This window comes from Caretta caretta, chromosome 1, assembly GCF_965140235.1.
Source record: "Caretta caretta isolate rCarCar2 chromosome 1, rCarCar1.hap1, whole genome shotgun sequence".
In the NCBI taxonomy this organism is placed as follows: Eukaryota; Metazoa; Chordata; order Testudines; family Cheloniidae; genus Caretta; species Caretta caretta.
The window spans coordinates 116,034,359-116,087,156 of NC_134206.1; the positions used below are offsets into that span (position 1 = coordinate 116,034,359).

A 52,798-nucleotide genomic window follows, 5' to 3' on the forward strand; every position below is an offset into this window, starting at 1 on the left:
ATGAAATTAATAGGCAGCAGGTTTAAAACAAACAAAGGAAGTATTTTTTTACACAATGCACAGTCAACCTGTGAAACTCCTTGCCAGAAGATGTTGTGAAGGCCAAGACTATAACAGGGTTCAAAAAAGAACTAGATAAATTCGTGGAGAATAGGTCCATCAATGGCTATTAGCCAGGATGGGCAGGGATGGTGTCCCTAGCCTCTGTTTGCCAGAAGCTGGGAATGGGCGACAGGGAATTGATCACTTGATGATTACCTGTTCTGTTCATTCCCTCTGGGGCATCTGGCATTGGTCACTGTCGGTACACAGGATACTGGGCTAGATGGACCCTTGGTCTGACCCAGTATGGCCGTTCTTATGTTCTTATTAATATGGTTAAATTAATTAATTTTTGCTATATCTATTTGAATTGGATTATCTTTGTTCTCCCCCCCAACACACCCCATCCTATAACATCTTCAGCTGGCACCCTCTTTTAAAGTCAATGAGACTTAAGCATGTATTATTGTTAAACACATACTTAAGTGATTTGTTGAATAGGGATGATTTGCTTGAATGACTACTTGACTCAAAGGCATGGTTAACTAATACCTAGTTACACAGGCAGCTTCACACATACAAGTGATCCTGAACTCACAAATGAAATAAAGGAATCACCAGGTGTTGAGATAAAGGTACTGTACATGCAGCTGTTTTGTCCTACTATTCTATTCACTGTTATATTCTATTGGTGTTGGACCGAATAAATGATTCAAGTGATCTTTCATAGCACTGAGAACTAATTAAAATAGTTTACAAATCATCACAAAACACGAGGAGACTCTCAGGGCATGTCTACATGTACAAAGCTGCAGCTATGCTGCTGCAAAACGTCTGGTGAAGACACTCTATGCCAATGGGAGAACAAAATAAAACCACCTCCGCAAGTGGCAGAAGCTACGTCAGCAGGAGAAGCACCCCCACTGACCTAGCATTGTCCACTCCGGCGCTTATGTCTGTGTAACTTATGTTGCGCAGGTGGGTCATTTATTCACACCCCTGAGTGATGTAAATTCTGCCGACATAAGCCATTGTGTAGACATAGTCTACACTTACAAATGAACACACTTGCAAAGGAAAAGTGCTGACAAAGAATTTGCAACTTTATAAATGAGACATGCAAACTAGGTCAAGGACAAACCCACAAGGGGCCCACACAGAGTATCTCACCTTTGCTAGAGTATGGCTTTGGGGGAAAAAAAACACAGGTAGACGTAGAACTTGGTTTAGATGGAAGACAGATTACCTTCTGTTAAAAATTTGGGTGAGGTTTCAAGGATACCTTACCCTGTCTTTATGAAAAACTGTACATGGGGATCCCGCCATGAGAGCTTACAGCTCTTCCATCATCCTAGCTGATGTTACTGCTATCATAAAGGCTGTTCTGATGGGAAGATGAAACAGAAGATGTAGCTAGTGGCCCCTAATCCCCATCAGTGCAATATTTAGATCCCGAGGAAGAGGAAGATCTCGGACTGGGTGATACAGCTGTATTAGGCTTTTCAAAAACCTAGCTATCACAGGACATGAAAATAGGGACTATTCTTGACTTGAAGAGTGGAAATCTGAGCTGACTGCTAGGTGGACTTGCAGTGAAAGTCCAGAGTTCTTTAATGACAGAATGTACTCCAGTATGCCTGGTATCTGAGTTAGAAACAAAAGATAACCGGTTTTGTTGTGCCCAGTAAATCTCTTCCACTTGGCACAGTAAATAAACCTGGTAGAGTCCTTTCTATTGCAAATAATGTTTTTTGCTTCTGCTGAACATTTCCTCTCTGCTGCTAAGTGCAACAAAGCACTTAAGTATGACCAGGATCCACACCATGGAAGTGCCAGGAGATAGGACATCCTGACCAGAAACACATTTGAATTGGATGTTGAACGGAGACCTTCTTCAGCTCTGAGCGCCCAAACTGCCTTGGCCATGCTGGAGCTTCCTGAATATTCTTGAGATCAATGGAACTGCGGGTAAGCATCCATTAGGGCAGGGAATCAGATAGGGATCCCAGACTCTGTCCTCTGGAGTAAAACTTTTGACCTTTCTTGTTTTCTCTGGTGGCAAAGAGATCTATGTTTGGACAATCCCACTAACGAACATATGTTATGGATAATAGTGTCATTTCCTAACCACTTGTGGTCACTTGTAAATTGTCTGCTGAGGTGATCTGTCAGCATATTTTGTAACCCTGATAGGTGTACTCCTCTTGGAGTAATTCAATGGCAGGTACAAAAGTTCTATAGGTGCACAGCTTCCTGACATAGAGAAGTGGATCTTCCTTCCCCTTGTTTATATAAAACATAGCTGTAGTGTTGCCTATCATGAGTTGATCTGTCAGCCCTTTCAGAACGGGGAGGAAAACTGCACATCAGGTGAATGGTCGTCAGCTCCAAGTCATTTACATGAAGGTAGGCCTCCTAAGGAGTTCCTGAGCCTGAAGGTTGTCCAACCCAGCGTGGGGACACCTGTCATCAATGCTTTTCATGGCAATGATAGAGAGCAGCATAGTCCCTTGCCAACTTTAGGGGGGCCTTTCCACCAGCTTACTTATGATGACAGGACTTGCACAGGGGAAATGTGCATCATCAGAGCCAGGTGATTCCTGCTTGGCTGATATTGTTGCTGACCAGGCCGTGGTGAAGGTGAGAGTTTGGTCTACTGGTGCATCCTGCGTGGGCAGAGTCCAGGAAACAAGCTGAGGGTCAGTTCCGGAGAGACAGAAGCTAAATGCCAGAGCCAGGGGAGGGAGCATAAATCAGAGTTGTAAGCCAGAGGTGGAGCCAAGGATCAATACCAGAGAAACAGAAGCTAAATGCCAGAATCAGAGGGTCAACTAGAGTTATAAGCCGGAGGCAGAATTGGGGGTCAAAGCCAGAAGTCACAGGGGAACAGGGACTGGAATAAGGGCAAGTGCAGCTGCAGGCATGGTATATGCCAAACAGCTGCTGAATTTATCAGCCAGGCTTATCAGCAGGATTGCTAAACCAGCAGACAGTCAGGGGCTGTGGCCACTCAGAGTTCTAAGGCAGTGCAGCTGGGCTCATTGGTTGCCTAGCAGCATAGTTAGTCAGGGAGCAGGCCAGCAGCTGTTCCTAACTGGTCTGGTCCCGAATAGATATACAGACCACTCTTGTGTGCAACAAAGGTGAAGTCTTGCATGCTGAGTTATATATGTACAAGAGGCCATTTGTCCTAAAGTTTGAGACAAGTCCTTGCCCATGATCATGAACTTGTAGGTGGGCGGACAAGTCTAGTATGTTTCGTAATCTCTCTTGTGACAGCTGGGCCACTGGTGCTCCAAATCCACCCCTACGTACTCAACCCTTTGAGTTGCAATTAATATTGTCTTCTTTGTTTACTCTTATACCTAGAAATGTGAAAGGTTGCAGAAATCTAGTGTATGGAGTTAGTTACCTATTGATGTGACTTCTTGCAAATGTGACAGTTGTTTAAGTACAGATAAGCCTGGACTAATTTCCTAAGTCACCTCTACTGCTAGGTATTTTGTGAATACTATTGGTGCTGTCAATAGGCCGCATGTTAGCCAAAACTGCCCACCTGAAATCTCAGATACCTTCTGTGGGAAAAGTGAATTACTACATGGAAACAAGATCATGAACTATGTACCAGTCATGTGGATCTAGGGTTGAAGTTATCAAGGCTGAAGTCACCATCATGCAAATGAGCTTGTGAATGAAGGTGTTCAACTGTCTAAGGTCCTGAATAAGGCAGTGCCAGCCCCCTTACTTTTTGGGAATTAAGTAATGAGAGTAAAATTCCTTTCCCCTAGGCTCTTGAGGTACTACTTCTACTGAGCTGAGATTTAGAAGTGGCTGCTCTTCCTGATGTCGCATGTTCTTGTGAGAGGGATCTCTGAAAAGAGACAGGAAAGGTGGGTGATGGTTGGGGAAGGTTTGGAATTGGAGAGAATATTCCATCCCTATGATTTCCAGGGCCCAGAAGTTTGTAGTGGTGGTGCTCCGAACACCATAGAAATGGGGGGAAAATAAAAAACACAAAAAAGTTACTTACTTGTACAGTAACAATTGTTCTTCAATAGGTGTTGTGCACTGCAGGTGTGTGGGCACCCGATACACTCGAGGTGGACTTTTGCCAGCAATACCAATAAGTAGCATGTGTCCCTACTCTTTTTGTGTGCTGAGTTGAGGACATAAAAGCTGCCTCCCTTTGTTTAATTGTATCACTGTATATCTTGTGTTAAGTGTTTGAGATGGTGCCCAGATTGAAGAACCTCTTCCACTTTGCTACATATGCAGCTCTAGTGTATTGTTTTCTGCTGCTCACTAAGATGGCTTAGACATTTTGGAAGTATGACCTTTTATGAGTATTCAACAGAGATCATCCGTTCAGCGAGGTGGAAAGATTGGAGGTTGGGATACAGACTTATCCTGGTTCTGAGCAGAACCTTGACTAGAGGCAAAGATATTAGTGACCATATGGACAGCTGCCGTAGGGTCTGTGAACCAGTACTGTCTTGGCCATCCTGGTGCCATTGGAATTGTCTGCCTTATCCCTTTTCAGGACTCTTGGGATGAGCTGAGCTGGTGGGAATGCATATTGGAGGTAGAGTGGACTGGGGAGAAAGAAGGTATCTGTAATGGAAACCAGGCTGCAGACCAAACTGGAACAACATTTCTGTTGTTCAGGTTGGTTGCAAATAAATCTATTCCTGTGTACCCCCACTGGTGGAAGATCTGGAAGAGTATATCCTTCCTGATTGACCACACATGTTGGTATGTAAAACCCCTGCTGAAGAAATCTGCAGTTGTGTTTCTCACTGCTGGAAGGTGGAAAGTTTCAGAGATACCTAGTTTCTTATATTTAATTTCTTGGGCTCCTTGTCTGTGTTGATTTTTGTTGACTTTGCTAAGACCTCCCAATTGGTGACAACTAGTGAGGTGCGTATAAAATTGCCCGAAGCCCTAGGAAGGCACTTAATAGTGTTGATCTGCCCCTTTTGATGTTGGTGCCAAAGCAGCAGGCATCTGCCAGAGCAATTTAGCTGGCTCTAAATGTCCCTTGGTGATGGGCATTGCAAGAGATCCAGGAACAAAGATGTGCAGGATGTCTAGAAGCTTTTGTATTTTTCCTGGACCACCTCCACTGGAATCTCTGGTGTCACAGCCCAATCAGTAGATGATATGGGAGCCAGGATGAGGTGGTCCTCTATCTGTGACTCCTCATAAGAGCCATTACCAGTCTATTCAGCTGACAGAAAGAGCAGATTGGGCTGGCTGTAAAGCTCCCCTGTGAGGTGGTGGTGAAGGGGATCTAGCGCTAGATTGGAATGTAGACATTGGTCTTGAAACTTGATGCAGCCCAGTAAAGATCCAGGTGTTCATAAGTATATGAGACAGGTTGGCCAAGGGGGAAGATAGGGATTTCACTCCCTCTTTGAGCTTTCATGGCCAGGGTAGTGAAACTCAGCCCTCAACTCCATCTCAAGTGTCTACTGGCCTGAATACTTAGACCCCTGGGAACAAACCAGTGAAACCTTACTACTGCCCTCTGAACCTGAGGACTAGAATGACTAATGCTGCCTCAGCCTGCCCATATGCTGCCTCTGGTCAGTACCGCTGAGGTGCTCAATATCAGTGTAGGGTCAGCCATCGGTACTGAAGGATCTACCTTTATTACTGCAAATAGTGAGGAATCTGGTAGATATCAGTAGGTCTTTGGACTCTATATAGGATTTCGGTACCAAATCAGTTGGTGCTGAAGTCAGACAGTAGGATAGCATTGGTACCAGAGTTGACTGTAGTGGGGATCTTTGTGCTGGGCAACTTTCGCAGTACCAAGAAGTCCGTTTAGAGGCATGGTGACTGCTACCTGTCTGTATGCCAATGGGACCCTTTTGGAACCTTGTACTACCTCTTTCAGATGAGGACTGAGAGGATTTGTGGCTCCTAGAGGAAGGACCTGGTGAAAAACTTAGATTTCTTCTTTTTGTGTGCTCGGTGCTCTTTCCTTCCCATCCCCTGAGATTTTATTGGACAAGGAGGATAGATTTTTAGGAGCAACTCTTTTTACTTCCCAAGTACAAGAACTAGCAGAGATGCTTTTTGATGAGAGCTTAGAAGTTTCTACCCCAGGCATTCTGGGGTGTAAAGAGGGATGCATTGATCTCTCCATCAGGAACATTTTCAGAGAAGACTCAGTAGCTCTCTGGATTCTCTTAGAAAAGGATCTACATATGGCATCTCTCTCTGTTATGTTTCAGAGTAACAGCCACGTTAGTCTGTATCCGCAAAAAGAACAGCTGTAGCCCACGAAAGCTTATGCTCAAATAAATTTGTTAGTCTCAAAGATGCCACAAGTACTCCTGTTCCCTCTGTTATGTGCTCCTCATCCAGGCAAAGTAAGCATCTGGTATGCCCATCATTAAGGGTATGTCTACAAGCAGCTGGGAGGTGTAATTATTTTGGCCTCAAAGTTTCATTTTAGACTCTCAGTTCAGATAAAAAACTTCACAGTTTGCAACTTTTAAAATTTTTTAACAAGTGACTACAACTTAAAAGAAATTAATTTTTTAAAAGAGGAAAACCACAATGATTAGAAACAAAAAACATTACCAGATATATTTACACAACAGTGATTGTAAAGAAATCATACAGTTGGTGATGTTTTGAAACTGTTGTAACGCATAACTTATAACATCTGCTCCAGTTAGACTTAGCGTTTTTTCCAGGTGAACTTCCTGCGGGCTCCTTCCTGACCAGGCTTCTTTCGTTCCTTGATACGTGGATCAGCTGTCAGTAGTCCAGCTACAGGACAATATGAAGAGAGTCATTTTATGAAGTACAGCATTCACTAATATATTTTGTGAGAGTGTTTTTTTGAGAGAGAGAGAGAAAAAGTGGGCTTCAGAACAACTTGTGACTTTGCATACCACATGAACTGCAACATCTAGGCCCAAAAGGAGGACAAAGGTACAACTTGAAACCAACAAAAGGGAATTTAGTCAAACCCCACAGAATTTTAACACTGTTACAGTATTTGAATTTTGTACATTACAATACATTACAAATCTTAAAAAATCACCCCAGTGATGTAAAGGACATGTTATTTGTTCAAATATTTGAATTCACTTTTAGACACCTATAAAAATAATATATAACAAATGGAAGAAAGAGGAAAGCTGTAATGAATATAAAGTAATGAATATAAATCAGAAGTTAGGAACTGTAAAAAACGGGAAAGGGAAGCAAAGGGACACAAGGAGAAATCTATGGCTAGCAGAGTTAAGGACAATAAGAATGAGCTTTTAAATATTTTAGGAACAAAAAGAATCCTGACAACGGTATTGGTCCACTACTAGATGGTAGTGGGAGAATTTTCAATAATAATACAGAAAAGGCAGAAGTGTTCAATAAATATTTCTATTCCGTATTTGGAGAAAAACAAATGATGTAGTCTCATCATATGACAATACTCCTTCCATTCCACTAGCATCTCTGGAGGATGTTAAATAGAAGCTACTAAAGTTAGACATGTTTACATTAGCAGGTCCAGATAACACGTAACCAAGAGTTTTAAAAGAACTGGATGAAGAGTTCACTGTACCCCATTAATGTTAATTTTCAATAAGTGTTGGAGAAATGGGGAAGTTCCAGAATACTGGAAGAAAGCTAATGTGCCAATTTTTAAAAAGGGTAAATGGAATGACCTGGATAATTGTAGGCCTGTAAGTTTGACATAGATTCCGGGCAAGATAATAGAGTGGGTGATACAGGACTGGATTAATAAAGAATTAAAGGAGGGTAATGTAATTAATGCAAATCAACATGGGTTTATGAAAACAGATCTTGTCACACTAACTTGACATCTTTTTTTGATGAGATTACAAGTTTGGCTGATAAAGGCAATAGTGTTGATGTAAAATATTTAGACTTCTGTAAGGCGTTTGACTTGGTATCACATGACATTCTGATTAAAAAAACTAGAACGATGTAAAATTAACATGGCACACATTAAAAGAATTAAAAACTGATTAACTAATAGGTCTCAAAATGTAATTGTAAGTGGGAATGGTCATCATGTCGGTATATTTCCAGTGGGGTCCTGTAGGGATTGGTTCTTGGCCCTGCACATTTTAATGTTTTTATCAATAACCTGGAAGAAAACAAAATCATCTCTGATAAAAAGTTTGCACACGACAAAAATTGTGGAGTGGTAAATAATGAAGAGGACAATTCACTGATACAGAGAGATTGGGATTGCTTGGAAACCTGGGTGTAAGCAAGCAATATGCATTTTAATATGGCTAAACGTATGCGTATACGTCGAGGAACAAAGAATGTAGGCTGTAGTTATAGAATGGGGGACTAACCTAGGAAGCAGTGACTCTCACAAATGCCAACTCTGTCGGTGCTCTGGGGCTGGAGCAACCACGGGGAAAAAAATGGTGGGTGCCCAGCAGTCGCCCTATCAGAACCTCCCACCAGCGCCTCCTGCCCGCTAGTGGGCCCTGCTGATCAGCACCAACCCCTCCCTCCTTGCGTCTCCCACCTGCTGCAATCAGCTGTTTCGCGGCACATGGGAGGTTTGGGGGTGGGGGAGGGAGAAGGGGGATGAGTGAGGATGCGGTACGCTCGAGGAAGGGGGCAGAATGGGGCGGGAAGAGGCGGGTGGGGTTGGGGTCTGGGGCAGAGGTGGGGGATCAAGCGCCCCCCAGCACATTGAAAAGTTGGTACTAGTGGTGACTCAAAAATATTTGGGGGCCATGGGGGATAATCAGCTGAACATGACCTTCCAATGTAATGTTCTGGCCAAAAAAGAGTTAATGCAATCCTGGGATATATAAACAGGGGTTTCTTGAGCAGGAGTAGAGAAGTTATTTATTTTACCTCTGTATTTGGCACTGGTGAAACCACTGCTGGAATAGTGTCCAGTTCTGATACCCACAATTCAAAAAGGATGTTGATTAATTAGAGAGGGTTCATAGAAGAGCCGTGAGAAAGATTTAAGGATTAGAAAACATGCCTTCTCATGGTAGACTCAAATAGCACAATCTATTTAGCTTAACAAAGAGAAGATTAAGGGGTGACTTGATTACAGTCTGTAAGTACCTACATGGGGAACAAATATTTAACACTGGGCTCTTCAATCTGGCAAAGAAAAGTGTAGCACAATCCAATGGCTGGAAGCTGAAGCTAGACACATTCAGACTGGAAATAAAAGCATAAATTTTTAATGATGGGGGTAATTAACCATGGGAACAATTTATCACGGTTGTGGTTGATTCTCCATCACTGACATTTTTAAAATCAAGATTGGATGTTTTTCTAAAAGATATGTTCTAGGAATTATTTCGAGGAAGTTTTGTGGCCCGTGTAATACAGAGGGTCAAACTAGGTAATCCAAAGGGTCCTTTCTGGGTTTAGGAATCTATGAATAAATAATTCAAAAGTACGTTAAGCAGAGACAAAAGCTTGCTTAGAATTATGCTGCCTTCATTATGAGTAGGAGTTTTCAACGTATTTCCCTCCAGTCTATTTAAAAACTCAATGTTTCTAATTCTGCATTGTTGCAATAGTGTGGTATCTTCTACATATAGAAAAATATCAGTTACTGCAGCTACCTAGGGTGGTGGTTGTTTTACTGGTGCCTTCTGAATAAGGGAAAGAGGAGGAACCTCTAATCTGGCCTATTTAAAGTAACCTACTTATACTTATGCTCCTTGTCATCCCTTCAGATCAAGCTGAAATTAATCTACTGGTAGCCCCAACATTTTGGTGATTGAATGCAGGAACAAGAACCTTTAGAATATGAGAGATTTGTTTCTATTCAACTGATTAGCAATCTTGGAATCTTTTCCTCCCACAAAATTTGAACTCAAGGTTTTTCTCCGACTTGATATATTACTACATGTTGTGTTTCTGCACTGACGGGATGCAGCCTAAGCAGGGGTTCTCAGGCTGGGATTATGACCCTAACATGTCATGAACAGGTGCAGAGGCTATTCAAAGAGGAAATACAGTTGGGACATTTGAAAGATGTCAGGAAGACTGACTATTAAAACTATTCATGACTAAAGTGTGCGTCCTGAAAACACTTATGCACATGAGTAGTCCCACTGATTTCAATGGAACTACTCACTTCTGTGTTTTCGGAGAGTCAGGCCCTTAACAATCTTATTAATCTTAGTCAGTTACTGGAAAAGTGTGTAAACACATATTACTGTTGGAATTATGCATTCTTTCCTACTTATGCTCATACCTTGCCTCATAAATTCCACTTCATTTTCAGTGATGAAACTACACAAGGCTCTCGCAGAGGCTAAACGGATTGCTCCAGCCTGTGAGGACCTCCCTCCACCAGAGACGGTACAGACCATATCATGTTTTCCAAGTCTATCAAGGAACTGGAATGGGAACATTAACTGTTCTCTGGAAAAAAAGATAAGATACACACAGTATTTAATTTTTATAAATTGCAGATTATATACATTGCTAGTTTATGAGAGAGTTAAACGATGACCTGACATACGTAATCTAAAGAAATGTGAGCTTCCCTGTACTGCTTTGTCAATACGTTAAACCCAGATGTGAAAGGACTATTCTGCATTTAGATTATTGTAATATACAAGGTGTTTGAATTGTATAGTCAACAGGATGAATAAAATAAACCCACATTGGCTTGTTCTAAGGAAATTTTATAACTTATGCTCAGAAATCTTGTCAGTGTAAGATGAACTGAAACTGTGTGTGCAGTCTGAAATTTTAGGTGAAGTGTCTTGAATTACATTGTTTGTTTGTACGCTACTGATATATGCTGGAGTACGATTGCATGACTACTGCCCCTGGGACTCTCAGGAAACAGATGTATTTCAGGAGTGTACTCCACTAAACCCAAGAGTTTCTCTGATCTGAGCAGATCCCATAACTAAAGAACCAAAATGATCTATGTTCTTATTCTTTGCAACTCTCCTTGAAAAAAGGCAGATGACAGACAGCTCTCAGCCCATACACCTTGAGTTCTTATGATCATGAAGAAAAATGGAAACAAGGTGAAGTCTTCTTAAACTAGATACTTATAAAGGAACAAGAGAATATGTCAGCTTCATAGAACTAAAGATCCATGCAGAAACATCAAGAAAAAAATCAAGTTACAACAAATAATTATTAATAAATAATAATAATAATCTTAGCCGTTTTTGATGCTTTGAATACTTGAAATGCTCTACCGAAGCATGATGGTTTCTGTTTACGTTGTTAATGTTAAAACAGAGACATGGTGCTCTCACCTGTCTTGCATCACTGGAAAATAACATAAATAATCTACTCCGTTCACTGTAATTTTTCCGCTTCCATTATCATAAACTACTGCAGATGCTCGCGAAGTCTTTCTTTTGCCTTAAAATAAACAAAGCAACCTTTTGTTATTGTGGGTTCATTATTTTTCAGCATATCAAATGCAAAAAAAGCTAAGCAGATCTTTTATTTTCATACAGCAGCAATGATTTTCTTTTTGGAGGTAAAAAAGGGTGTGTGTGTAAAATATAAGCAACATTCAGCATGCTACTGCACTAAATAGATTTGATCATTTTGCTAATGTTCATGGAAATAAGAGAAAAAAGGACAAAACCATCAGTACAGCCCACACAGTACGACTTTGAACAGTTTTACTTTAGAAGATGAGAAGCAATATTCTGAACTAAAAAGTAACTGTGAAAGATGATTGAATGCAGTAATGATACATGGAGGTACTAAAGCAGTTTGTCACACTTGTGCATGTTCCGTATCTACCATCTCACATGAAGCATCATTGCAGGAGCGAATATGAAACATATTTTGTGAAAAAAATTAAGATACTTTGTTACAAAAAATGTACAACAGTTTAACAGTTTAATAAAGAACGTTCATATGAATCTGTACATACAAATTAATTATACTGGTACGAACAGTGCTGCTACAATTTTTGTCCACCTTTAGTAAGATTTCATCGTAAACTATCTACAGTTTTATATCTCTGTGAAAACATTAGCTCTGACCTAAAATATGACATACAAAATCTCAGCCCAGAAGAAATAGTCTGGTTTACAACACTGAGCTCTGGTAATGTTAAAAAGGTTGTTTGATAAATGATTTTTGAAACCTGTTAGACTGTGAAATAGATCTGTGCTTTTGTGTATTTAAAGGGAAAATAAGATAGTTATTGAACTTATGAAAACTGGCTATAATGCCTTTTCTTAAGCAATGTCGAGTACCCATATCTACTAATTTCAACAACTAGTGATTTACTATTATTTTGAAGGCTCTTTTGTAGATCATGGATCATTAGATAATGGCATTTGTGCCATACACTTCCATTTCGATACCAAGACATCCATGAAAGAATTGTAAAATATCAATACAAGTGTATGAAATAAAGAAATGCACCAACCAATACAAGACTTTGCTGAGTGTTGGGGTTACAGAAGAAATTTTGGAGTCTCATCTGGAGACCTTCACCACTTCAACCAGACAGACAAACTTGAAATTATTACCTTCCCCAGTGCTGAACGCCACTCCTTGGTCATCATATTGCAGGGGCTCAATCACCACCTTTTTTAATTGTATAGCTAGTTCTTTGCGAAACTTTAGCACATACTCTTCTTCGATGCCACAACATGGCAACGTCACTAATCTTTCTAGCAGCTGAATACACATCGAATACTGTAGACAATAAAAATTCATTAAGAGATGCAAGTGAAATTGCATTTGCTAAAACATTCTATTTTTATATACTTGATCTTTCCTTCTTTGCTTTTATTGATGATTTTTGACAAGATGACACTTTTGCATCCACATGCTGCTTCAAAAACAGCATGCAAATGCATCATTTTCTCTGTGACTAAAGACATCTAATCCTTTCTTCAGGCAACAATTAATCTTGAATTCAGAGTACACCCAACCTCTTTGTAATACAGGATTATTATATTAGAATGAAGTTCATCTCAATTTTAAAAGAAAACTTCTACTGGGCCTTGGATCTGAATTTTTTTTATTAGAATAGAGGAGAAAAAGCTTTCACATTCATTTCCAATATGTCTATATATATGAGAGAGAGAGAGAGAGAGAAAATGGAAATAATTGTATTTTACTAAACTGTACCTCGATGATTTCATAATACATATGGGAAACATATCTCTTCGGCTGTTCAAGCTGAGTTACTTTAATGTTTATGATTTCCTTTAAAACTGAACAATCAAGATATTTAAAAATTCAAGAGATACTTGACTTAAAGGGCAACCTCTTGAAATAAATTATCCTTTGCTCCTGTGTGCTTTTTTCCTAGTTCTTGAGCATGTGATTAGAAAGTAAACACCTCAGCATTAACCCCTTTGTGCTGAAAGCTGGGATCACCTGCTACAAGGCATTACTTGAAAGAGTTTTGGACCAGCAGTAACAAAGAAATATCAGGATGCCATTGTGTATAAGAAAATTTTTTACACTTTTTTCCTACTCATAGGGTATTTTTAAAATTATTTTTGAGAATTCTTTTTACCTATGCTCTATTCCCAGCATCTTCTGCAGTGGGCTACTTTCTTACAAATAAATTAGCAGTATCACTCGATATTTTGAGATCACTCATAGAAATGCAATGTTTTATTTAAGTCCAATGCTCTAATGCAGATTTCCGTGGCAACGCTTTTTGGAAAAAAAAATGACATTAGCATAACACGTATGTGCCAAATGCCTTTAAAAGTGTGGGGGGGGAAAAATCAAATTGTGGAAGCTGTAAATGAGGAAAACCTCGGAGAGTTCTTGGAGTATGTAGAAGAAAAAAAAATCAATTGCTTCCATTTTGTTTAGTACCCTTAATGCAAGCACCACAGAAAGCTTTGCTGCAACAACAAGAAAAGATAAATGGAGCAGGCAAAAGAGTACAGCTAATATCTAAAGGACTCAATACATGCAAACATTTCAATTTGTTTCCAGAGGCTGAGCCTTTGTGCTTTTTTGTATTTATTCACAGGCCAATCCCTAGTATGGTATTTTCTAGCCCACTGATATTTCATAGAAGTGTGAGGTACGGTAGAAAGGCAAGCTGTGAGGAACACTAAAATGTCTGGGTATGCTTGTGAATGCAGAACAATTCCTGGGGCTTTGGGAAAATAAACAGGAAAATCCATACCAACCATCATAGTATTACAAGAGATACTGAAACTGAGGACTGCTTCCATTGCTAGTGAGATGGTCTGTAGTCTGAATCTCTAAGGGATGGTGCAATACACAGCAATGAAGGATGTAGAGGATAAAATATCTAGAATGCTTAGACAAAAGGTTGTCAGCCCTGTCTGGTACAGCCCAATTCAAACTTCAAATTCCACTGGGAAATTAACGTTCCATAGGTAAGACATAACTTAGAAGGTCATACAGGCAGACTGGATCTGGATTTTTGGACTTCTGTTCTTATTTTGAAAACCTCAGTGTAGTTGAAACATCAGCATTATTTCTCACCTATGGAAACCAGATGGAAATAGTGGGTTAACGGACTTGTTCTTGGAGATGCAAGCAGTAAGGTGCCAGATTCAGAGTTCTTCAGAATCAATTTCATATGATGCAAGAATATTGCAGGTAATGGTCTGTCTTGTCTAGAGTAGGCATCACATCACTACCATCAGTTCAACTTCATCAGTAATAGTAACATTAGGAGCCCTATAGATGAGCCCTACTCAATGCCACTGGGGTTTTAAGCACTGTGTTAATGAGACCTTCTCTGAGCAGGGTTATATGGCACATCTACACAAGGGCTCCCAAGATGTTACCACTGATAGAAATGGATCATGTTAACAATGGTGGGAACTTTTTGTAGCATTCATAAGGACAGAGATAACCATGCCAATAGGGCAAATATTTACTGGGGGGTAGGGAGGAGAGGAGTTGGAGGGGGGGGGAATGGACGATACTTAAGAAAGAGCACCTGCCTCCAAGACATACTTTTTCAGGATACTAAATGCAGCCGGAGCCTGTATTCTTAAGATACAGGTCCCTTAAATTAAAAAGATTAATTACTCACATCGTGATCTGACAGTTTTTCCACTAACATTTCTTCCAATTCCTCCTTAATCAGCCATCTGCTGCCAATCAGGTTTCTGTTTAAAATATCACATATATTCTCTTTTTAATTAACCATGCAATTAGAGTTATATCACAAAGGACCACACATACAGTCAGGCTTGGTTTGGAAATGTATTTTCTACTGCAAAACAGTATGATATTCACTACGTGAATGTGATCTATAATGTTTAAGTTAGTTATAAAAGCTCTTTCTTATGAAAGGAATGGTAACTACACTTATTAAATTCACTGCATCAAGAGTTAATTATGAATTTTACTTAAGTGTCACTCATTATTGCTACTGAAGTTAAAAGCCAATCAGCAGTTCCACGATAAGCTAATTTTCCACAGATTTATAACTCAGTCCTAAAAAACCTGGCCCACACGGTTTCAGCAAAACAAAATGCACATAAAACTAGATTCAAGACAACAACAAGGCCTTGTCTATACTAGATCTTCCCCTGTTAATCCTTGCTCTTACTGGTGCAGCTCTGTGGCTGGCAGCAGTGGTGGGGGTGCTCATATAGGAAGGGAACTAGTAGCTACTGGCATTTTAACCATGTCATCTGGACCTACTCTGAGCTAGGTTAGACAACATGACAGTGCTGGACTCTGTATCAGCACTCCCACTGTCGTTACCAACGGAGGACGTGCGGACGTGCGCTAGTGGTAGCAATGGTGGAAACTGTAAAGAAAACAGTCCAGTGTAGTGAAACATCTTTACGGTCTGAATTAAGTTAAACCAATAAAAGAAAGAAAATTCAAAGCACTGTCCCAAACATGCCCTTTTCATGTAGTATTATATAAAAAGTACCCAAACATTGGTTGATGAAACAGCATACTTCATATAGTAATGGGGGTGAGATTACAAGGTGACCTAAGGACAAGGCCTGAACTCTTTTTTTTTGCTTTTGTAGATTTGTTAGAAACAATAAATGTCAATTAATATTTTTCGTGGCAAAATTAAAGGCCCCAATTCCAGGAAGCAACATTATTCAGGGCTATACTTAAGCATATACTTAACTTTAGCACGTGTTTAAGTGCTTTCCTGAATCAGGGCCTAAAATGACCTCATCCCCCACTGCCTGACAACGTTACTGTTTTCACTGGCAGCCGAAGTCAGGATCCTGCAAAGATTTCAGTACATGCTATCTTTATGCATGAGTAGCCTCAATGAAGTCAATGGGATTACTCACATGTGTAAAGTTATGTGTGCACTTAAGTCTCTGCAGGATCAGGGCCTAACATTACAGTTAAGATTGCAAAATGTCTGTATAACAGCCTGTTTTCAGATGCTCAATTCTCTGAAAAAAGTATTTCTTCATTTTAGAGTTAAACTATCTATTCTTGTCCCAATGGAAGACAGGCACCTGTTTTTGGAAAACTTGAAAAAAAATCCTTCCAACCACTTGGCTTTTAGAACATGAAAGAAATTTAGACCACCATTATTCACATGAGTAAATCAATTGACTAAATTTTGGAAGGAATCACATTAAATCAGATTATTTTTCAGCAGCATCCACTATGAACTCCAACCCCATTCTCCCCTTGCCTGCTCAGAAATTAAAGGTATACAGCATTTTGTAGCTAGCGGGAATGAGCCTTCTGTCCCGGATAGACACACATGGGATAGCAGGGATTCACGCTAGTGCTCTAAAAATAGCCATGTGGACAGCGCTTTGAAGTTGCAGCTTGGGTTGGAGCTTCATATTCCAAGCCACAACTTCAAAGCCTTGTCTACATGGCTATTTTTAGAATGCCAGCCTGATTCTGTCCACCTGGGCAGGAAGGCTCACTCCTGCAGGCTCCAAAAGGCTGTGCAGATATATCCTAAAGGGCCTCTCCTAGAAAGGTATGATGAATAAACTCTACACACCATAGGAAACTTTAATCGTAAAGGAACATGGACTTCATGTTCGGTTTTGTTCAGTATCTTCATAAATGATCTGGAGGATGGTGTGGATTGCACTCTCAGCAAATTTGCGGATGATACTAAACTGGGAGGAGTGGTAGATACGCTGGAGGGGAGGGATAGGATACAGAAGGACCTAGACAAATTGGAGGATTGGGCCAAAAGAAATCTGATGAGGTTCAATAAGGATAAGTGCAGGGTTCTGCACTTAGGACGGAAGAACCCAATGCACAGCTACAGACTAGGGACCGAATGGCTAGGCAGCAGTTCTGCGGAAAAGGACCTAGGGGTGACAGTGGACGAGAAGCTGGATATGAGTCAGCAGTGTGCCCTTGTTGCCAAGAAGGCCAATGGCATTTTGGGATGTATAAGTAGGGGCATAGCGAGCAGATCGAGGGACATGATCGTTCCCCTCTATTCGACATTGGTGAGGCCTCATCTGGAGTACTGTGTCCAGTTTTGGGCCCCACACTTCAAGAAGGATGTGGATAAACTGGAGAGAGTCCAGCGAAGGGCAACAAAAATGATTAGGGGTCTGGAACACATGAGTTATGAGGAGAGGCTGAGGGAGCTGGGATTGTTTAGCCTGCAGAAGAGAAGAATGAGGGGGGATTTGATAGCTGCTTTCAACTACCTGAAAGGGGGTTCCAAAGAGGATGGCTCTAGACTGTTCTCAATGGTAGCAGATGACAGAACGAGGAGTAATGGTCTCAAGTTGCAGTGGGGGAGGTTTAGATTGGATATTAGGAAAAACTTTTTCACTAAGAGGGTGGTGAAACACTGGAATGCGTTACCTAGGGAGGTGGTAGAATCTCCTTCCTTAGAGGTTTTTAAGGTCAGGCTTGACAAAGCCCTGGCTGGGATGATTTAACTGGGATTTGGTCCTGCTTCGAGCAGGGGGTTGGACTAGATGACCTTCTGGGGTCCCTTCCAACCCTTATATTCTATGATTCAGTCAACTACAAAACCAAGATAAAAAACTGGTGTACCACTGCTAAAGACAAAAGTCTCATGCTAACACAACTGTCCCAGCTGCCAAAATAGAAGAGCATAGCAAGGTACACTGAAGTAGTTATAATCTCAAACGACAGTGCTGAAGAAAAAAAGATATAGGAAGCTATGCACTCTTCACTGCAATTTACCCATAAAAAAATCAACACACAAAATTAACATCTAAAATAGAAAAAATTGCAGATCATCATTATGAAGAATTGGAACACTATATAATGCTAGCTTGAAGACACATAGGAGGCGCATATAAAAGAACTGCAGCCCTGAAAAAGCAACCATTTAACTGGGAGAAAAAGGAGTGGACCGTGAGAATATGACACAGATTTCTTGGTTTCAGTGGAACCTCTCCAACCCGACAAACCTTCTCTGAATCCTGACTGCCCACTCAGTGTATGGAGGAATTACTACAAAAAATTCTCAACACACAACTGGGCTACTGCATCCTAGTTTCTGGATTCCTCAAAGGAAGCAAACTTATAATATTGATTAATTTCAAAGACTGACAAGCAATCCTGACTGCAGCCATTAAAAAGGCTTGTTAACAGACAAATGACCATTATGGTCTTCCAGGAATTTTCCATTGACCTTCAATAGAAATGAGTAACCCATAACCCAATCAGTAAAATCCTCAAGGACAATGGCACTGAACACAGAACCATCTACTGTGAAAACCTTTTGTGGAAAAAAAACTCAGAACACCTTCACCCAACAAGAATATTTAAATATTCTTCTCGATCTGCTTCTAGTCTCAGTTATGTGCTAACCAAAGGTCAGAAGCTAAGAGAGAGGAGAGGGAAATTGTTTCTATTCTTTTCCCTTTTGGAAGAGAAAGAAAAGGGGTAAGGGAAAGTAAAACTACACAGATATGTTGGCACTGGGAAGAAAAAGAGGAGGATGTTAAAAATGGAATGGTTAATATAAACACAATAAGGAACCTATTAGATTCCTTGAGTGTTGAATTACTTATCCATAATTAGGAATTATGATCAAAAATGATTGGTCTTATGACTGAAATGTTAACTGTATTGCCAACTCTTATGAATTAATCATGAGTCATGGGATTTTGGCACCTGCAGGACAAGCTCTCATAATATGAGACGCTCCTCCATTCCTGCTATCTCCAGGGCTAAACTCAGAGGCAGAACCTAGTGCAAGAGCTTGTGGGGCTGAGGACACACACCTGGCCTTGCCACTGAGCTCTGCCTTCACAATTGGATGGGCCCCCTACCTCAGCAGCATCTCCTGTCTTTGTAGCTCATATAAATCTTTACTGAACAATAAGAGAAACACTTGATCTACAATCAGAATGCTTTGTGTTTCTTGGATGTTCATTGCTTTGTGAGCTCCATTTTATAGCCCTTGTACTGGAGGGAATATGCTGTGGAATGTGGGAAACTAAGAAGAAGAGACACTATTTTAGGAATGAGGAGAAGCTAAGTGGAGTTTCCATCTGAGCAGTCAGGGAGAGGTGTGCATTTTTTGAGACTTAAGGCTGACGTTCCAACTAGAAATTATGACACACACATTGGCAGAGAAGTAGATGGGTATACAGATGTTGTAAAGTAAAAAAAAAAAAAAACAAACCAAAAACCAACCCCCACCCCTAAAAAACATTTTTATCATCTCATGTTCTTTTGGGGTCTGACTAATGATTTTTGATCTCCTGAGGTTGGCAATACTGTGTTACTTCACAGGAATTATTTCAAAATGGTCTCTCCAAAAATCAAATAAAAAATGTTTGAAACCAAGATTGTAAGAAATGCTAAAATAATATATTAAAGCAATTTAAGAAAATGGATACCAATATTAGTGCAAGCCGGAAACTCACATTTGTTTTCTGTTCTCAGCAAGCAAGCCTTGGCCTCTCAAGTGGTCTTGATATTTCTGAATGTCTAGCAGTTTCCCATATATATCCTAAAATATATAGAAATATGCATTAAAGCGTACAGATATTTTATTGTTTACATGGTTTTAAATAACAAAATATTCAACCATTACTTATCTATGTAGTGTATTATCCAAACATCCTGAAGAGTACAAAAAGATATAGGGATGATTGTAAAAATTGCTACAGTATTTAACAACAGTTACAAGTACACTGCAGGTTCAAAATGTATACAAGACCCTGATCCTGCACTCACTACTGCTCATGGCAGTAAAGTTAAACATGTGTGTAATTATTCGAAGGATTGGTGCTTAAGTCATTCTCAAAACTAAAAAGGATGTGGGCAATATATTTATATCTATATAAAGAACACAATTACTGCCTTGAATTTTGAACTGCCTTTTTAGAAAAAGTATTTATATAGTGTATTCTAAAAAAGTTTACTGCCATGCAACTCTGTTAATCTTGGTGATGATATTTATTATATTTGTATTACAGTAGCACTTAGAGGCCCCACCTGAGATCACGGCTTCCTTGTTCTTGGGGAAGTGCATAAACAAGTCTGCTTTTTAAAAATACTAGTCCGTCAAAAACTCAGCAAGCCACACATACAGTATAGCAAGTATATTTTTGTCACTGATGTATTTTCAAATATGATGTGTAATAATGAATCTGTTAGAAGTTTAGGTTAGGTATCAATATATGCAAAAACGGTTCAGTTTCAGTTACTATTTGCATAGAGTTGAGCCCTTTTGTTTGTTGGAATACTTTACGCTCATCTAGAGATTCCTTGCACAGATAAAATGAGGGATTGAGGATACACATTTAGATAAGTTTTTAACTTTCCTTAATTGATTTCTTACCCATTTAGTAAAACTTCTACGTAAGCCCTGTCTACATTAGGAACATTTTGTAAAAAATTCCCACCACTGTTAACACTTGTTCACCTGCAGCAATAGATAGTTTGAGTCAGAGTCCCTTCTCCTTTCTCTCAGTGCATACCGATAGGAGCAGAGTAAAGGTTGCCATAACTGTGCATTTCCATACTTTCAAATGTTAGGGTTAACTTTAATTCTGAATTTCCTGAGTTTCTAGTGCTTGTTTTTTTATTATTATAACATTCTTGTAATTCTTTTTAAACCTGAGGTTATTGGTATGTACTCTCAATCTTAATTGTTTTCTTCAAGAATCTAGCTTTCTGATGAAGCTAAATTACCCACAAGTTTAGTGTTCATGCTAAAAAAAACCATCAAATGCTTTGTGTTACAGCACAACTTAATCCTAAGTAGAATAAGTGAAGACTTTGGGCAACAAGTAATATTTATAAGAAAAACAGAAGTGGTGGTACTACAACTAAACACTGCAAATTCCAAAGAACCCACTTAAATTAGCAAGTGCTGACAACAAAAGGCTTATTGATGAGCACTGTGTACTGGCTTCAATTATTTTATGAAATACAATGGGTGCTAATAAAAACCTCAACATTCACAGCCCCAGCTATCTGCAGCATCAACAGTATCTTCCCATATTTAGAACAGGAAATACTATAGTGCTGCAATTACTGTGGAGTGGCAAGGATTAAAGTTTTACATTTTATATACTACTTTACAAAAAGTACAAAGTTTAAAACAGTGAAACAGATGAAACATAGGAAAGCCTCTGAGCTTAGTAATAACCACTGTATAAAGTGCTAATTGTTAAAATACGCAATATCATAATTTGAAATAAGTGAACAAAGATGCTGATGCAACACTTAAATATCATTTAACACTTAAAGAACTTCCTTACAGTAGTAAGCACCCACCAATCATGATTTTAAGTTTCTTTATCTATAAATATACATTCCCAGTAGGGTTGCAATAAAAATATACAGATATTTAAAAGTATCAGAATAAGTTAACCATAGGTTTATTGATTTTCTAAAGTAGTTGCACTCTCAGCACTTAAATAAATGATTGTGGAATCAGTTTAAAAGGAATCTGTGATGCAGGCTGGTGCTGAGATTTATAATAATGTAATGAGCAAAATAAATATTTTTGGAACAGCAGCTCAAGTGTATAGAACCTCTGAAGTAAAAAAAACAAAAAAACAAGAAAACCCAAATTGGTTTACAAACAGCTCAGATCAGACTGAATTGTAGCAGTAAGCCTTCCAGTAACTTTTTAATTTTGGGTAGGCACAAAAGAAATCAACTAAATATGATCAAATCTGTGTAGAATTTTCTCCCAATCTGTAAAAAGAAAAGGAGTACTTGTGGCACCTTAGAGACTACAGCTGTAGCTCACGAAAGCTCATGCTCAAATAAATTGGTTAGTCTCTAAGGTGCCACAAGTACTCCTTTTCTTTTTGCAAAGACAGACTAACACGGCTGTTACTCTGAAACCTCCCAATCTGTGGCATTTGTGTGTGTCCACTTCTATATTTTAACATCTGATATCTTAAGACACAAGAAACATTATTCAAAATATCTGTAAGACTAAAATAAACTGCTCCTACATCCCAATACCTTGTGAGATACCTCAGTGTGATTACCTGGTCTGGTCTCTCACTTTGTAGGCTAGTGAGGTATGGAAAGTGCTACTCAGAGAGCAAGCATCTCACGTCACTCTGAAGCAACTCTTGCAGTTCAGTTAGGATCAGGGTTAAAAGGCAGTCACCTCAAGAAAAACATTCAGAGTAGGGTTGGATGGTGTGAGGTTTACCTGAGAATAGATAGAAAATTTTTGCATCTATGGGGTAGAAGTGTCAGATAGAAGCAAGAAAGTTTAGGTTCTTCTCTGGGGCTAAATGTTTTCTTGATAGCCGGTCAGGTGACTGAGGATATATCTACACTGCAAAGAAAAACCCATGGAACCAAGTCTCAGAGCTTGGGTCAATTGACTCATGGGGCTCAGGCTGCAGGGTTAAAAATAGCAATGTAGACATTCCTGCTTGGGCTGGAGCCCAGACTCCATGACCCTCTCCCCTCCGCTAGGTTCCAGAGCCCAGGCTGCAGCCGAAGTGGGAACATCTACACTGTTATAGCCTCACAGTCTAGGACCCAAGAACCCAAGTCAATTGACCTGGGCTGTGAGACTCAATGCCATGAGGTTTTCTTTGCAGTGTAGACATACCTTATGAGGCTTGTCTCAATAGCACAGAGGACATGAAGAAGTGGTTTCTATGAATGGCTTAAGACTTCTGGAAGTGGAATGAATAAAGTTGGGAATGCACAAGAGATTTTTGGCCATTGAAAGGTTTGACCTAGATAGAGCTTGGCAATTAGGAAAGGGGCTGGATTGGCAGCCCTTGTAAATATGTGGGAAGGCTGTTTGCTTGACTCCTGACCCGACAGCTTCTTCTCTTCTCCTGTATAGGCATACAGTACCATCTTCCTTTCTGGTGAGAAAGGAGATGCACTGAGGCAGCTGGATCACCTATCTACCTCCCTATCTATCTAATAGTCTGACTATTAGAGCACCACCAGGATTTGGAATGCCTTACTCACTTCACCCTAATGTGCACATAATTTATTGGGAAGGTTAGCAGCTAGTACTAGAATCCTGTGCTAACTACAAAGACAATTGGGATGAGAGCTGCTGTAAGGAAAGAAAGGGAGGAAATACTGTTGTAAGTTTACTGTAAACTGGCCTTAGTCTGAAGTGATTTTAAATTGTAATTAAAATTGCTTTGGGTAATATGCAACAAGTGTAGAGGGAGACCTTGAATAGTCATTAGGCTCAGAAGCTCTACTAGGATGAATGGGTACAGTTCATACTTCTTTTGTTTCACTCTGCCTGTTTGTAGACTTGGAAGCTTATGGTCACAACTAAAAATCTTTTTTTTTAAAAAAAAAGTTGTCTCTAAAGGAAACTTCAAATCTGCATAAAAAAAGTAGGGTTTTCCTAAGAATTTTTGGAAATGCCAGTTCCCTTCAATGTAAGAGTTCCTATTTTCTGGAATGCTTTTATCAGAGTTACTTACTGTCTACATGAAAAAAATCTAGACTAGGGAAAAAGTGGAATGCCATAAAAAAAGTACTTCTACAATCAGTGTACATCTTACGGTAGGAGAGGTCTTCTCATGAAATACAGGTGCCAATACGTTTCGGTTTTGCTTCCAACTTTCATTTCTCTCATGGGATGAAATTTAGGTGACAAAACTTTATGGACAGGAGTAGTTCTACTACTTCATGGGACTACTCATGCATAAAGGTAAGCACATGCATAAGACTTTGCAAGATTCAGGACTTAAGAGGGTAAGATGCAATCATGATGTTAAATGCTATTTTGCAAAATAATCATATATAATGCCAAACAATTACATCTAACAATCCTAATTTTCCCCAAATTATAGGAAACTACTGTAGAGAGACTCTCTTTTCAGAAGATTTTATTAATCACTTCAAGATGCAATATTCAAACTCATGACTGTACACATCTGTTGTCTTGTAAACTCAGATATTATGCAAACAAAATACCTATTTTACAAGACACTAGGCAGCCATAAATGCTCCCATATCTAATGGAAGGATCAAATCCTTAATCTGCACTAGGATGCACTCTTAAGAAGGATTTATTCTTATTACTAAATAAATTGACAAGAATGAGTGAACTGGATCTTTGAAAAGTATCCTCAAAGTATAGAGCAGCTTATGAAAAAAAAAATCTAGCTTTTTTTTTGGGGGGGGGGGGGGGGGGAAGGAGGACACGTTTTAAAGGACTGGAGGACCCAGAACATCATGCATTAAAATTCTTTAGGTCACTTGGCTACCTTGAAAGTGAGTATTTTTTTACTTTAATTTATTATTTTTAGTTTTTTAATCAAAACACTCAATATACTTAGAATGCCCTGGGATGTAAATGATTTTCTTTGAATACAATTTTGATAAAGGTAGCATAAGGCCACAATGATGTTTCCATTCACTGAGAATTCTGGAAGGGAATAATAATCAGGACTACTACATAAGCTACAAAATTTGTCCAACAAAAAAAGTATAAAATAGGCCACTTTGTCTTGTACATCACATTACAAAACCTGACTATATCACTTGCTAACAATACAATTTTCCATTTCGTATTCAAAGTGCAACATTTTGAATGAGATGAATAGCCACAACACATGTGAAGGGGTTAAATTCTCTCAATGTACGTTAGAGTTACATGCAACAAATCCCTTGCACATCAAGAGGTGAATAAACTGCCCCGTCCCCAAGACTAAACTATATTCAACAAGCAGAACAAAGAGAGCAATGTGAATACAAAGGATATTCAAGTTTTATAGAAGTCTTACTTAATATTCAAGTCATACATTCACATATAAGCTGGATCTTATAAGATGTAGGGTGAATGTATGTATTCACTACTTTTAACAGATGTCTAACATTTTTTATTAGCATTATCTAAACAAATGGCACTGCTGTGACCGGCTGTCTCAACTGCAATTAATAAAATCTGAGATCCCTGTCAGTAAATGCAGTTGTGACTGAAACATTTAGGCCAAATAATAATTTCTTTATCCTATTTATCACTCTTTATGTCGCAATTATTTTTTTAAAAAATCCATACAAAGTATTGTCATTCATGCAAATACTGCATTAACATGCAATCTTTTCTTTCTCCCAGCTGTATGAATTACAGTTTTGGTAGTTTAAAAGAAATCTATAATTCTTATAGAACATATTTAGCCTGATGAGAGATTAAAACAATGTTAAGCATTGTATACAGATTTCACCTTTTTTTGCAGCTGCTTAACTAAAAGGATGTTAAATCCTGTTTAATTAATTCTGCTTTATATAATTCTATTTAATGGACAGATTTAGAAATGTCCCAAGAACACTCAAGTACTTTAAAATATCCTACAGTAATGAAATTTGTTTGTCAAGCAGATTTCATTTGAAGAAGATTTAATCAAGTGGTATTGTAACAGGATACACACTATCCTTTGGAAGACTATTTCTTAGGCAATCTTACATACTTTTTTAAAAAGGCTAGGAAGAGCTAAAAATAAAATTGTGCTCCTTGTAAAATTTGTAATTTCTTCATTATGATGGAATGCAACAAAACATCTTGCCCTTGGGTTGCTCTGTTTCAGCCAAAACAAATGCAAATGGCTTGTCAGATGACAGCTGTTTGATAAGGCTCCTCTACAAGACCTGCATGCTTTACTTTTTTCCGTGAAACTTGGGATGAAAGGCAGAAGGCAGGAAGAGAATTAATGTAGCATACAGTCTAAAGGCAATGCTACAACCGTGATTAAGTAGAAAAGTTAAAAGGCACAGATTTTCCACAGCCTCGCTGCGTGCAACCCATCCGTGTAACAAGTTGACAGGCCTAGCGCGTCAGCTCCATCATCCTCTCCGACAGCTAAAATGCAGCATTGCATCCCTTTTCAGAGAAAATTTGCGTCTGCACCATGAAGCGTTGTACATTATTTCTTAGCACTGCAGGGGGCTCAAGTCCATATGGAACCTTCACAAATATTACCACAGATCAAACCAGCGGCGTTTCGAGGCAGATTTGACATACCTATTTAAATGAACAGCAGGGGTCCTCAGGCTGCCTCAGGCTGTGCAGGAGAAAACCTCTGTAGAAAGCCTATGCTGCAGCTCCATTACTCAGCAAAGACACACTCTACATTTATCATTCATTTCATTTCTGCCAGGGCAAGAAGCTCATTTGCCCAAGGTCAACAAAAAACGAAAAAAGGGTTTTTTCCAAGAAATAAATGTACCTGACAGGTGGGGATTTTGTCCTTTGGGTTTGTAGAGCACAAATAAACACCAGATAATTCTCAAAAATAAAGAAAAGCTATGTACAGAATTTGATTTTTGGGAAAAGTCCAATAATGTTGTTATAACTTTTTCAAGAGTGCATAATGAGGAAAACAGAATCTGACAGGAGCATCAAATTGAAAGTATCTGACTACAAAAATGGGTCTTTTCTGGTCTCTCAGAACCATGCATTAAAGTACTACAATCTCTCTACAAGGCTCTTCTAGGGAGTCAAAGAATTTATGTGCTACCAATGGGCATATTTATAAAAGGGCTCTTCAGAACACACAATAAGGAAGTTGGGACTAGTAGTGTTCTATCAGATGTAGCTTTTATCGTAAAGGTAAATGGACAGAGATCTCATGGTCTTACAACCATACTAACCTAAGTGCACATTGTTTTTTCATGTAAACTTAATCTTCAAACATTTTAAAAAATATAAATCTATTGAGCTACTTAATACAAATTTCCTTCACATTAAATGTCAGCACATTTCTGCAATTCTTCTCTTTAAGACGAAAAACATGTATTTTAAAAAGGGCAATGAATAATCCTAAATCTGGTCATCTCTGTTGGATGGACAGTCACCACCGCTAAGCGTTACTGATACTAAATTAAACTACAGTTTAAAATGAAAAATGTTCAGAATATTCAGACCTAATTCCAAACAAAACAAAAAAAAAGGCAAACAAACCATTCGCTTTTAAATTAGGCAACAGCTTCTCTCTAAATGAAAGAATAAATATTATGACTTAACAAAACACATTATGTTTCACCTCTAGTAGTGTTATGGTCCATTATGAAATCACTAGGTAAATTCAGAAGCTTCTGAAATGTAGTTCTGATGTAATGTTTTACTTGGCTTAGAGTTAACATTATTTATCAGAGGCTATAACATACTTACATGCATTAATGAATAAAATGACTGCTTGCCAGTATAAAAGAGAAAGTGAAATGGACGGTGATCTTCTCCCCATTGGATTGCTAATGAAAAGCAAAATTAGACAAAAAAAGCAATAATATACAGCAACTAGATAACTGTATTGAAATTGAAGTTATAAACCTCTTTTATAATACCAATTACCTTTTAAAATATCAGAGAGTAAAGACATTTCATGGGTATTCAACCAGTATGGAAAGCTAATATTTTAACATACCTTGTTATATCCCACCTCAATCTGCTAATATAACCAGATATTTTTAATATAGCATTCTAAATCTCTCATTACATAATGGAAGCCCTGTTGTATATCTTAAATAAAATCTCAAGGAACCTATGTAATAGCAATACAGCAAGAGGTGCCAAATTTAGACTAGACATAAATGCACACTAAAAGATAATTATAAGCTATACCATGATTATGAAAAGTGCCAGATTGACAGCTCCAGAAAATAAAGTCTTCTAGAAACAGCAGTACTATATGGGTAGCCGCTGAATAAACTTTATGACATTGCCCTGATAATATATCTCAACTATATTCTAGAGTGAACAGTGTGCAGAACACAGATATTTTTAGGCAAAACGTTTAAAACAATTTCATCTGTCTAATCACAGGAGCCAAAACATTTATGTGATGCTTTAGCAATATAAAAATTATGAACAGATTTATAATTTAAAGGATACTTTCATCTAATAAAAATTTCCTTTATTTTAAAATTAAACTTTTCTGTCATTTTACCTCCTACAATGACACGTCATCTGAATCTACAAATTGAATCTGAAGCAATTACCAGTGCCACTGCTGGGCAGAGAAGATGTACAGAAGATATTATAGTTAGGCTTGGAAGGATTAGATTTTTATGGGTAAATGTTGATTTCACAAACGAACAAAAATATTTTCTTCAAATTGGCAAAGTAAGGAAAATGCAGCCTCAGAACTTAGAGTTTGATTTAAAGATATTTACTTTGTATATTTTGAAATGTGATATTGACAATTTGTATTTTAACTATTATAAAGCTTTAACTTTTTGACTCTCAAGGTCTACTTTCATTAAATACTTATTGTCCGACCCACCCATAATTACCTAGAACTGCAAAAATTTTAATAGATAAAAACTAAAAAACAATGCTTAAAATCCATAATTTTGTGCAGCTGTGGAAAATCAGTCTTCTCCTGATTCAAGTGTCTTCTTAAGTAGCACAACACTATGCTAACTTTACAGAAGAGAACTAAAATGCGCAAGTACAGGTTCAGAACTATAAGCAGCTTTAGAAAAAATATTTAGTAAAATGCATTTAGCAAATTATTTGTATTAAATTCTCCTGGTTTTAATAGTATAAATTCAATCTAACAGGTGTGTGTGTGTATATATATATATACACATACACACACACAGGGTGAAATCTTTCTAGAGTGGAAACACTCACTGACTTCAACGGAGCCAAGATTTCACTGATACCAAGTTCAAGCACTGACAATATTTATCAGTAATTTTTTGTCAAATATTCTTCAATAGGAGTACATTACTTAGTGAGTTGATTTATTTATTTATTTGAGGTATTAAACCCGGACACCAAAGCTATACCTGGTTTAGGAAACATGTTAGATTAATTTAGTAAAGTCAAAGCCAGATTCTTGTAGACATTTGCACACATTACAAAACTTCCATGTAATTTGGCATGCCCAGTCTATATTCAAAAGAGGCTAAGATGGGAAGCTGCAGATAAAACTGAGGTGAGTAGAAGCTTACTTAATGCTGGCCTGCAATAATAAATCCTATCTTATAAATGGAAACAGCGTTTTTGTTTTTGTTTCCCCTCTGCCCTCACCATGTACATAGAAAAAGCAGCAGGAATAGGAAACTGACATTACTTTTTTATGAACTGAAAAAGTTAATAAATCCCAACCATCTCATCACCAATGAAGAATAAACAGTCTGTAGAAGATCAGAGGCAGATGAAAACAAATTCTGACAGACCTGATAAGCACAATATGCATTACAAAGAAGAGTTAAGGGAGGAAAATGGCAGAGGCACTAGTGGTAGGAAAAGACTAAGCTGGCAAAGACAGAAGGAACACTGGTAAAAATTGCCAAATTCAGACATCACATAAGCAACTGCAACTAAACCCATCAAGTGGCTTCTGTTTTCACCATGGTCAATTTCTTTTAAAACACAGTCAATGTGAGTTAGACTCAACTTTTAATAAAAGATGCAGTTATTGACCACATTTATGATAGTGTTTGTGTATTTCAGTCTGTAAAACTATGAAACTGAAGAAAAAAAATAGGGTGAGAAGTAGATGTTCATGTTGTGTCCTGATACTATATTAGCTGGTAATGGTATAGCTGCTCAGTGATGACTGCTCAAGGACCATTTTGAAGTACAAATTCGTATTTTTGCACTTCAAAGTTCTTAAAGACGTAACTTTTAGAGAATTGAATGACTTCCTTGAAAAATGGTGATCATTACTGACAAGGCTGTTTTTGGCTATAAATACAAATACATCCCACAATCACTAGGATAAGACCAGTGTCTGAGAGAGTTCATAAGTCCTGAAAGCATATGTACTAGTAGCCTAGTGCTGACAATAGGAAATGGCCATCAGACTTTTGATTCACATTTATTATTACCATCTTGCTGCCTCTTCAATTGCAACATGATTTTAGCTTATATTTCACAATGCACTGAAGTTAGAAATTAATGTTTTATACCATTTGAAAACTGATGTTCCAAAATTTCAGATGATATAAAAAGTCGGTTTTTAGCTTTAAAGGTTTTCAGGACAGCAGCTGCTAATATATGAGCATTCATAAAAGGGAGAAAATAAGATATTACTGAGGATCAGAATTGTGTTCTTTGGGGGACTCAGTGGTTCTGGGGATGCAGAACCTTTCCACACTACAGTGGAGTTGCATCTTACATGGGTGTTAGGTTCTGAAGTCAGCGCATAAGGTGAAAATCGTGCATAGTCAAAATTACCCTTGAAAATCTCTTACATCACCCATAAAGTACAGTAGACTGTACATGGTTTTGTGCATACTGTACAACCCTGTACAGTAATATGTATAAATGTACAGTATATAATAAAGAGTACATATGCAAAATATAATTTTACAGTATTTTTAATTACATAAAAGAGAGAAAAAGAATAAAAAAGGAAAACAGTAAACCTAACCACTCATCATTCATCCTGGATATTCTTGCTAGTCTACGACGACAATGATAATAGTGAAGTGGTTGGCTCTGGTTCAGCTCAAAGAAGTTGATTGTGTAGGCTCATCTGCTCCTGGTTGTTTTTTCTTGAAAAATATGGTGATCGGCAAATGTCGCTGTTGTCTCTTGAGCTGCTCAAACATTTCTTGATACGGTCTCAAAGAGTCCATAATACTATGTGTGATTTTGAGGCTTCGTTCCATAGAGGGATCATATTCAGAAATTAAATCATTCAAGTGTTTTGTTGCTTGGAACACTTCAGCAAATTTTTGAAGATTCCAACTTGCTGGCTCTTCCTGTTCGTCGTTGTCATCTTCGTCTTCTGTAGACGATTTTATCAGTTCCTTTAACTTTTCATTAGTCAATGTTTCTCTATGGCCCTCAATTAATTCTTCAATTTCTTCATCACGGATGTCGACGAAGCCACCACCACCCACTTGCCTGGCCACCTGAACAATGCGTTTCACTTCTTTGTCAATGGTCTGGATACCCTTAAAATCATTCACATATTCTTTCCATAGGTTTCACCAACATGCATTGACTGTTTCAGGCTTGACTGAATCCATTACAAGTTTAATATAAGTGATGCAATCGGAGTGTTGGAAGTCCTTCAACATTGCCATCACATTAAGATTGGGATCAGCATCCATAGCGCTACGTATCCATGAGAACGTAAGCCTCGTGTATGTGGCCTTGAAACAGCGAATCACGCTTTGGTTGAGAGGTTGGCGGTGGTATTGGGGAGGAGAAAGATTATTTCAACGTCATTATGCGCAAACCGGAGTGCCTCAGGGTGGCCAGGAGCATTGTCTATGATCAGCAACACTTTAAATTGAAGTCCTTTCTCTTTGAGGTACTGCTTGACCTCAGGAATGAAACACTTGTAGAACCGATCCAGAAATAATGCTGCCATCACCCAAGCCTTTTTATTTGATTGCCAGAACACAGGCAGAAGATTTTTGTTCTTGCCTTTGAGGGCACGGGGATTTGCATCCCTGTAGAGCAAACCCGGCTTTATTAAATGCCCAGCCGCATTGCCACAAAACACAGTCACATAGTCTTTAGCTGCTTTGAAGCCAGGGGCTTGTCTTTCTGATTTCGAAGTGTGAGTGCCGTTGGGCATTTTTTTTTTTTCCCCAGAAGAGCCCAGTCTCGTCAGCATTAAAAACTTGTTCTGGAAGATAGCCCTTTTCTTTTGTGATTTTAATTGTTTGGGGTAGGCTTTTGCTGCCTCTTCATTGGCAGATGCGGCTTCATCAGTAGTCTGCATGTGTTTGAGGTAGAAGCGGTTCCTAAAACTGTTAAGCCAACCTTGGCTGGCTTTGAATTCCTTCTCATCCGAAGGCTGTCCCTCTTCGGCAGGACGTTTGAACTGGGCGTAGAGGCTAAGAGCCTTTTCTTGCAACGTGTTGCCATCAATAGGCACACGTTTACGGTTCATGTCCTCCTGCCATAAGTTTAATGCTTTTTCAGTCTTCAGTAAAGTCTTATCACGCACCTGGGCTCATCACCTTAGCAGTTATTGGAGCACTTGATGCCATGGCTTGACAAATTTCTCTCTCGAATCTTGATGACGCGGATGCTAGATTCGTTGCAGCCATATTTACGCGCCACGTTGGAGACGGATAGACCATCTCTCAATAAGTCCAACACAGCCAGTTTTTCCTCCAGCGTTGGAACAGATAGCTGTTTCTTCGGTTGAGCACCAGATGAAGTAGTTAGCTTGCGGTTAGGGGCCATGTTGTACAAAAAATACAATACGTATCTTTAAACACTAGAATCACATTCAGCATGGCGAGATGCCCACACCATGAGAGGCATGCGGGAACTGAAACCGACTGAGGGAACAGCAGATTCACGTCTCCCATCTCACGCTCACTCCGGGGCATACGCTCATTGAATAGAATGGTGGGCGGAATCGCCCGCACTACAGTATTTAAATTGTTTTTTTCTTTTTTTATTTGCCAAGCGCATATAGTTGAATTTGCGTAAGTTAAATTCGTGTATGATGTGCCTCCACTGTAGTTCACTTCAAGCTTAGGACAGTAGCAACCAAAAGTTGTTGCAATGTTTGTTTAGTGTTCCATATAAAATGATTTTGGTAGTCTAAATTGTTTCCGCTGAACAGATGTCCAACGAACAAAAACCGCTATTGGGAACAAGACCAAAGATTGCACAGGCAAAGAAACTGCAGAGTTGATCCTGCCAGATCAAGGGCAGATAATGGTGGAAAGCGTGCACAGTCTGCACGTTCTGTGCCCATGCTTTGGATAAAGAGATCACTTCAGTTTCCAAGGCTGCCGATCTGCTACTTTTCATAAGCACTGAGTTTACCTGAAAGTTTTGGTTTTTTTAATTATATTTTATACCAAATACTAATAAAAAAGTAATGCTTTATAGGTCGATCCAAAGCCAACTGAAGGACTCCCATGGACTTCAGTGGCTCTCGATCAGACTATGTTATTAGAAATGTTTCTCAATGGCAGGACATCTTTTCTTTAAAAAGATCACTGGTCCCCTGGGGTATGTCTACACGGCAATTAAAAATCCTTGGCCACAGACTTGGGCTCGTGCTATGGGGCTAACTGCAGTGTAAACATCCAGGCCTGAGCTGGAGCCCAGGCTCTGGAGGGTTCCAGAGCTCAGGCTGTAGTCCAAGTTGGAACGTCTACACTGCAATTCAACAGTGCTGCAGCCTGAGCCCAAGTCAGCTGGCACAGGCCAACCATCGGTTTCCAATTGCAATGTAGACATACCCTCACCCTAGCAGTACTTTTTGTCACTGGTGCAGGACCTCAGATCAGTAAAATTTCATATTATATTTGAAAGGTTTGCGTTTTTATTACTCAGGTGCCTCATTAGCAGCTATAAAAAATATTAATAAAGGAAATGTAAATGGGTTGTAGGAAAGAAAAACAACATAGAGGCTCATAATGAAAACTTTGATATAGCCTGGAAAAAATAGCTATGTAGACTTACCTCTTTGTTTTGGAAAAATTTCAGTGGGATGCTATAGAAAACCAAAAAAAAAAAAAAAGTTAGTATGCCATGCTAAAAGTACTCAGAAAATTCATTGAACATTGTTCTTACCTTCATTATAGGCCTGGCCCTTTTCTCAAATAAGCCAGAGGGAAAGAGGTAGGCAATAGCTTTCTGCAAACAAACACACAAAGATCAGATACATATTTGTTCTGTAACAACAACAAAATAATCAAATTCCTTACAGATATTTTTACTATGAGCATGCTATAAAAACTTAGACAGCACAGAGAGACAGACAAATCAACAAAAAATGGCATGTGCCTATATGCTGTTCTGAGAATAAAAGCAGCTGTAAATATCTCAGGATTCTTTAGAGAGAATGAAAGAAGAAGAAGAATCTAATTCTGAAGTCTGTAATCTAGTGGGTTTAGAATGAGTGAACTGTTTTGTTTACTTTAAAGATTAACTTTAAATTCAAACAGACAATTACAAGAAATACTCAGTTGCCAGGTTCAATATACAACCTCCATTTTATTTAATCTAAACACTGATTTTTAAAGAGTAATTCTCACTTATCTCCTCAAAAATACCTAATGCTGTAACTTAGAATGGATTTCACATTTCATTTATAATTTTTTAAATTTTCTTCCTGCACATATTAGTGTTTGTGAAAGGTGCAAGCTTGATAGCTCTTGAGAATAAGTTCTCTATTTTTTCAAAGATTACTACTCCTGAAGGAATTCTGCACCAAAAAATTAAAAATTCTACATATTTTATTTGTCAAAATAATACATGACCAAAATTATTGAAACTGGTGTGATTGTATTGTATTTCAAAATACCTGTCAGCAAGTATGTCTGTAACAATACAGACAATGAAAAAAATTCAGGAAATGTTTCTATCGAATAGATTCCTTACTAGGCATGTAAATACAGAACTTTGAGTAATTCATTTAAACTACTATACAGAAATATATTTCCTGCACCCCTCGGTGCAGGGCAAAGGCTTGGGGGAATCAGGGTAAAGGAGGAGCTGAGGGAAAGGGAGGAGGGGAGGGAAGGGGAGGATCCTGGGAGTGAACCTGGAGGGTTGTTGGATGTGGGTGGGAAAAATATGGAATAGGTTTTTTGAGGGGGCCAGAGAGGGATTGTTAGGGCGCCTCCCCCATGCAGACCCTGACTGACCCCAGCCTCTCCCATTTAGTCAGGTACACCCGTCCCCCTTAATCCCTGTACCCTCAGACACCCACTCCCCCCCATTCCCATGTGTCCCTGCACACCCCCATCCACCTCCTCCCCCCATCCCCATGGGTCCCTGCACCTCCCTCCCCATGTGTCTCTGTGCCCCCACTCAGCCACCCCGATTCCCCCATTGCCATGTGGCCCAGTGCCTCCACTCCCATTCAGCTGCTGCCCCAGTCTGCCCTTCCCCAATAGCCATTAGGAACCCCAGTCTGTGACCTGCCAGCCCCATGCTGTCTGTCCCCACATATCCCGTCTCCTGACCAGGCCCCACAGGTACAGTACTGCCAGGCAGACAACCTCTTCCCTTTCTTATTGGCAGCTGGGGCTGCTCCCACCTGGGAGTGGCTGCTCTGTTCTAGTGCCACAGCAACCCCTCGTGGGCAAAAGGCGGAACTGCAGCAACTTTCTGGCAGAAGCGATTTTCTGCAGAAAAAAAATTGTGCGCGGCACATTAATTATGCGTGCACACCGTGGCGCAGAATTCCCCCACGAATAGAATACAGACAAAATGGACAGAGGCAGCACAAGCTTCCCCACACTATTTTGCCACAGAGTGCCAATCTGCACAGGAGATAACTATGGGTTTGCAGACCACTGAGAATCTCCATTCCACCTAGATCCAGCACTTTTTCAGGATTGTCAAGAGTGATGATTGTTGTCATGGAAATTTATATACAAAGGCTTCTGAACAACTATCACATGGGAACAACTGGTGGTCACTACAACCTAAGCTCAATTTGAACCAGCAACCTGTAGGTGAAAATCTCTATTCCAATTACTAAACCTTAAACAATGAAGTCTCCCTTTAAAAGTCTGTCAATAAGACACTTACGAGTTAGGAAACCATTAGAATGTGCATTTTTTCAAATGGTGGTTTATCATCAAGATTATTGTTATATGCAGTACATGATACTTATTCTTCATCCACTCAACCAATATTTTAATGTGGTGTGTGTTCCCTGTTAATAAGTAACATCACTTACTCTTGCAAACAGATTAAAGACTATAAACCATTTCTGGAATTACTGTAAGACATAGTAGCTTGCAGTAATAGTAAATCCAACTGGATGTAATTCCTATTCAGCAATTTATTACTATGGCATTTTTTTTCCACAATGGTTGAAAAAATGTTGATTAATGAAGCAAAAATAATGTATTAGTATTTTTCCAAATTAAAAAAAAATATATGTTTTGGTATATGTGGCTCTAAATATGGCCAATTTCAGTCATGACACAAAATTAACAAAAGCATGAGCCTAGTGATTTTAGAAAGAGATACAATATATTTGTACAACAGCACTAATAACAGAACAAAATACTGCAGTAGACTTGCTTGCATTTTTAGTGGACAGAGAAGAAAAATGAAATTACAAGAATTTTAGTTAAAATCGTCTCTCAAGAACTATGCTTCTTTTTTGGTTTGGTTACCTTTAGGCTATTACTTGCTCATAAACCAATCCATGTCCACGGAAAAAATTATCAGTGCTTCAACCTACTTAATATGCATGGAGTGTAAAAAGACCTAACCTATTATTTTCATTAATCCCCTACTGGTATTCCAAACAGAAATTTTGAGAATTCTGAAGCAAACAAAAGGATTAACTTGATTTTATGAAATGGTAATTTTGTTTCTCTTAGTGACTGCTGAATTCCCATTTGTTAGTCGATGGGCATTTTGTGCACACAGAGAGTAGGTGAACACCTATTTATGAACAAATGGGGATTAATTACAGTGACAACAGAGAAATCTGCTGTGAGCCAACTGTGGTTAAACAAACACCTTATACTATAACATATTAAAGGAATATATTATGGGCTACTGAGACTGAAAGTGTGTGTAGTTAAAAGGTATCCTGTATCTTAGCTCTCAAAGATTTGATTCAACCAGTATCTATTAGTGTGACACTAAAAACTCAGTGTAAACGTGACATTCTGTCTTGCTGCAACTTCAGAGGTTTTGAAATTTGTTTTCCTGCTAATGTGAATAAAACCAATCCATGTTGCATGTTTTCATTAAAAATGGAATTAAGACAGGGAGAAGATGTGTGTCTATCTCTACCCCTAGTAATAGTAGTTAGGGTATTGGCCTGGGACAATGCTTGATTGAGAGCAGAATTTTTCATCACAGTTCACTCTAAATTAGACAGAGACCCAAACCTGAGTCTCCCACATCCCATGCCAGCATCCTAACCATCCAGCTACAGAATCTCTCTCACCCTCTCTGTAAGTTTCAAAAAACATCTTCACAAAATGTTTCAGTTTTGATGAAACAGCATATTTTGGGGAAAATGTTCTGATCAGCTCTTGCTCTCAAATTCATATGTTATTAGTAACAGAAACAGAAGGTGGACCAGCCTCTAGACCACCCCGAGTAACAACTCTCTCTAAAAACTGAAACTAGAGCATTTTACTGTAGTTCAAGAGAAGGCTTCATTAACTTAATATGGATTTCCTTCAAACTTCCAACACTGGATTTCAGTGCAAGAATCCCTTCAGGAATCAGACCAAGATCTAGAAGACAATTATATTCGGAATATCCTTGAAAACATAAAAGCAAACCAATGACCTCTAAAATATTCCATTACCAAACCTGAAATAGTTGTGGTAGAGAGAGCACTGACACATGAAAGGTTCCATACAGACTTTTCCAGACCGAATTGCAAAGTTTTCTTTAGGATTGGGATTCTCAAGTTGAGGGTTGTGAACAGGTATTTGGGAGTCCTATCCACTCTGTCCTTCCCCTAATGCTAAATCAGAGGGGATGACTGACTGGATGAGAAGGGAAATCCAGTGGGAAGTGGAGCCCTGTATGAATAAGGCTGAGAACAATGTCTTGAGGATAACATCAGATTATGTTGAGATATCTGATACACCCCCACCACCGAACTTCTATAGAGAGCAGGTATATATTTCACAACCCTATTAAATTTTCCTTGGGAACAGGCCTTATAATTATCCCTGGGAATAGACTACAGCTCTCTAATATGACAGATGAAGTTTCATCCCCCTCAACCACATTACTTTTCAAAATAACTGCACCCCAAGAATCCTGAAACACAACATCCCACTTCTGTCTCACAATAATTCTGTAACCCACTGCCAAAGAGACTCTAGAGAGAACTCCATATAGAGGATAACAGCCTTCTTTTGGTATGAGTTACTCCTTTAGCTCAAGTTGCAGAGAGGTCTCTCTTGTGGATCTGAGTGTCCTGGGTTCAAACTGCTGATGGCCCATGTGGGAAAAAATATGTGATCACATAATTAAAGAATAAATCATAATGCATATACTCAAGAGTTGCATTTAATTCTAGCATTTCTTAAAAAGAGTGCTTGAGTTGGTAACCCTATTGTTGCTTCAGCACACTTATATATGGGACCCACTTTTAAAGTTATCACTTGGGGAGGTACTGGATACGTTTGAACATTGCTAGTGGGCTTTTCACAAGTAGGTTGTCAGTTTGAATCCACCCTAGCTCAAAAGGGACTGAAACTTGTTCTCATCATATCCAGTAGATGTTTGGTGGCCCCTCAAACCAATTACCTGCAAAAATGCAGAATAACTCAGACACGGAGCTGCACAAAGATTCTTGGCCCTTCATTTTCCCAAAGGCCAGAGAAAATCTGGCCTCAATTTTAACCTCAGATGGCCCAGTTTATTGCCATCTGATGCACATTTAATTGTATCTTCAGGCATTTAGAAATCCATTACCTTAATTCAAACTGGATTGGCAAAAAAATATTAGGTCAGACTCATAAGTCAGCAAGGGGAGAGAGGGGAGGCATTTTGTGTCTGCTGTCTTCAGGATCTTTTATAAAGCCAGTGGAGCTTCCCAGCACAGGCCAGGAAGCTCTTACGCTGTCCTCCTGCTTCAATGGTCCTATGGAGATTTGTTATAGTGCAAGTCCACCCTGGCCATGCTTCCTCCTGCTCCGATTCACCCACACTTCGCCTCCATTACAGCCATGGCCTACACTGGAAGGCTTCCTGTGCTTAAACCATTTATGGAGGTGGCACAGGGCTAGCGGAGAAGCCCCCAGCAATGGGGGTATTTTCTAGGGGAGTCTTAAATCTTCCCTATGGCTTCTTTGCTACAGCACCATTGGCACAAAAGGTCCCTAAGCACATTGAAGAACTGGACATAATGATGCTTATACTTTACTTTTATATACATAAAGCCTAAAGCACTGAGTACTAAACCAGTTCAGCTCTGAGACTATACTTCAGGGCATAACATTTGAAACACTTCAGTAGGACCCCTGGCTCCCTAGATGATGTTACTGAATCAGCTCCCTTTGCTCTCCAGCTTCCTCAGCCTGATTCCAACTTCCCTTTCCAACTCTGTTATGCTGGGAAATCTCTAGTTCTTGAACTAGACTCCAATACCAACTCCAGCTCAGACAGTTTTCAATACTACATTCTTTGAGCTACAATGTTTAATGGAATTGTTGCTCTCACTGAGTCAGCAATGACTAAGAACGTTAATAATGCTGGTGGTTTCCAATATCTTTTAAAAAAAGAACTTCCACACAAGTTTTTTTTAGTGGAGATTTATGTGAAGTGAAAGTTTGAAGTGTTAAATAAAATCCATTTTAAAAAGTTACCAATCCCTTCAAAAAACAAAAATATCCCAGCCGTTTGGTCAAATCCAAGTGGACTTCTCTGTCCAAGTGGGGATTTTGCTTCAGTAAGGAAAATCTGACTCCCTTGGGACTAGCATTTTACACAGAATAGCACTCACAGTTTTTAAGAGTTTCTTTAGGTAAAATCTGAATATCCTTTACAAGTGAAATGTGCTGGGTTGTTTTTAAAAACCAATCCAACTGCAACATACATTTTTCACTTTTATAGGACTAAAAAGGTCTTACTGCTTACCCAGAGGAGAACTTATGTGACACACAAATAGCATATTATTGTGAGCCAGGGGTTTCTCATTTAATCAAGATGCTTTAGGCCACAAAATTCTTTGTGGGGAACAACTCTCTTAATACCCTTGTACAAAGACATTTGCAAGTGAAACTAGTTTCCTTAAAACATTTGTTTTACATTTAAACATAAGTCAGTCTGTATGTCAATTATCATTTAAGACCTATGCCCTACTCACCAAAAGATGCTTAACATTTATCTAGAGATCAAATACAAGACCTGCTCTACATTTTTTTTTTTAAACTAACTCTACTGAAAGACAGCAGCTTTATATTGTGCTCAGATATCTGGAACAGCATTTAATAAGTCCATAAAAGGAAAAATAAGAATACTAGAATATAAATAGATCACAGGGTTTAAGGTGCTTTTCTTGTATTAATCTTGCTTAGATTTTTGGCTTTAAACTAGAATATTAGTGATCTGAAAGTTTGAAATGAAGGCAGACTGTTTACTATGTCTGTAAGTTAAAGGTAAATCACAAAATAAAAGGATTACAGACTCGACCAGAGAAAAAGCACTGGGTCAGGACTGCAATCTCTATTAATCAGGTATCCCAGCTGGGCAGTGGGTATGCAGCTGTTAACTTGATCAATGACTTACCTAAATGTCATCTCTACTGATTCGCTTATAAATTACCAGCAAGTGAGACTAATGTACAGGTGCTAATTTATTTAAACTGTTCTCTGCAGTTCTACATAGCTTTATAAACTGCATCTGGCACCTAATGTTAGCTGTCAGTTGTACTTAGACATGCTTGTCCTAACGACTCTGTTCATTAGAAATGAGCACAAATTATGAAATATTGTGAAAAATGATACATCAAATGGAATGGGCAAAGCAAATCAATTAGAGAAACTTCATACCACATATTCACACATAGGAGAATAAAATATCCTGGTTCCAGAGCAAGGTCTATAATACCAATTAAAAAGCAATTGGTAGACTTCTGCAGTTATATATCAATTTGCTGGACTTTTTCCCCCCAGTAATTTAGTTGTAATATACAGCTTAACTTTCCATTCCTAAATAAAAGCATCAGTAAGAGGCAATTCTGCATCCAAAAATCCAGCAAGAGGATTAAAACATGGTAAACTTATTTCCCTGTAGCACCTGTTCTAAAATTCACAAGGTTTAACTTTTAATAAAATACACATACAATGCCAATGAAAGACAATCTCATGTCTACTTTTGAAATGCACTATACAGACTGATTAACAGTAGAAGACATGGAGGTACGTAAGCACTCATCAAAAGGAATTATTACTATTCAAAGTGCAAAGCCTTATAATTCTGCTGCCAGTGCTAAGCGGCTTTTATAACAGAAATTTAATTATGCATAGCAGACATTATGCATTCAAAGTATTTTCAACACCTGATGGTATGTGAGCAAGTTAAACATGAACGGTAGATACTCTGTAATACTAAATAAAATGCTGCGCTTTTGTTTTTTCACCTTTTCAGAAATAAAATTTGTGAACTGGTCCCATACTTGTCACGTGCACTTCAGTAAGGAAAAGTGTAATGCCGACAGACCCCGGTTGTCAGCAGGCAGCATTGAACCGGGGACCTCTAGAGCTTAGTGCACAAGCCTCTACTGCACGAGCTAAAAGCCAACTGGCTCTTAGCTAAGGCTGTAGAGCAAACTCATTTTAACTCTCCCTCTAAGTGGTCGCAGTGCAACTAGATGGGACAGAACACCACACCCAGAAGGTGTGTGGGTTACAAAAGCTCATTTCCAGAATGAGCCCACTTTTCTTTCTAGTGGGGAGCTCAGTCATTTTGTACAAATGGCCAGAATATCCCTTGGGGATCTGTGTGCAGAGGGATCTTCCATCTTCTACATGCGTATTTATGGCATATATGCATGCATGGGAAGAGAACCCACGCCCCAAACAGTCCTGCTGCCCACTTCCTGAGCTCCTATAGAGGCTTGTCCTCGAGAAACAGGCCCATGTGTGGAAAGAAAACCTGGACTGCAGGGAGGGAGCTGAATTGCGGGTGAACACACAGCCTCCTACTACCAACCCTTGCAGGAAATCAACACAGAAGTTAATACAATCTCCACACTCTGTGAGCTGTACCAACAGTTTTTTTTTACTAGTTTGTGCAAGCACGTCATGCAAATAAACAAAGACAAGCTCCGTTACGGGTGAAGAGAACATTTACCAAATTGAGATAAAATATTTAGGGAAAGGAAATGTTATCATTTAATAAAAGCCAGAACAAGCAAAGTAAAGTAAGTAATTTGTTAATCATTAAGGCCTCAGTCCTGCATACTGATTCACCAGTGCACATCTTTACCTCGACAGAGTCCTACCGAAGTCAATGAGACTACATACAGGTGACAGGTGTAAGGGTCTGCAATGGTGTTTCTATCTCCAGTGGTACTATCAGGACATCAATATCGAAACATGCCTACCACTGCTTCAAATGCAAATAAAATGTAAACTATAAAAATAAATACAAATGTTAAATTCTCACTGTCTCAAATCTAAGCCTCAAAATGGATTCAGAGTACTACTGTCCTTAAAAAAATAAAAAGGGATGTAGGCATATGACTGCTCAGAGCTCAAGACTTTTAACCTTACTGACAAGGAGTAAGTTCCCTTTGTTTGCTCAGGCCTTTGCCTGAGGTGAGCTGGATGTGAAGAGTGTGCTGTCCAAGAGATTAGCTGGGAACATTGCTTTATGAGTTTGTGATCTTTATAATAGAAGTCAGAAAGAAAGGATTGTCATTTGTTAAGAGAACCAACTGTTGGCAGCATGCGGTTCATTTTTATATTAATTGTTTTTACTGAGGAAAATTCATACAGAGAATCAAGCACTGGGTGCATATTTTTTTATAAATATAAATTAAAATAAGTGAAAGCTATTGTATGTCTTGTGTGAAAATCCCCTATAGCATAAACAGCAGCTTATTTTACCAGGCATGCAATGAGTGAGCAAAATCAAGTTTAAAATAAATGAGACTAGAATTTATTTGGCAAGATGTTCTAATTAATATCTTTTTGAACATAAAATTTGTCTAGTATTGGATTTTAACTTGTTGGAAGATTAAAAGGTTTGACTATTCTTTGTTGGTTGCAACTACTTGTAAATCCAGACATTTGTTTACACAGAAAACTTTTTTTTATGATTAAGAAGTCAAAAACAGTTCCCAATCTTTTTCAATAGACTTAGCACCCATAGCAGCCTAAACAGTTTATATTAGCAGAGAAGAGGTAAGAAAATATCCAACCAAATATTTTAACCATCTCAACCTGAAGGACAGAAAAAGCTGCTTAACCTTAAGTCTACCTGATTCCCAACTGCAAGTCGTTACATGTAAAGCAGCAGGCATTTCCTCAAAAACCATCGTATTTCCCTGTTCCCACAGTGGCCATAACGCAGTGAGCTCAATTTTCTCTTCTTTGGTTCCATGACACACTGCTCAGTCATGAGACTTCATGGGAGAATGGGTGTGTGTGTGTTTGTGTGTGTGTGTAAATTACTAAGTAAAATTGAACCAAGTGTTGGTTGTGAAATATCCTGTAAAATTTAAATTTGCATCATCAGCTGCTGTGGTATCATGCAGGAAAACCTGACCTAAATATACAAAGCAGGTCAAATGAGGAGTAAATGTTTTCAAGTGCTATATAAACCTTTATAGTGGTTCTTATGGCCTCAGATCAAGGGGATTATCCATTAGTAGCTTTAAAGAGAACCTACTGTGCTTTAGCAAAATATGGGTATACAGTTCTATACTGCCATGTCTGACCTCACACACATAGCAGGGGCAGAATCTCTATTCACAGCCACAATTGCAATGTTTGCAATGTATAGTAGTATTCTTTCTTATTCTGACAGTTTGATTAATATTCACGGAGAGCTGAGGGGCTCATGCTGAAGTAAAGTGCTTTCAATATCTGAAACTCTATAGTAAATGACTTCTCCAACAGAGCAACTGTACTTACATCAACATCCTCTTGGGTAAAAGTTTCTGGATCTTCCCCCATCATGTTGGCTAAATGTCTTTTTCCTAGGTTGAACTCTTCAATCTGGTTTTTAATAAAAGCCTCTGTATACTTTTCAGGTCCTGAGGCTGCAATGTTTCTCTTCTGCACTGCTGTAGTGGTACAGATTAGTCTTAATGTCTAACAAAAACAAGAAAAAAGAAGAGAATATTAAAGAATTGGTACAGCAAACTCTAAGCAAAATTATTGGCATAAAAAGGGAAACGTGCTTTGTGCACAGTAGTGTAGAAACTAAGAAAAGGCACTCTTATTCAGAAAGTTGATTTCTTCTAGTTGCCAAAGACCCTTTTACAGATGTGTTCAAACAGTTTAATCTTTTTATATGAGAAAATAAATTGTGAACAATGGATTGTCTTTTTATCAAATGTATGTACCTATGTTTAAAAATGTTAAATCAATTTCAAACAGTTTGTTTTCTGTGACATACACTCAGATTTTACTAACAGAATGAAATGTAATTTTACATGTGACGAAGTCTCTGATGAAAACAAAACAACAAATTTTAGGCAAATAAACCGCTAAGGCATTGTAAGTAAACAGTGACTGTATTCTTTTATCTCTCTGCACATAAATAATCTCAAAGGGTTTATATATATATTTATATATATGTTCACAAAGAGAGAACGTCTAAATGAAGCATGAATAGAACTGCAAACTTAATTCTGCTATCCCAAGTGCAATACAACAGCGTAATGAAACTACTAAGGTATCAAGTTTCCATGTTGCCCTGTCAAAGAAACAAAGAAAAGGAAATTAGGCACAATGCATTTTTGGGACAGTGAAATAGCCTAGGACCCTTTCTTGCACTGAGAACCATACAGTGGCACCCCGGAGCCCACCAGTTACTTTAATTTTACACACATAGGCTTAGGGGTGCACTCATGTGTTTTTCAATGTTGGAGTGGAGTTAAAGTCTGTGTCCTACAGAACTCTTTCTTGCCCTAGTGTTGATAACAGAATTGTACAGACTATGAACTCTTCAAGACCACATCTTTATTGTGTTTCTCTACAACACCCAGCACAACTGGATCCCAACCCAAACTGGAGCTTCTGTGCGCTACTGTAATACAAATGTTAAATGTTGATATTAATATTACAAATGTCAAACATACTTGGTCTTGTCCCTTCCCTACAACAGGGATATGCAGATATGAAGGCAGATGAAGCAATATTTCAAGCACATATTAGAACTGTTTGATGCAATGGGCTTTATACTGGAGACTAGAAAGTTACTAAAGTCTTCGGTTTCTCCCCTCACTTGCAGACAAAAATCTTTATAACATCTAGAAGAGAAAACCTTTACACTATCCTAACGGGTAACTGCAGTCTGCCTACCAAAAAATCTAGCTGCAGTTTCAACTGGATATCCTGTTATCTTCTGTGCTAAACCTTTGTGCAGTGTTGCTGTGTGATGCAAAATAGCTACTGCAATTGGTACGGTATCACTCCATATAAACCGGTTACTTTGGAACCATTCAGTCTCTTCATTATACCCATCCCATATCTCCCCCCTGAACACAAAAAACATGGCATAAGGTGACTGCTACTGCAATCCTTATCCTTAAACCTAGTGTCCATAGACCTAGATGGAGTTTAACAGCAGATCAGTCTAACAGTTCTCCATCTACAGAATGCTATCACAAAAGAGTACATCCATGGAGCTGAATCAGTACTCAGGCACACAATGTACGTCCTAATGCACCATATAGGACAAGAATTATGCTAAGAACACTAAAATGAATTTTTAGGTATAGTCAGCCATCATTCTAGAGGCAAAAAGCTACTAAATTCATTAATTTACACAAGGTTGCTGTTTTGATTAAAATAAAATAAAAATGAATATTCAAAGTCTGTAGAGCAGTGCTACTCAAAGTGATGGTCCGTGGACCGGTGCTGGTCTGCGAGCCATCGGCTGCCAGTCTGCGTGCACATTGGGGGAAAAAAAAAAAAAAGCCAGTCCCCACACCAGATAGCTTGAGAAGCACTGCTGTAGAGGACATTGCTTCCCATTGTAAGATATTATCTGCACTTTCTAAGAAATCTTATTAGGACTTTTTGGATATTTAGGTTTGAACACTGACCATATTTTGACTGAGCAATTCATCCCTTTGCCTCTTACAACCCTCTAGGGGAATTCCTATCAACAAATACTAGCTAACATGGTTCCAGCTCAGAACTCATAATCCAAGGAACACTTGTCTTTGGCTTTTGTGGAAGACTATAAGATATGGCTAGACTGATTTGTTTTTCTTTCACCAAGATAATCAGTGGGTAAGACAACTGTAATTTCAATCAAGCACTCTGCCAGAGAAACAGAAGCATCATTGACAGAGCAGTAATGTCCCAATTTTGGCTTAATGCCAGTTTTTATGTACTACTTTACGTGTCTTATGTCAGTATTAACAAAGCCTCACTGCAGTCAAAATATTCCATAAACCAAACTGAGAATTGATGACTGGAGTTGTCTATGGGGAAAGAAAGAAGTCACAAGAATAAAAGAGCAGAGAAAGGAACATTTTGGAATGGAGAAAATATCAGAGTTCTATTCAACAGGCCATGCTCAACAGTGACCTGAAGCAGTTATTATCTGACGGCTGGTCAATTGCCTACTGTGTGAACTTGTGGTCTCACTGTACCTTCTGGTGTCTATGTGACCACATTAAAAAAATAAGCAAACTAACAAAAATTTAAAGGTAACTAATTAGCAGCCTTATTGCCAGCTGTAGAAGAGAAACCAAAGACTAAACGGATTTGTCCTCTTGCTTCTAGGAGTGTTTTCTCCAGGTCAGGGTTTAAAAAAATCTATATTTAAATTCAGCATTTTGAGTTAAAAACATAAATTAACTAGAAAATATATGACTAGATACAGCTTAAACATTTCAGATATAACTGGCAACTACAAACTATACACCCAACACAAACATATGTCCATAGTCCCACTGAAGTAATAAGACTACATACATACATTTGCAAAATTGGAACCTAAAGCCTATTCTAGCTTTCATTGGCTGCTAATGGCAGCAACAGGCTGAAACTACAAATGGTTATTGGCATGAAGCAGGGATCTACTAGTCATGTTCCTTTTCTGCTGGCCATACCACTTTTCCCTGCCATGCTGACAGCAGGAAGTGGGATTGGAATAGGAGCATCTATACCAGCTCAATACCACTTTGCATTGGAGTAGTGCTCACAGGATCATACGGTGCTAGCAGTGTGGTACAAAATGCTGCACCAGATAGAAGAATCTGTCCTTCCGTTACATTTTTTGAAGCACTGTTAACCCAAGCCAAATTCTAACTAGGGTAATTACAGTCTGCCTACCCAAAATCTACCTGCAATTTTAATTGGATATAGTATTCTTTATTTCCTGAGCTAAACCTTTGCGTACTGTTACTGTGCGATTCAAAATAGCTACTGCAATTCAGCCCAGGTCCAATAAAATAGGTCAGTGGTTCTCAAACTGTGGGTTGCGACGCTGTTTTAATAGGGTTGCCAGGGCTGGCTTAGACTTGCTAGGGCCAGGGGCCAAAGCCAAAGCCCCACTGTTTGGGGCCGAAGCTTGAGGGCTTCAGCCTTGGGCAGTGGGACTGAGATTACAGGCCCCCTGCCTGGGGCTGAAGCTCTTTGGCTTTGGCGCCCTGACCCAGGGTGGCAGGGATCGGGCGGGCTCAAACTTTAGTCCCACCTCCTGGGATCATGTAGTAATTTTTGTTGTCAGAAGGGGGTCGTGGTGCAATGAAGCTTGAGAACCCCTGAAGTAGGTGAATTAATCTTTGTATATACTGCATGAGATGAAAAGGATGATATGAGTGTAAGTATTTGGTTGTTTTTTAAACTGAGGTATATGAACATGGTCTCTAATAAAATCTCTGCCAACAATAAGATGATAAAACAGGAGTTTGAGACAAGCTTTGAATTTTAGTACTGGAAATCCTGCTTATTCCCAGTTTCTGCTGTATGTTTCAAGCTCTAGTGAATGTCTGGGAGAGAGAAACGCTGAAGTATCTCTAGACATTGTCTCCTAGACACTTACTTCAGGAGAAAATGCTATTCACTCAGTCTTACTTTCCATGCATACAACGAGTTATTTGTAATTCTTTTTAATGAACATAAGAATCCTCATTACTAGGCCCAAGATTCCTTTCTCTCTGCCATACGTTAAACAGGATACTTTTGTATTACGCCTGTCATTTTTTATTGTAATTTTCCCATTTTTTTCCTTTTCCCCTCAAGCTATTCATATTCTTCTTGTTTAAGTTCATCACTAATCAAAAGTCCCTGGACACAAAACTGTTCATAATTAGAAAACAGCCTCTTATGCAAATTAATATCTATTGTATAGAGTACCTCTTCTGGGATAAGAGTACAATTTCAAGGGTCATATGGGTAAGAACTACAAAGTGAAGTTGAATGCTTCTCGTATTTAAGCCAAACTAGAAAATACTACTCTAAAATATAAAGGAAATTAGAGGCTTGTATTTATTATATACTTCATAAAGTGTTCTTGCAGATAGTATTCTTACCATTTTTAAAAAGAACTCTTGTTAAGAAACTCCTGAAACAACAGAATATTCCACCAGAAAAGAAACAGCCTTTCCTCCAGCCTACTACAATTCCTTAACACTCAGAGACTAATTGCTTTTAAATTATTTTCCTTTTAAAAGTAATAGCATAGAGGTCTAAGTATCAGGTTTGAAATACCTATGGCCTGTTTATTTACTGTTACATCAATTTTCACCTATCGTACTCTACTCAAGTCAGTGAAGATAAATGGGCATAAAACTAGTGATTAATACTGAGTAGACAATCAGTCCCTCTGAACTCCCTGGAACATGGTCAGGGTTGACTTACTCCACCATACTTCAGAAGTCAATTCTGCCCATTTTACCAGGGTGTCTGTGGGGGTATCAATACCAAAGCTTTGTTTCTGATATGTATTTTGTAAAGCACTTTAGGATCCTTCACAATGAATCAACAACAAATAAACAAATAATTTTATATTTATTTTCACATTGGCTGTTCCAAGCCACTTCACAGGAAGCAGTATTTACTTAAGTGCTTCTCTGAAAGGTGACTAAAAATGGTACCCAGTCTATCTGCTCCTTGTGTGTATTTTGTCACATCTGCTTAAGTCAGTGAGAAAAGAAAAAAAATATTACTTTTCATTACTGTCAGCCCTTTGGAAACAACACACCACTGAAGTGAATTGTTTTTTTTTCTCCAAACAGAACTGTTAACTAAGTTCCAGTTAGAGGGCTACCTAGACAACAACAATTGACACCTGGGTTTTATAATCAGTGGTTGTGAATCCTACTCCCCATGTCCTATATACAGTTAGTCCATGTACATATATGTATGTCTGTAACGGGCAATTAGTTAATGGTTGGCTTCAGCAATAAGGCAGAAGGGCTTATATTCCTTATACCTTTTTAACTTATCAAAGGTAATGGAAGATTGGGATCACATAAATATCAGAGTCTTTTTTTGATCCTGATAAGCTTTTGGACTCACCATCTTGTGTCAGGTTACTTTAAAATAATTATGTACTGCGTGTGGTGGTGGTGGTAATCAATTTAAATGCACTGCTTCCCATTTTCACACGTGGTCTTCTCATTCTCGTATTAAGAGAAAGAGTAAATAGGAGCACCACTTACATTTTTTATATTACTGACTGGGCTGCATCCTTAGCTCGCTTCGCTCCACCAAAATCAGTTGTGTTATGTCAACTTACATAGGGATCTGACCCATTATTTCTGTGCTGATATCAGATACCCTCTTCGAGCCCCACTCTAACTAAACAGTCCTAATCTTTTCAATCTCTCCTCATACATAAATCTATCCAGTCCTCTGATTATTCTCAGTACCTGTCACTTGGCCCTTCTACATTTTTGAGATGGGCTGACCAGCACCAGACACTATTTTCAAACTAAGAGTCTACAATCATTATAATAATGTTACAAGATTCTGAGTATTATTTTTATTCCATTCTCTGTACTGTACACCTTAACATTTTGTTTATGTTTCTAACTACTGCTGCACACTGAAGTGTCCACAAGGACACCAAGTCTTTTTCCTGAATGGATACGGCTAATTTAGAAACCAGCAATGTGTGTAAATAGATCCAACTGCTCTTTTCCAATGTACATTATCTTGGATTTGCCTACTCTGAATCATCCGCCATCTGTCATCTAATTGCTTGGCTTTGTTAGGTCACTCAGGAGTTCCTCAGTTTTCACCATCCTAAATTATTTTGTCATTTAAAAATTGTCACTTCCACCCTCTTTCTAGATCATTAGTGAACATATTATATGTTTTAATATATTTATAATACAGTATTCAACATTACTCCTAAAACAGATCTCAAGGTTGATTTACACTTGCTTTTCAAACTGGAAATGCAAATTAGAAGTAAGTCAACTTTTTAACAATGAAAAGATTCTCAACTCATCCCTGAAGTCTTTCAATCAAAGATTCTGGAGTCTTTAAAGAGATGTTCTAGTTTGCCCCAACTTCTTGGCCTGGTCAGCAGTTGCTTACATAATAGAGAAGAATAACTCTGTCTCCACTGCATGAAACCTTGGGTGAAGCGCTTTGGCCCACACTTTGCAGGAAGCCAAACCAGATCATCACATTAGTCTTTCCAGACTTAAAATCAACAGTCTTAGGCTATGTCTACACTAGGGACCTTACAGCAGCTGTACCACAATAAGGTCTTCCATGGAGCCGCTCTTTGCCAGCGGAAAAGAGCTCTCCTACTAGCATAATTAAACCATCCCCCATAAGAGGCATTAGTCATGTTGGCAGGAGAGACTCTCCTGCTGACATAGTGCTGTCCACACCAGCACAGTTGTGGGGTGTGTTTTTTACCAATAAAAGTGGTAGCCCAAGGCTTTGTCTGCACTATGTCTACACTGTGCACCTTACAAGGTGAGGCTTTGAAGCTACAGCCACACCATTGTAAGGTAAGCAGTGCAGCCGCTCTTTGTCGCGAGGAATGAGCTCTTCTGACAACAAAATAACCACCGAGGCGTGGTAGCTTCGTTGCCGGAAGAGCATCTCCCACAAAGCACTGTTCACACCGTGCTTTTCATCATTGAAAGTTTTGTCATTCAGGGTGGATTTTTTGTGTTTTTTTTTTTTTTTTGCACTGCTGAGCAATGGACCGGTTTATACTGAATTACTCAAACCGGCACAACTGTTCTGCACACCCCTATTGGTTTAAAGCAACTGGTTTAAATGTCCAGACCCAAGCCAAGGCCCCTATGGACACTACAGCGGCACAGCGACTGCACGGTCCAGCTCCCTATGACGGATACCTCCTACAGCGACAGGAGCGGTTCTGCCATGGCTAGACTCAATTCACCCGTCCACACGGCAGTTGCTAGGTCGACAGAGGAATCCCTAGGGGCCGGGGCTACACCAGGGGGTTAGGGTGACCTAACCACGGCGCTCAGCGATGCGAACTGTTCACACACGCCCCAGCCGGGCGGATCCAACTGCTCCGTGTAGCCCGGGGCTGGGCCGGCCTGAAGCCGGAGAGCCCCCGCCCCAGCGAACCTGATGCTGGGACCGCCCGCCGGGCACACGCGATCCCCGCCCAAGGGCCCAAATCAGCGGCCAGGCCGGCTGCCCTCCGGCCAGAGCCCAGCGTCCCCCCCGGCACCCGGGAGCAGCGATGCCGCTCGCAGGGGGGCCGGGCAGCGGCGGGGTCCGACGGCTCTCGCACCCGCCCCCCGCGCAGAGCAGGCCGGCGCGGCACGGCGCGGCCCGGCTCCCCCTGCAAGGCTGGGTCTGGCGAAGGCGAGCCAAAGACGGGCCCCTGCGCTCGCGTTTCAACGGCCCGGTGGGCGGGGCCGCTCGGTTCCTCCCTCCCCTCCCGCGCTCTCACCTGTGCGCGCGGCGCCTCCGGGGCTCTCAGCGCCGCGCTCCAGCCGCGGCTCGCTCGCAGCACGCGCCTAACGGCAGCCGCCATGTTTGCGGCCCGAGACTGTCAGCGTCGCTGAGCCAGGCTGATTGGGGAGGAGCCGCGGGAAGCGGAGAGAAAACAGCTGGGATTGGCGCAAGCGCACTGGGCCACTTGACGCTTGTAAGGGGAGGAGCTTGGCCAAGAAACGGCCGCCCTCGCGCTGAGGATTGTTGGCGAAAGGCGGGATTTGTTAGTCTCACGTGACCCTGGCGGGGCAGCAGGCGAGGGGGTGCGCGCCTGTGCTCGAGTTTCCCCTTGTCGGGCGCTGTGTCGCTCTCAAGCCGCCTTGTTCATTCGAAATGGAATGTGCGCGCGCGTGTAATGTGAGCTGGGCTTGAAAAGGGCAGGGTCAAGGTTAATGCTCCCTGCGGAACTTCTGCTGCACAGTTCATTCATCTCGCTCTCCTTGAAGTAACAGGCCTGGCTGGGGTGCCGGAGTGGGAGAGAGGGTACCACCTGGTGGATTGTTGCTTGCCCTTTATTTTATCTCCAGCCCTAAATCTGGTGCTTGATGTCCTACCTCAACAGGCATCATGTGGAGGGTCCCATGAGTTGTACACAATAACATTCACCTTACTTACTCATTCCTCTAGGCTTTCCCAGTTCCAGTGATTAGGCCCCCAATCCTGCAAACGGGTAGCATATAACTACTCGACGCAAGGGGATTTGGGCATAAAGTTACTCCTGTGCATAAATCTGCTCAGGATTGTGGTCTCACGTTGCAAAGGCCCTATGGCAAGGATTCTCTTCATCTTTGCCTTGCATGGTATGGAGCATGCTGTAAGTGCTTCACAAACAATTATAACTTGCTGTCATGACCATAAGAATGGCCATAGTGGGTTAGACTAA

The 52,798-nt window shown here is 39.4% G+C and overlaps 1 protein-coding gene across 1 annotated transcript; it reads right to left on the minus strand.

Annotated features, from left to right (window-relative positions):
* Window positions 1-6,534: 6,534 nt before the first annotated feature.
* MRPS9 (mitochondrial ribosomal protein S9) lies at window positions 6,535-52,036 on the minus strand. The gene is made up of 11 exons (XM_048857027.2): window positions 51,872-52,036; window positions 43,924-44,103; window positions 33,911-33,973; window positions 33,800-33,830; window positions 27,569-27,648; window positions 19,857-19,942; window positions 15,065-15,140; window positions 12,549-12,717; window positions 11,307-11,415; window positions 10,280-10,449; window positions 6,535-6,825 (listed from the first exon to the last, which is right to left on the minus strand). The coding sequence occupies exons 1-11, from the start codon at window positions 51,953-51,955 to the stop codon at window positions 6,734-6,736; spliced, it is 1,140 nt and encodes a 379-aa protein (XP_048712984.1). The 5' UTR covers window positions 51,956-52,036; the 3' UTR covers window positions 6,535-6,733.
* Window positions 52,037-52,798: the final 762 nt, after the last annotated feature.

Excerpts from the sequence above, each read along its gene's own strand:
- MRPS9 (XM_048857027.2), bottom strand. The coding sequence starts at position 51,955 with ATGGCGGCTGCCGTTAGGCGCGTGCTGCGAGCGAGCCGCGGCTGGAGC. Across the intron at positions 12,718-15,064 it reads AAAAACTGTCAGATCACGAT|TATTCGATGTGTATTCAGCT; the intron begins GTGAGTAATTAA and ends TATTGTCTACAG. Across the intron at positions 10,450-11,306 it reads TTTCCAGTGATGCAAGACAG|AGAACAGTTAATGTTCCCAT; the intron begins GTGAGAGCACCA and ends CTTTTTTTCCAG.